General features: G+C 37.1%; 6 protein-coding genes across 15 annotated transcripts; 4 read left to right on the top strand and 2 right to left on the bottom strand.

Moving 5' to 3' along the window:
* The first annotated feature begins 3,447 nt into the window (after nucleotides 1–3,447).
* On the top strand, nucleotides 3,448–4,153 carry LOC110686943 (histone H3.2). The gene has a single exon (XM_021863564.1). It carries the CDS (start codon nucleotides 3,564–3,566, stop codon nucleotides 3,972–3,974), a length of 411 nt encoding a protein of 136 aa, XP_021719256.1. The 5' UTR covers nucleotides 3,448–3,563; the 3' UTR covers nucleotides 3,975–4,153.
* A 3,977-nt stretch (nucleotides 4,154–8,130) lies between these two features.
* LOC110686942 (adhesive plaque matrix protein-like) lies at nucleotides 8,131–10,988 on the bottom strand. Its single transcript, XM_021863563.1, has 2 exons — nucleotides 9,545–10,988; nucleotides 8,131–9,058 (listed from the first exon to the last, which is right to left on the bottom strand). Exons 1-2 carry the CDS (start codon nucleotides 10,962–10,964, stop codon nucleotides 8,430–8,432), a joined length of 2,049 nt encoding a protein of 682 aa, XP_021719255.1. The 5' UTR covers nucleotides 10,965–10,988; the 3' UTR covers nucleotides 8,131–8,429.
* A 17,296-nt stretch (nucleotides 10,989–28,284) lies between these two features.
* Nucleotides 28,285–29,617, top strand: LOC110686999 (uncharacterized mitochondrial protein AtMg00810-like). Its single transcript, XM_021863635.1, has 5 exons — nucleotides 28,285–28,526; nucleotides 28,633–28,660; nucleotides 28,768–29,040; nucleotides 29,088–29,378; nucleotides 29,483–29,617. The coding sequence occupies exons 1-5, from the start codon at nucleotides 28,285–28,287 to the stop codon at nucleotides 29,615–29,617; spliced, it is 969 nt and encodes a 322-aa protein (XP_021719327.1).
* A 2,954-nt stretch (nucleotides 29,618–32,571) lies between these two features.
* On the bottom strand, nucleotides 32,572–33,277 carry LOC110686945 (histone H3.2). Its single transcript, XM_021863567.1, has one exon. It carries the CDS (start codon nucleotides 33,185–33,187, stop codon nucleotides 32,777–32,779), a length of 411 nt encoding a protein of 136 aa, XP_021719259.1. The 5' UTR covers nucleotides 33,188–33,277; the 3' UTR covers nucleotides 32,572–32,776.
* An 11,979-nt stretch (nucleotides 33,278–45,256) lies between these two features.
* On the top strand, nucleotides 45,257–49,382 carry LOC110686998. Its single transcript, XM_021863634.1, has 5 exons — nucleotides 45,257–45,929; nucleotides 46,320–46,468; nucleotides 46,541–47,518; nucleotides 47,656–47,711; nucleotides 49,274–49,382. Exons 1-5 carry the CDS (start codon nucleotides 45,257–45,259, stop codon nucleotides 49,380–49,382), a joined length of 1,965 nt encoding a protein of 654 aa, XP_021719326.1.
* Nucleotides 49,383–51,199: 1,817 nt separating this feature from the next.
* LOC110686941 (pentatricopeptide repeat-containing protein At5g38730-like) lies at nucleotides 51,200–63,743 on the top strand. 10 transcript variants are annotated; one of them, XM_021863561.1, is made up of 7 exons: nucleotides 51,200–53,787; nucleotides 54,568–54,951; nucleotides 57,984–61,297; nucleotides 61,754–61,856; nucleotides 61,964–62,117; nucleotides 62,298–62,368; nucleotides 62,457–63,743. In XM_021863561.1, the coding sequence occupies exon 1, from the start codon at nucleotides 51,857–51,859 to the stop codon at nucleotides 53,618–53,620; it is 1,764 nt and encodes a 587-aa protein (XP_021719253.1). In that variant the 5' UTR covers nucleotides 51,200–51,856; the 3' UTR covers nucleotides 53,621–53,787; nucleotides 54,568–54,951; nucleotides 57,984–61,297; nucleotides 61,754–61,856; nucleotides 61,964–62,117; nucleotides 62,298–62,368; nucleotides 62,457–63,743. The 10 variants fall into 10 exon arrangements, with proteins under 10 accessions (XP_021719253.1, XP_021719251.1, XP_021719250.1 ...); XM_021863559.1 differs by having other exon boundaries at nucleotides 57,984–58,162; nucleotides 59,102–59,170; nucleotides 59,257–61,297; nucleotides 61,964–63,741; XM_021863558.1 differs by having other exon boundaries at nucleotides 57,984–59,418; nucleotides 60,044–60,106; nucleotides 61,272–61,297; nucleotides 61,964–63,741.
* Nucleotides 63,744–71,263: the final 7,520 nt, after the last annotated feature.

Here is a 71,263-nt window from a genome sequence, read left to right as displayed (position 1 = left end):
ATACTACTATGACAAATTGGCCCAACAAATTCAAGAATATCTCACATTAAATAAAATTTTTTAAAAAGAGAAAAAAAAAATAAAAGATGAAGCCAAACACCTTGTCATTCTCGTCGGTATTATAAAGTTTGACTTGAGTTTTTTTTTTTAAATGTTGTGTCCGATCTCGATCAAAGACTCCGAAATCGTGTCCGTGGCCTATCTCGAAGGAGGCAATTTGTAGACACATAAAATTTATATAAGTGCTACATTGGATAAAATATAGGTTAAAAGTTAAAGTATTGACCCATGTTTGATTATTTGACTATATATTAATTATTTTGGGTGGTTTCAAATAAAATAAATAAATATTTGGGTGAAATTAAGTAAATTAGCTCATTTTAATTAAATTGTTTATTTAATAGTAAAAAACTATGAAAATGGGTTAAGACCAACTCCAATGTATATCAAACCCTAAACCTAGGAGTCACTTACTTTATAAATAGAGCTCTCTATATTTCATTTAGAGAGAGGAGGAAAGAAGGAGAATCAAAATACAGAGAAAGCCGATTAAATATTCTAATCTCCAGAGAAAACCTCTCATCAAAGTGCCATTCTACGTACTCTACAAGATCACCCATGGAAAGAGATCAAGCCTCGACGACCCTCAATACAGAGAAAGGAAGAACTTCGGAACATCAAGCGCGTCATCCTTTACATCAAGATTAAATCTTGTAGGGAACATTTCAAGCATCCAAAACTTGAATCCCACTGTGATCATACACTTAAACATGGTGGCGTCCAAAGGAAAGAAAGTTAGAGAGTAAAAGAGTCGCCAACAAGTTTTAGAAATATGTAAACTGTTCACAGGGTGAAGCTTACACCCCTTCACGATCCGTGAGATCGCTAACTCCATAGTGGATGGAACCATAATTGGATATTCGGGGATGAATGTACAAATCCAACCTAAAAGAGATTAAACCTGCCCTAAAAATAGGCATCTACTTTATTCTTATCATATTTATGCGCGCTTTATGACTAAAATACAATCAATATATTAACACTAACCTGTTTACTCTACATTGGTTGAATATTAATGCACACACAAAACTATTATTGGCGATCACTTGAATTATCATCATATTAGCCTAAACAAGATTATTAATTTTCTTATTAAGCGTGGTTACAAGTGCAAATTCCCTTTAAACATGCATAAAAGGCGTGATCAAACAATAACAACAATAATATCAAGCGACAATATACAATAACAATAATGATCATATCAATTATCATAACAACCATGTTAACAATAAAACATAATATTAATAGCAAGATCCTAGAAATGATACTAACAGGATTAATGACAATTCCCAGCGTGTCACTAAACAATAGAAAGAAGATAAGAAGCAATCTAAACATGATACTAGAAACACACATGATATTAGAAATCTTAGTTATTTATTACCCTAAACATGATATTAGGAATCATAAAGACTAACATGATATTAGGAATAAAAATAATATAAACATGCTTTCTAAACCAAAAGAACAATTAAATTACTTACTTGGATGCCTCGTATCTCTTCTAATAACAAAATACCCACGTTAATAACTTCAAGAAAAATAATAAATAAACAATCAAATTAAATAATTGAAATAGAGATTTGGGACCAAAACCTCATAAATTATCAACCTTTTATGTTTAGGGCGAAGGCAACTCCGAACTTGGCTAGGTGTGTCTAGAACTTGTGAATGTGGAATTTTGTAAGAGGGAAAGGTTTAGAAAAAGAATAGAGAGAATAAGCTTCTAGCTTTAGAGAGAAGAGAAATTGTTGATGATTGTTAGTGATTTGAAAACGGAGGCCAAAAACCCTATTTATAGAAAAATAGTCCGAAAACCGATAGAAAAGAAATCAAGTTCCATTTGGAATAAAAAACCTCATGTCGCAAATGACAGGGGCCAGTGCCAGACGACAGGCACCAGCGCCAGGTGACATACTTTGTCATCCGGCGACAGGGTTATCTCCTTGCGCTGAATCAGAAATAAAATGTGCTTTGTTCGCAGAATCCTCTTCTTAATACGATTAAGCAGTAAATTCAGGTTTATCAAATTAAAACTGGGTTTATCATAAAACACTTATTTTATTCCAAGTAAAACTCTTTAAAAATATAATTATCACTCCTAATTCCATTAGGATTTAAAAGAACTTTCTAGATTATTCTAGAAGATTGAAGTCAATCCTAATAACTTTAGGAATAATAATTAATAGACCCTCCTCTAGATCATTAGGCCGCATATAAAATTCATTTAGGGCCTAATTTAGTATTTTGGCCATAACTTTCTCATTATTCATCGGAATTGGGCTTATAATATATCGTTGGAAAGCTCTTTGCGAGCGCAATCCAACTACACTAGTATTGGACCATTATCATGGACCAAACTAAATTGAATTGGCTATTATCATAAATAGAGTATATTTTCAAAAACATAAAGAGAGATATTTTAATAAAAACTACCGCATCATCAGACTTTTCACACTTTCAATTCGTTCGATAATCAAATGACCCGAAAGGTATTCATCACTGTGTTTGGTTTTGGGGAGACACATTTGGGTGTCTACAAACCTCGTCTGCCCTAAATCAACAATTCAAGTCTATATCAAATATATTAAATAGAGATCAAGCTTCGTCGACCCTCAATCAAGAACCCAAAGTCGAAGTTATGCATCAACTGTCTTCGATCTAGAACAAACTTAAAATTTGTGTTTACATTTACAAAAATTCCCCATAATTATATATCCTTAATGACAACAAGATGAATGAAATTTGGTTAATTATGCATCGAAATCACCTTATATCTTTCCTTATCCTCCAAACTATGCATCTCCTTGGAAATTTGGTGTGGAAAAAGGGAAAGTAGGTGGTTGAAGGGTAGGAGAATGTATTTAGGGTGGTTTTGAGGCATAATCAACCCTAATAACTAACGATCATTACTTAATCATTAGTTATCAATGGTATATAGTGTATTTTTGTGAAATAACTCGGATGTATATGGTGAATGCAAAAAAGTTAGGTGTATATATGTTGAAAAAACCGTTATTTTTATTGTTTTAAAAAAAAAAAATTTTAAAATTAAAATGAATTTTTTCAAAAAAATAAAAATAAAAATATATACTAGTAAATGGAAATCCCGCCAGTCCGCCACACAATCAGTCCCATAAACAAAACCGAATTTGTAAAAGAACGAACGAAACCGCCGCAGTAAAATTCAAAAGACTAAAAGTACTCTGCAAAGCGGGAAGCAGTAATCCACGTCATCGATCCATGATCCACAATCCGTGTTAAACCCTCATAAACAATCCTCAACCGTAGATATAACCATATAACACTCCACTCAACAACGGTCCAGATCTCATTCCTACTCCCACCCTTATTTCACCCCTCACTATAAAACAACCTCTCATTTCTCCTCAAAATCTCATCAATCCCGCCTTCTTCACTCTCATTCATTCTTTCTCTCTCTAATAAAATCTCACTCAACTTTCCCTCTCTAAATACCTTCATCTTCTCTATCACCCACAACAATGGCACGAACAAAGCAAACCGCCAGAAAATCCACCGGAGGAAAGGCCCCAAGGAAGCAACTCGCCACCAAGGCAGCCCGGAAGTCAGCCCCAGCCACCGGCGGAGTGAAGAAGCCCCACCGTTTCAGACCCGGAACCGTTGCGCTTCGTGAGATCAGGAAGTACCAGAAGAGTACTGAGCTTCTCATCAGGAAGCTTCCATTCCAGAGACTTGTCAGAGAAATCGCTCAGGATTTCAAGACTGATCTCCGTTTCCAGAGCTCTGCTGTTGCCGCTCTTCAGGAGGCTGCCGAGGCGTACTTGGTTGGTCTCTTTGAGGATACTAACCTCTGCGCAATTCACGCTAAGAGGGTTACTATTATGCCCAAGGATATCCAGCTTGCCCGAAGGATTCGTGGTGAGAGGGCTTAGTTTGATTGAATTGGAATTTCTAGGGTTAGGTTTTGCGATATTAGTGGTAGTAATATGAATATCCAGTTGATTTTTCTCGAATCTAAGCTGGTTAGTAGAAGTTTTATTATGTAGTTGGTATATGTACTTGTGAATCTTAATCAATGAAAGTGTTAAGACTGTTCTAAATTTCTAATTAATTGTTTGTTACAATATGTTTTATTTTGTTCTCTGTTAATTATATAAATTTGTCTAATTGATTTTGGTAATTATAATCATTAAATTGAAGTAATTTTATGGTAAATCTGAGGTTGATTTTAATTATTATGTTTAGTTCTGTGGCTTTAATTTAATAGGGGGTATGAAGTATTTTTGTGATTCAAAGAGAGCTGAGCAATGCAATTTAATATGATTACAAAATCTTTCACCTAATCTTCTGAATTGGTTTGTTAATTTATACGAGTATCAAATATTTGAGATGGTAGGAGAAAAAGGATTAAAATTTCCTAAGGATTATTAGGGACTACTGATTTGTCGAATCTGAGATCTGTAATTAGGTGTTCCTTGTACGTGTTGTATTACAAGTTAAGCAATCTCTACTCTAGTCATTATAGACTTGATTAGACAAAAACAGTTTTATAGGAACAATTGGGTTATCAACTTATGATTGTAGGATACCTGGGTATTAATCACTAATTGTGAGTTGAATCGTGCTTGTACTTCATTTCTTGGGGCTTTAAGAGTAGCCATATTGCCCATATATAGGTAGTGTAGTTTGTTGGCTTTTTCAGAGCTCCTAGACATTGGATTCAAACTGTATGGCTTTAGATGTAACTATGTAAGTATGAGTATTACTGTATATAGGTGATACTCAGACTCGGGATTGACTGTATACTCTAGAATCCCTAGTCTTTGATTGTAATTGTAATCTGGTGCTTTGCGTCCAACTTCGGTGCATGACTGTAAGTAGGCAATGGAAGCTAATTGAGGACACGTTTTAGCTGTCTTGATGATTTTTGCTTTTGCCTGTTGATGTATAAGCTTTAATTTTAAGATTCTGGTTTGTACTTTGGAGTTTGAGGCTTGAGAGTTGGGCATAAGTGCATAACTCGTATAAGCCTATAACATATTAACATCATGATGAATATACCCTAGTGTGCCTGGTGCCTTAAACAATGCAAGAGGGCTGTATTGGTGTTGAATGTTGCTAGAATCTTCAAGAAGGGTTTGTATTCTGTTGGCAGTAGCCTAACTGACAGTCATGCAGGGGACTTTAATTGGCGATATGTCTGTACCCAGATGATGAGACTGTATCTGAGATTCTGATTTTTTGTTTTTAGCAACTTTCATTAATTATTAGTGTAGGCTATATAACTATAAGTCTGTAAACGAGGTATGACTAAAATTATAAGAAAGTGAAAGTGAAAAAAAAAAAACACTTGAGATGCGATCCCTGTAGATTGAAGCTTAGCTTACAGTTAAATTTTGTTGTAGAAATGCCGGTGGTGATATGGCCACTGGTTGATAACCAGCATATCAAGGCAAGCAGTCTATCTGGGGACAAGAGAACCCCTCAAGTCTCATTAGAATATTATCATTCATATTCGTCTATTTTAATCTAATTAGAACAGCCAATGCTAGACTACTTCCTTTGGATATCCACAAGGATCACCTGAGAGGCTGAGATTATTAATGTCTGAATCCCCTCGTCTAAATTCTAAGAATTAATTTGTTGTTAGTTTCACTTTATTCAATATTATCAAGTGGTGCAATTGTTTTTGGTAATATTATTACAAATATGAAGTTAGTTTAATTAAATCAGTGGTTGGGTTTCTAATTTCCCTGTTTAGTTCTGTGCATTTAGTTTCGTTCAATCTGAAGTATTTTTTCTTGTAGAAATATGCTGAACCAAAATGATTAGGAAATGCCTGAAGCAAATCTTCTGAATCTATCTTGAAGTGGATACGACTGTTGGAGAATTAGGACTATTATAGAGACTGCTGATTTGTTGAATCTGAGATCTACTTTGTTACAGTTTTACTGTCACAACTGAGTAAAAATTGGTGCTTATAGTTAGAACTTTAGGGGAGGAGTCGTACGCAAGTAATTTAGTTTATTGGCATTTCCAAAGTTCTTAGACTTTAGAACAAGGTTGTATACAAGTTAATGTAGGCATTGATGTGCATTTTTTGAGCCCGACTCTGAGATGGGGCTGTAAATAACTGATCTAATTGATTTTGGTAATTTCATGCATAAATAATCTGAAGTAAATTATGTTGAATCATATTGCTGGGTTTTAATCTCTGTTAAGTCCAGTGAATTTAGTTTAATACTCTTTGAAGTACTTTTTTTTGGCATGTCAGTAAACTAATGAGGTGATTGAAGGAGAAATCAGCAATACTAATACGCTGTACCAAATAATCTTCTGAATTGATATAATAACTGAATACGAGTATCAAATATATGAGATTATTAAGATCAAGGGCTGCAATTTTCTTAGAATTGTTATAGAGATTACACAATATTTGAATCTGATCTGTGATTTGTATGCAATTATTCATCATAGAGGTTGTATCCAATGCTTGAGTGGTTTCATGCTTAAATTTTTATTTACTCTGGACATTGCAGTCTTCATGAGATGATAGTAGGTTTACAGGAACAACTGAGGATCACAGAATACTTGGTGTTTTAAACACTATAGCGAGTCAAACTGGTGCTTGTACTTAAGATTTTAGGAGACGGGTCATACACATGCAGTGTAGCTTAATTTGCGTTTCCAGAGTTCTTAGATTTTATACCAAGATTGTATATAAGTAAATGTAAGCCTTGGATTCAGAGGTGGGGCTGTAAGTTGGTGATTACATTATACTCCTGATTCTTGAGTCTTGGATTCTGTTTATGGCATGCAATTGTAATTTGGTGTTGGGCATCCAACTTTGGTGCAAGACTGTAAGTTGCTGATGAAGATTGGAAGCTAAGTGAGGCTGGTTTGCCTGACTTTTGGTGCAGCGGCTAAAATTTTAAGATTCTGGTTTGGTTTTTGAGTCAATAGGGTAGGGTATGAGTCTATAACATCATGACGTATGTACTTTACCGAGCCTGGAGCTGGTGCCTTGTGCTCAGCTGGATGCCAGATTGTATTGTTTTTTATAAAAACTTCAACAAGGGTTTGTATTCTGATGGTAGTGGCCCAGTGGACTTTATACTGATATTCATGCAGAGGACTTCATTGACGATGTGGACTGCTGTACTGTACTCAGCTGATGGCCTGTACCCGTGATTCTGAATGTTGTGTGAGCAGCATTCATTAAAGGAGGCTATATAAGGTAATAAACTGAAAGCGAAAGAAGCACTTTGAGATGAAATCCCTGATAGATTGAAGCTTAGCTTACAGTTGAATTTTGTTACATACGCGTTCATTTGAGCATTTGGTTGTAGAAATGCAGGTGATCTGGCCACTGCTTTATGACTAATTACTTGTGGACAGCATGTCAAGGTAAGCCGTTAATCTGGGTACAAGAGAACCCATCCAGTCTCATTAAAAATAGTCATTCAAATTCGCCAATCCTTGTGTAAGACCACTTTCTTCGGATGTCCATAACAGGGATTGCCTGAGGTTTATAAAGTCTGAATCACCTCATCTGAATTCTAAGAAGAATTGGTCAATGAGGAATATTGTACATACATCACATTTATTATCGAAAATTTGAAATTACTATTCCCTGCAACCTGCCATGAGCTTTTTTTTGGTTGACTCTTACAGGTCTCAAAGAGCAACTGACTAATAATAATCAGTAGAGAATCTCCTCCCAAAATTTGACTAGTAATACAACATCTTTAAACAGATTTATTATAATTTACTCAATGCAGGCATGTATACTTAATTATCTATCTGATATCACTAATTTACCATTGTTGGAGCGGGTTTTATTGAACACACCCCAAGGGTAGTTGACATATCTTCACTGTGCAAGTTTCAGATCAGATCAGAGAGACATACCGGTCCTAAAAACTACGAGTAATTCCTTAAATTGTACCCATAACACCATTATTCACTTTGGAGATGCTAAGCAGTGTACTTTGAAACTTAACTTTGAGGCCTCAAATTGCTCTTAGTAGTCACTAAGAACACATTCTTGTATATATCTTAGATTTTGAGAGTTTATAAGGAGTAACAAGTTTAGAAGCATGTTTTATGGAACACAAAGTTAAATGCTAATATAAAGACTTAGACAATTAGTATTATTATAATTCTCTGTAATACAAATAGCACAGTAGTAACGGCCATCTATAACTTGATATTAAGTTAGGTATAAATTAAGGATATAGATATAGTATATAGTGGAAAATGAATGAAATCATAATATTTTCTTTCTTAATATCCATAATTGGTGTAGGTAGGGGCTTCGTCCAGTGGGTTTGGAGTATAACCACCGGAGTTTCTTAACTCGACTATGGAGTAGTATGTGATGGAGTTTAATAGCTTGGAGTATAGGCTGGTGGGGGGCATGATGAGTGGTCCTTGTCACTTGCTTCAGGAGTGTAGGTTGATGGAGTGTATGATGTAGCCTTGTAGCTTGATGGCTTGTATGTAGGAGCCTCGTAGCTTGATTTTGGAGCGTAGGCTGATGGGGTGTAAGCCGGAGCCTCATAGCTCGATTTAGGGGTGTAGGTTGATGGGGTGTATGTAGGAGCCTTGTAACTCGATTTAGGAGTGTAGGTTGATGGGGTGTATGTAGGAGCCTTGTAACCTGATTTTTTGTGGTAAGCTGGATAATTTTCACATTTTGTCTTAGAAGTGTAAGCAAAAATGGGAACAGAATACAAATCCAAGTTGTATGCATTTTGGTACCCTGCAAGATGCTCTGTATAGATGAGGGGAGCTCCTGATCTTCCTAGGTGCACGTTCGTAGCAACGTTACAAGTCTTTGATGAAGAGCTTTTAAGGGAAACTTTGCAATCTGTTGGCTTCAAATGGTCACCAAGTTGTTCAGGAGTAAATGTAGCTAAGAAGTAGCCATTTTTGTCTGTTTTAGGGGTTAACATGGAGAATTTAGCTTCTTTGTATCCATGCTTTGCTTTACAAGAAATTTTGGCTACAGCTCCTGCTCAATAACATTGCATAAAATAATATTAGTCTCGATCAAGATAAAGCCTAAGTCAACTATATAATAACCTTTCCTTATTATATAGAGTAATCTTACATCGTTTTATCATGTGTTATGTCCCATAAATAATCTCATCTTATACCTCACTTTTTTTACGTGTTGGATACAAGTACACAACGCCAACTTAAATAAAATTATTTATTCGGTTAATGTTAATGATGTAACACGTCGATAAATAAGGAAATGCAAGATAAAATCAATTATGCAAAATATGGAATCACTCTAATTTCATTAAGACATGTTGTACCCTAGATTTATTCTTCACAATATCATACTAATGTCGATAACTGACAATCTTATTAAAATATTGTTTCAAATTTGGACGACTATAATTTCCATCATTTCTATAGATAGACAAACTCATTGCAACCAAAACCATTTTAACCCTCTAATATTAGATGCAGCAATGTGTAAAGAACATACCTTCAATTGGTGTGAATTCATAACATGAACTACAGTAGATGACACCTTGCACACCATAAAGGGTAGGTAGGTCCTTTTCTTGAGTGTAATAGTTTTTGTTGTCATATGTAGGAGAGGAGGTTGATGGGGTTTTGTATGTAGAAGAAGGGTTGTAATCTGGGGATTGAGAGTATGAAGGGACATCATTCTTTGGAGAAGGCATGTAAGATGGGGCTGGGGTGTTTACGGTTTCATATTCTGGAGATGGCTTGTACTCCGGAGTTTGGGTGTATGATGGAGTTTCATACTCAGATGAATATGTGTAAGCCGGGGCTGGAGTGTATGATGGTGTTTCACACTTAGCAGATGGGCTATAAGCTGGGGTTTCATTGCTGTATGTTGGAGTATCATACTTAGGTGAAGAGTTGTAAACTGGGGTTGGGGTGTATGATGAGTCTTCGTATTTAGGAGATGGGCTGTAGACTGGGGAGTTGGTGTATGACGGTGTCTCATACTTAGGTGATGGGTTGTAGACTGGGGAGTTGGTGTATGACGGTGTCTCATACTTAGGTGATGGGTTGTAGACTGGGGAGTTAGTGTATGATGGGGTCTCATACTTAGGGGATGGGCTGTAAGATGGAGTTGGGTTATATACCGGTGTTTCATATTTAGGAGCTGGGCTGTAGGTTGGGGTTGACGTGTATGATGGTGTCTCATCCTTAGGTGATGGACTGTAGACCGGGGTTGTGGTGTATGACGGTGTCTCATACATAGGTGATGGGCTGTAGGAAGGGGTTGGAGTGTATGCTGGGGTTTCATATTTAGGAGACGGGCCGTATGATGGGGTTGGGGTGTATGATGGAGTCTCATACACGGGAGATGGGCTGTAAGATGGAGATGGAGTGTATGAAGGAGTTTCATATGCGGGAGATGGGCTGTAAGATGGAGATGGAGTGTATGAAGGAGTTTCATACGCGGGAGATGGGCTGTAAGATGGAGATGGAGTGTATGAAGGAGTTTCATACGCGGGAGAGGGGCTGTAAGATGGAGATGGAGTGTATGCTGGAGTTTCATAGACAGGAGATGGGCTGTAAGATGGAGTCTCATATGTAGGAGATGGGCTGTTCACTGGGGTAGAGGTGTATGATGGGGATTCATATGTTGGAGATGGACTATATTCTGGGGTTTGGGTGTATGATGGGGTTTCATACGTTGGAGATGGACTATATTCCGGGGTTTGGGTGTATGATGGGGTTTCATACGTTGGAGATGGACTATATTCCGGGGTTTGGGTGTATGATAGGGACTCGTTTACAGGAGTTGGAGTGTATGATGGAGTCTCATACTCCGAAGAAGTTGGTGTATCCTCGCTAGCATATGCTACAACAAACGATGACAAAATAAGCAAAGTGGCCAAGGAAAGAATGCGCAAGAGATCCATTTTACAATTGATGGTTTCCTAAGAAAGTGTAGGACCTAGTGATGCTCTACAACATAACATTTGGTTGCCTTATATATGGTAACTTTGCCGGTTAAACTTAATTCTTTAATACTTAGTTGGATTTGGCATCTTTGTCGCAGTTATCCAAATCATCAGTTATTTGGTTGCACGACTGCAGGCGAAGCTCATTACTTATAGGCTATAATTCGTGGGCAGCATGAATTGGTATATTTTATGTATGCTTTCCATGTACGTTAGTAGTATTTTGTATGATGCATTGGATTTTGTACGAATATTCTAAGGAAATCAGAAGAATTTGGTGCAATATATATCTTCTAGTCGCGGTTATTGTGTATGATGTATTTTATTTAATTGATAAAAGAATGAGAGAACTTGGTGTAATTTCTTATAGTCGTAGTTATAACGGTCCTATTAGCTACGTATTTATAAAAGAGATTATAATATCGCAATATGTCAACTTCTCAACATAATTAACTTTTTTCGAACTTGTACAGGCTAAAATATTAAAGAGATTAATAATATATAGATATTGCTGCTTATACGAAACACATATACACTTAATTTCTCTTTTGATTTTTCATTTGGCTTACGTTGACTTCTATGTTATTTACGATTCTAATTTTTTTTATGTGAATTTTTTAATTATAAATGGTTGAATAGACAATCCCAATAGGTATTTTTACTGTTTTACAGGGTAATATATATTTGTTTTTGTGTACTAGTGAAGATTATTGTCAAGGACTCAAGGTAATAATAATACATATACACTACGTGAAAAAATGAATTTGGCACCGGTTCAAACCTGGCCTAAGGCACCAGTTTGAACCGGTGCCAATGTGGGGGGTGCCAAAAAGGGGTTTTAAAAGGCACCGCTTCGAACCGGTGCCAAAACTCGGAATTGGCACCGGTTAACCGGTGCCAAAAATGGACAAAAAAAATATTTTTGTTGTTTTTGGCCAAAAGTGCCATATATATATATATATATATATATATATATTGTTTTTTCCACTTAAAAATTAATTAGTCTAAAATACATAACAACATCAAAACGTAACATAAATCGAATATCGATTAAAACACATCTGTTTCGGGGTTTTCTGATGTCCTGCGGGAGAGTTACAATTCCGAGACTGGAACCGGACGCCTGTACCTGCAAAACAAACGGATGCTCCGGATGATTGGAGATCCGCCTCCGACGGTCAAGTTAGTACTTGATTAAGGAGTAATTAATGCGGAAATTAAAGTGATTGGGTCTCTCTAGGTGAGAGTGTTTAATGTGTGTAATCTGCGTTTTTTGCGTGTAATCTCCCTTAATGAGGATTAAGGGAGGTATTTATAACCTCGGGAAACGTGCCAATCTAGGTTTAGGTTAACCTTGGGCTGATTGGGCTTCCCTCGGAAGTTGGGCCTAGGTGACCGGTTATCCCAGGTGTCATGGGAAGGACACGTGTCGTGTCGTAATTGGTCCATAGTGGACGGATCATTGCTTGACACGTGGCAGGCTCCTATTGGCCCATGTGACGGACACATGGCGGAACCTGATTGGTCCACTTGTCAGATGGTGATTGGTGGGGAAAAATCCCCTAATCATTTGCCCCTCACAGGTGGCACGTGACTGGTCACGTGTTACCTGTGACAGGTATCGCCCTGTAACAGGCGACGACCTGCTACAGGTGTCACTCGGCGAGAGGCCGAGAGATTCTCCCGCCAAAATTTTGAATTCTGGAAGTGACCCTTCGCCTTCTCACTTCGCCTATATAAAGGAGTGTTGACTTCGGTCATTTTCACACTTGAAAACTTTGTGAGAGAACATTCGGACCCCTGAACTTGCACTGACATTTTGGACCCTTTCTGCCTACCGCCTGCTCTGACAAGCCGACTGCAAAGGATTTTCATAACTTCATCAATCGTCACTCGTTCAGGTAACCGTCGGTTCTCTTACTCTTAATTTTCTCTTTACTTTATTCTTTTTTGAAATGGCACCACAGAAGCACACGACACGACCTAGGTTAGTGATCAGCCGGTCACCGAGGACGGCTGAATCTAGGACTAGGAGTGCCGCCTGCCCTTTTCTGGACCCATCTTTGCCCTTTATACAAAGTCCGACTGTATCTGTGTCTATGCAGAGCATGATGGCCAGAACAAAAAAGACTGCCAGGATCTCAAACTCAGACGGCTCCTCCCACAGGGTGCCGATTAGTGAAACATCTGACCAGGCGCCAGATGTGGAAGTGAAACAAAGCGGCTTGAAAGCAGGCAGTTCTGAGGGAGGAGTCAAAGTGACCCCTTCCCATTTTACAGTTGACAATTCTACATTCTCTCCTGCTCCTTTTAAAGGAGAGGAGGCGGGCCCCTCCGGGAGAGGGGAAGAGTCGTCCTCTTCGGACTCGTCAGAGGACGATTCCGAGTCTAGCTCTTCTGGCCATGCTTCCCTGGACACAGAAGAGAAAAACAGTCGCCTACAAGAGGCGAGGCTTTCTCACGCAGTTGAGAAGGGGGACGATTGGGCGGAGCCATCCGCCTCTCACCGAGAGCAAAATACCCCCTACTACTGCACGGTACCTCGGGGCCGGATCACGGCCATGCAAGAGAAAGTGGAGAGCTTTATCGCAAACCACACAATGGGCCCCAACTTTTTAGTGTTCGTGCCGGATCCAGAAGACACAGTCGTCTGGCCGGCTGGTACCAGTTATGATGGCGCCTGCTTTGGCTGCTACGAGGCAGCCATCAAGGCTGGGCTGCGCTTCCCACTACATCCGGCTGTTCAGCGGATCTTGGATGGGTATGAGTTGGGGTTATGGCAGTTAGCCCCGAACTCTTGGGTCAACGTACTTGGCTATGTGGCCGGGTGCGAACTGCACGGGGTGGAGCCGAACTTCGAGGCTTTCGCCCACATGAACTACCTCAGCCGGACCCCTAAGGCAGGCGGTACCGGCTGGTATCAATTGACGAGCCATAGGGGCTACCTCATGACGAGAGGTAAATAAAACAAATGGAAGGACTGGCGGAGCACCTTCCTTATCATTGAGAGTTCAGACACAGAGCTGAACAAGCGCTTCAACAGGTGGAACAGGAGTCCGCCCCTTCTTGCAGGCGGCCGCAGCATGCCGCCTGTTCCCCCCAAGGCTAAGAAAGAGATCCTAGATAAAGGACTCTTCAAAGTAGAGTCGAAGGTGAACTCTACTTCAGGGGTACGAGAGCAAGTACCCCTGCACTGCGTCCCGAGCTTCAAATGGCTCTACGACGAGTACTTTTTGGCCGCCTGTGGCCTCAGCAGTCGGTGCTCAAGAGGTAGCCGGCCTGTCGAATACTCTGTTGTTCCATGCATTTCTTGTTATGACTTTTATTAACTATGCTATTTGTTTTTGCAGCGGACGCCATGAGCAAAATTACCGCCTCCAAGACTGCGGCGGCCATGTTGCGGGCCTCCATCATGTAACAGTCTTCAACCGACTCCCCCAACAAGGGGGCACCCTTGGTGGGCTTCGAACCTTTCACCCTCTTTTTGGAGTTGTGTTTATGCATATACTGACTCTTTTCTTCTTTTTTAGACGGGCGCTCCAAGAGCTTCTTCTTCCCAACAGCCGGACCCCAGGGCCCGGAGGACGACTGTTGCGAGCTCTCCTGGTTCTGCCAGGAAACATGCGGCGGCTGAGAAACAGCCGACCACTTCTTCTAAAACTCCAGCTGGGCCACCTAGAAGTATGAAATTATCCTTGTAAATTTTAGACTTGCTCCCTTCTTTACTAGGTCTAATCCGTTTGTTTATGCTTGATGAAGCCGGCCCTTAGGAGCCTGACTTGGTCGAGGTGGCCAAGTCTATGATCAAGGCCGTTCCTCCAGCTGAAAGGGAGGCGGTCAGGGGTGTCGGCACCCTTGACCTAGACGGGATTGCAGGGGTCCTTGCTGAGGTATACTTAGCATATTTTTGAGTATTTGAATTCCAGGACGCCTGTTTTCTTTTTGTTTGGAAACTGACGCATGTTCCCCCTTTTTACTTAGGCCCTGCTCCGAGTGAACGGCCTTCGCAAGCCGCTTGACCGGAAGAACAAAGAGGTAAAGGCTGCAAAAGCTATGGACGCCTCTGACTGTGATAAGGCAATGTTTCAAATTGCCCAAAATGAAGTTCAGACCATTGATATTCTTTATTATCAGGCGCAGGCTACCGCCGCTATCCGGGCTCAGTTAGAGGCGGCCCAGAAGAGGAATAGCGAGCTGGAGGCGACCATCAACAACCTCAAGGCCGAGCTGAGACCTCTTCGCCAAAAGATGTCCTCATACGAAACCTTGGAGAAATCCTTGGCGAGCGTAAAGGTACGCCTGGTGACCCAGGAGAAGAGTCTTACTCAGGAGCTCTCGGAAAAGGCCGAGCAAGAAAAGAAAGAGCTGGTCCGGGAGATGATGGAAGACTCTGCTCAAATCCAGCGCATGACTTGGGGCCGCCTCTTCCCCAATGCCGACTTTGCCTCATGGGAAAAAACGTACCCCCAGTGTTCTGATAGATATAATCAAGAGATCCTGGCGGCTGCTGAGGAAGAGGCGTTGGCGGAGGAGGAGGAGCCGGTAGTGGCGCTTGTGCCGCTTGGGGGTAATGCATCAAAGAAGGATGCAGCTGAAGCCGAGTCCAGCAAGAAGAGTGCTGACCAGGCGGCAGCTGCTAATATTGAAGATCTGCCCCCTTCTTAAGCTTTATGTCTTCTTTCCACGGCCTGCGTGCCGTTTGTTTGTATTTACCCGGCCAGGGGGCCGGGGCTCTGAATATTTTGCCGGTCTTTAATAACCGGCTTCTTTTTAATGAATTTTTTGTTTTGCTTCAAATTTGTTTAAGTATTGAATATTCTGATATCCAATTGTACACTATACCGACTGTTTTACATGGCCGATAGTTGCAGACAGGTACGGATAGTTAGTCACGCCGCCTATGCCCCTGGACGACTGGTTGTCTGTTTCCAGGCTAGACGATCAGTCGGCCATTTATCCAATCGGTATTCGAACCATTTTAAAGACTGGATCCCCTTTAGACAGGCGGTCCTGTCATTTGTAAATTTAACCAAGTAGGAAAGTTGTTTCCTACTTGTCATGCTTTTAGGCTAGAGACTTTACGACGTCTAGGCCGACTGTTTCCCGCCATATTTAATCTAGTGTGAACAGGTGCTGTATGAACACCTTTTTAGTTTCATACTAAATTTTTTAAGGAGTGACCAAGTAAACATGATTGTTACCTAGTCGCCAAGTAACTGAGTAGTAGAGGTATCAAGCGGTGGATACCGGTTGTTCCCCTTTATTCGCCAATGTTTGTTGGCTTTTAACTCATAAGTTGTTAACCTAGCAGGAGTAGTGGTTGAGAGCCCCTGTTTGCTAAAAACTGGCGGACGACTCATACCTTTTAGGCTCCATACTAAGTTTGAGAGAGTGACTATGAGTTAACTTTGGAGTTACTCAGTCGCCGTCACTCCTGCTTGAGTAGTAAAGGTACCAGGCGGCGGAGGCCGGCTGAACCTTTTGATTCGCCAATGTTTGTTGGCTATTAACTCAAGAGGTACCCCCTGCATTTATCCCAAGTAATACAGGCGGTCATCTGACTCAGATGCCAACTGCTACCACTGGTTTGGTTAGTGATAGAGTTATCCTTGTCTCAAAAACGGCTACGTGGTTGCCCTTGGGGGCAGTCGTATAGGTGCCGTGTAATTAGTTTATAGAGCAATGTTCCACCCAAAAGGGAGCTGCTCTCTGCGACGAATTTCATCCGGAGGGCTGCCGCCGGACGCCTGCTATGATGTTGGGACAGGTCGTATTAGTTTTGAAGATTGGATCAGTTGGCTTGGCGCCTGGTCTGATCATTCGGCCTGTGGCCTTGGTTAGTTCTTGGTGAACGTAGGTGCTAAGTAAAAGGAGGGTAGCCGCCTGTTTAGGCACAGGGTCGGCAAGGCACTGATCATTTTTAGTTAAGTATAAGGGGGGGTGGCTGTGTGTTTGGAACCAGTCGGCCCTCTTCTATGGAGAGTAGCCGACTATATGTCCAGACGGCATGCCCCTATGGTGATAGAGTAAAATATTCAATGGAGAGTAGCCGACTGTAAAGGTACAGGCGGCATGCCCCTCTGAAGATAGAGTAAAATACTCAATGGAGAGTAGCCAACTATAAATGTATAGGCGGCCTGCCCCTCTTAAGTAAGAATAAAAATTAAACATGGAGAGTAGCCGACTGTTTGTCAGCAGGCATGCCCCTCTTAGTACAAAATTGAATATTAAGTATGCAAACTTTTATTAAGTAGCCCTTGACTATTTACATCATTCAAAAGAAATATTTCTTAAGATTATCTACATTCCAAGTTCGAGGCAACGGCTGTCCGTCTGGTGTTCCCAGACGGTAGGTACCATCCCTGACCTCTTCACAGATTCGGTAGGGTCCTTCCCAGTTGGGAGTTAGTTTGCCAGACTCATTAGCCCTACCAACTGCTTTCATTTTTCTAAGTACAAAGTCCCCCACTTTGAGTGGATGCCTGTGTACTTTTTTGTTGTATGATCTAGTCATTCTCAGGCGGTAAATTTCATGGCGCAAGACAGCATTGCCCCTCCTTTCAGGAAGTGAGTCTAATGCCAGGCGCATGGCTTCCCAGTTTGCCTCTTCGTCATATAGCATTACTCGAAGAGTCGGCTCGTAGTGTTCAATTGGAAGAACAGCTTCCGCACCATAAGTTAGGAGGAATGGAGTTTCTCCAGTCGCCCCTTTTTCAGTCGTCCTAATGGCCCAGAGAACATGTGGTAATTCATCCGCCCATAGGCCGCCTGCTCGTTCAATCTTTTTCTTGAGACCGTCTGAGATGATTTTATTAAAGGCTTCTACCTAGCCGTTTGCTTGTGGACGACCGACAGATGCAAAGTAGTGTGCAATTCCTTGGTCACCCAACCAGCTTTTGAGAACAGACGTCTCAAATTGGGGACCATTATCAAAAACCATAGACATGGGAACCCCAAACCGAGTGATGACATTTTTCCAAATGAATGAAATTACATCCTTCGTCTTGATTCCCTTTACAGCCTCCGCCTCTACCCATTTAGTGAAGTAGTCGACAACAACAAGTATGTACCTCCTTCCGCCTGTAGCAGGCGTATATGGACCCAGAATATCCATGCCCCACTTAGCAAACGGTAGTGGGCTATGGATGGTAGTGAGGTCAGTAGCCGGACGGTGAATTAGTTTTCCAAACCTTTGGCACTTGTCACATTTTTTCACCATCACCATCGCATCTGCTTCTAAAGTAGGCCAAAAGTAGCCCTGCCGCCTTGCCCGTTGAGCAAGCGTCCTACCGCCTATATGGGAAGCACAGTAACCAGAGTGAAGATCGTCCAGTATCTCTCGCCCCTTTTCTGGAGTAACACACTTTAAGAAGGGTTGAAGGTACCCCCTTTTATGAAGTTCTCCCTTTATTATTTCAAAACTGGTTGCTCGTTTTTTCAGTGCTGCCGCCTGTTGATGATCATCCGGCAGGGTACCGTTTGTGAGATATGCCCTGATTGGATCCATCCAGGTTGAGCTTCTGTCTAGGATTCCAATAGGGTCTTCCTCGATGCTTCTCTTCTCCATTACTTCCCAAAAAACAGTTCGAGGAGTATCACAGGAGGCGGATGATGCTAATTTTGAAAGTGCATCCGCCTGGTTGTTTTCTGATCTCGGCACTTGGGTCAGATGTAAATCCTCAAGGGAGCCGACTGCTTGTCGGACCGCCTGTAAATACTTGATCATGGCCGGATGGGTTGCTTCGTATTCGCCATTGTACTGACTCACTATCAATTGTGAATCGGAACAGGCGTCTATTTTTCTTGCTCCTGCCGCCTTGCACATGCGGATTCCGGCTAGTAAAGCTTCATATTCTGCCTCATTGTTTGAGGCCTGAAAACTGAAGTGTAGAGCATACTCGTACCTGTCGCCCTCTGGCGACTGACATATGACGCCTGCTCCACAACCATTTGAAGTAGAACTTCCGTCCACATATACCTTCCAGACTTGGTCTGTAACTTGAGAGTCAGGAGGACGAGTCATCTCAACAATAAAGTCAGCAAAGGCTTGCCCCTTCACTGCTTTTCTAGGCTCGAAAGTAACTTCGAGGCTCTGTATTTCTATGGCCCATTTGTTCATTCGGCCTGACGACTCCATGATGGTCAGTGGCCGCTTGATAGGTTGGTCTGTATACACGACAACTTCATGTGCCAAAAAGTAGGGCTTCAATTTTTTAACAGCCATGAAGAGTGCAAGACCAAATTTCTCCACTAAGGGATACCTCAACTCGGCATTTTTCAGTACATGACTGACAAAGTAGACCGGGAGCTGACAACCGTCTCTTTCAGCAAGGAGAACAGCGCTTAACACATGATCAGAGACGACCAGGTACATGTAGAGTACTTATTTGGGCAAAGGGCTGACCAGCCTCGGCAAGGAATGCAAGTGAACTTTCAATTTCTGGAAGGCCGCCTCAGCATCCGGCCCCCATTCAAACCTTGCCTTTTTCTTAATTGCCTGGAAAAAGTATAGGCATTTGTCGCCTGATCGGCTTAGAAATCTTCCCAAGGCCGCCAGACAACCTGTTAACTTCTGAACCTCTCGGATGGTACGAGGCGACTTCATGTCAATGACCGCCTGCACCTTCTCAGGGTTCGCCTCTATTCCTCTCTGATTGATAAGGAATCCGAGAAATTTCCCAGACTCAACTCCAAAGACACATTTCTTGGGATTGAGCATGACATGGTGCCGCCTGAGTGTGGCGAAAGTTTCTCGGAGGTCCGACAGATGATCTTTCTGAAGTTTAGACTTGACAATCATATCATCAATATATGCCTCGACATTTCTCCCAATTTGATCAAAGAACACAGTGTTTATCATTCGCTGGAAAGTGGTCGGGGCATTCTTAAGACCAAACGGCATGACCGTGTAACAGCATAACCCCTGATCAGTGACGAAGGCCGTCTTCTCCTGATCTTTCTTCCATAAAGGAATTTGATGGAAACCAGAGTAGGCGTCCATAAAGCTCATCAAAGCATGGCCGGCTGTTGAGTCGACCAGGTTATCAATTTTAGGCAGAGGGTAACTGTCTTTGGGGCACGCCTTGTTTAAGTCTGTGTAGTCTACACACATTCGCCAGGTGCCATTCGGCTTTTTAACAAGCACCACATTTGCAACCCAGTCTGGGAAGTAACATTGCCGAATGAACCCTGCATCAAGTAATTTTTTAACTTCGGCGGCTGTCGCCTGACTTATTTCTTCGCCATGGTTCCGCTTCTTCTGCCGTACCGGCTTCTTTTTCGGATCCACGACCAGTTTATGTACCGCCAGATCAGGACTAATGCCTGGCATTTCATGGACTTCGAATGCAAAGATGTCCTTGTATTCTTTCAATAGTTTGTGAAAGTCGTCACCTAGGTCCCTTAGAGAAGTCGTCCCAACCTTGATTGTTCTGTCAGGACGCGAGTCATCTAACATCAGGTCCGTATGCTCACTAGCAGGCTGAGGGCGGAATTCATCCGACCGCTCCTCTGCCAATGATTGCTATTTTCTGTCTTTTCTTGCGGCCCCTGTTTGGGATGCCTTTCTCTTCTTGCCGCCTGCTTCTTGAACAGGCGCACTCTCCTTGACATTGTCAAGGTCTATTTTTCCAACACTCGACCCAGTGGCCATAATTGTGGGCTTGACATCCGAGAGATAGCACTCTCGGGCCATCCTCTGATATCCCCTTAGGGACCCGACTGTTCCATTATCCCTCTCAAACTTGAGCAACATAAGAGATGGGATTATAACAGCCTTGGAATTATTCAGGGTTGGTCGTCCCAGAATCATGTTGTAGGCCGAGAGTTCTTCTACTACCAGGAACCGGACTACCATGTGTCGTCCTTCCCCTTTTTCGCCCAGGCGGATGGGTAAATCCACTCGTCCCACCGGGTGGACGACTCCTCCTCAAACCCTACTAAAGGGTGGGATGCCGGATGTATGCAATCAGTCTGATATTTTAGTTTCGACAGACATTTGCTACTGATGAGATCTGAGGAGCTTCCGGTATCTATGAGGATTCGGCCAACTCTCTGGTTGGCCACTTTACATTCAATAACGATAGGGTCGTCATGCGGCCCTCTTACCCCTCCTAGATCTTCTTCAGTGATGACAATCTCAGGAAATGAATATTTGGAGGGCCGTTCTTGGTGAACGGAATTTACATCTAACCGTCTGATATTGTCTTTGTTGCCCCTAATAGTGGGGCCGCCTCCTGAGAAGCCGCTTGCAATGGTGTAGACGACTGCATCATCTGTATCGGAGCTGTCGGCCTGTTGATTCTTTTTGGTCGACTGCTTTTTTGAGGAAGTGTTCCCCGTAGATTTCTTGACATAAGTGTCAAGATCACCTTGCTCAGCCAGGCGGTCCAGATACCGCATGAGACTGATACATTCATTGGTGTGATGACCAACATCTTCATGATAATCACAGAATTTTTCTTGGTTCCGGTTGTTTGCAGAACCCTTCATGGGGACCGGCTTCTCAATTGAGATCCGTCCCTTGATTTCCTTTAGGATAAATTGGCTATCCTTGTTAAACGCATACTTTAGGGAGTATGGTTTGAATTATTTTTACTTTTTCTGGGCCGGCTGTTTAGAGGAATCAGCCGCCCAGACCTCTTTTCTCTTCTCGTCTTTGTTTGTCGACTGTTTCTGTCGTCCTTCTCTTTTGTCGGACCTTCTCCCGTCCGACTGTTTTACCGTACTACAAAGATCAGTCGCCTGTATATAGGCTTCCGCTTCAATCAAGGCCTCTTGAAGAGTCGCCACCCTCTTTCGGACCAAATCAAATTTGAAGGTCGACCCGTCTTTGAGACCTCTGAAAAAGTCAGTATAGGCTACTTCATCCGGTAACCCTTGAATCTGTATTCTCATCAGGTTAAACCGCCTGATGTAAGAACGAAGCCCCTCCTTCTCGCCCTGTTGAATTGTTCCTAAATCAAGGGTCGTCTTCTTCGCAGGGATGTTCATGGCGAAGTTGGAGGTGAATAAGTAAGCAAGCGTCTTGAAGCTATTTACACAACCAGTCGGCAGGTTGCCGAACCATTGTTGTGCGATTCCTTTGAGAGTCGCTGGGAAACACTTGCACCAAGTGGGATCATCCAACCCTTGAAGGTACATCAGGTTGGTGAATGTCATCAGATGGTCTTCTGGGTTAGTAGTGCCGTCATAGGCGCCTACTAATACATTTTTCACTTTGGCCGGCTGAGCGGCTTCAGTAATTTCCTTGGAGAAGGCCGACGGTTGTTCGCCAAGTCTAAGCAACCGTAGCTGCCAGTCCATAGGTTGGACGTGTTTTGCTGCATGTCCACCAAACAGAGGTGGCTGTAAAAAATACTGTTGTTACGGTACAAACGGTAAGTTTGGTACCGCCTGGTCGCTATGATAGCCGGACTGACGGGAGGTGCCGCCTGACTGACTCTCATGATACGACTGAGTATGCCTCATCGAGGTATTTCGCAGACTGTCTTGGAGGTTTGAAGTAGAGGCCGACTCTGACAATCGGTCACTCTTCTTCTGCTCTAGCAGTAGCCGAGCGTCTGTGTATGTTTTTCTCGACCCGTCCGCCTGAATATGACGAACAGGTTTCCTATTTCCTGGAGTAGGAAAACGGTATTTTGTGAAATCAAGGGCAGGTGGCTCCCGCTTCCTAGATTTAGGATGAGGAGTCGCCTCTCGCCCTTGAACTGGCTTCCTCTTCTGTGAAGTGGAGGGTTTCTTAGCCGACTGCTCCTTGTCCAGAGCAGGCGGCTTCTTGTTGATCAACTCTTGAATTTCTCCCTTGAAGTCCCTCATGAAGGTCATGAGTTCACTCCTTGTGATGGGAGCAGACCCATCAGTCGGCTGTTGCCGAACAGGCGGTGCGCCTGCTGGCTCGCTTCCTGTATGAAGATGTTCCCGTTCCCTCCTTTCGGTATGACGGGTACGTCGGGCCCTTAGGGTCCCGTCTGAAGCTGTGTGAGCTTCAACTTCAAAATCATTCTCAGTATCGTGGTCCGACTGAACTAGAGGGTCGTCCAGGGGACGTCTCTCTTCAGGAGTCGGTACAAACGTGGATGCCATCTCATAAGTACTCTCCCCACAGACGGCGCCAAGATGTTTCGGGGTTTTCTGATGTCCTGCGGGAGAGTTACAATTCCGAAACTGGAACCGGACGCCTGTACCTGCAAAACAAACGGATGCTCCGGATGATTGGAGATCCGCCTCCGACGGTCAAGTTAGTACTTGATTAAGGAGTAATTGATGCGGAAATTAAAGTGATTGGGTCTCTCTAGGTGAGAGTGTTTAATGTGTGTAATCTGCGTTTTTTGCGTGTAATCTCCTTTAATGAGGATTAAGGGAGGTATTTATAACCTCGGGAAACGTGCCAATCTAGGTTTAGGTTAACCTTGGGCTGATTGGGCTTCCCTCGGAAGTTGGGCCTAGGTGACCGGTTATCCCAGGTGTCATGGGAAGGACACGTGTCGTGTCGTAATTGGTCCATAGTGGACGGATCATTGCTTGACACATGGCAGGCTCCTATTGGCCCATGTGACGGACACATGGCGGAACCTGATTGGTCCACTTGTCAGATGGTGATTGGTGGGGAAAAATCCCCTAATCAACATCAATATCATCGAAAATTACAACATAAATATCATCAAAAATTTGCAATACATAATAAAAAAAAATTACAACATATAAATACAAAAAAAAATTACAATATAAATTTAAAAAAAAAATTACAATATTGTTAATAAAAAAAAAACAACAAAAACACCATTCATTCTTGTATCTTGCTTCTTCGATTTCATATCTGAATAACATATCTGCACCAATTATATAAAAAAAAAAAAAACATTAATACAATTAAGCTTCGAAAAAAAAAACCCAGAATTTAATCCCAAAAATTGAAAAAAAAATTCAAACCCAATCTGAAAAACGAAAACCAAGAAACCCAATCTGAAAAACCAAAACGCAAAAACCCAAATCTAAAAAACCCAATCTGAAAACAACAACCCAGAAACGCAAAAACAAAAACCCAATCAAAAAACAAAAACCCAGAAACCCAATCTGAAAACAAAAATTGAAATCGAACAAAACCCTTACTATTTGGATTTTAATCAACAAAAACCCAGAAAACAAAAAAAATTGAAAGAGAAGTGAAACAAAAACCCAGAAACGCAAAAAAATTGAAACAAAAAACCCTTAATGTTGTTGTTGTTGTTGTTGTTACGGTGGTGAAACCCTTGTTGCGGTGGTGTTCTTGTTGTTGTTGCGGTGGTGTTGTTCTTGTTGCGGTGGTGGTGTTGTTCTTGTTGCGGTGGTGTTGTTGTTGTTGTAGAGAAAGAGAAGTGAATGGGACGGAAAGATCGAGGAGAGAGAAGGGAGACCGAGGAGAGAGAAGGGAGAGGAGAGAGTGAAAGAGGCGGATTGAGAGGAGAGAGAGGAGCAAGCTGCGCTTTTAGGGTTTTAAGGAGAGATAAGGCCGGTTTTTTTTTTAATAATTAAAAGGTTCGGTTCGCAAAGGCACCGGTTCAAACCGGTGCCTTTTATTCTGGTTCAGCTTTGTACCAATTTTGTAGCCCATTTTTTGGCACCGGTTTGGACTGAACCGGTGCCAATTAAGGGGTGCCTTTTTGATATTTTCTACTAGTGATACTTCCTCCGTTCTTTTTTTTTTATTGCACCGTAGGAGTTTAGCACAAGATTTTTGGTAGTGGAAAAAAGGATGAGAGAGAAAGGTAAAAATACAAGAATGCCCATGTGATAGTATATATAAACTAAAAAATCAATTCAGAAAAAGCAAGGGTATATTTGGTATTTGTAGTGTGAACACAAGTATTTCTTTTCCTAAAATAAAAATGGTGCATAATTTGTGATATTTCCTTAAAAGGTAAGTGGTGCAATATTTAAAAAACCGAGGAAGTATAAGAAATCAAGAATAGTGCAAATAAGCAAATACTTAGATTAATATTAAGTATATAGGATTTTGATCTTAGTTGTATGAAACAATGAAAGTCTCAATCATCAACTTCTTTGTTTTAAGTTGTTCAAGATATATTGTAATTTTTGTAAACTACGTATCGAAATCACAAGTTTAACAAAACCTCGCATCAAAATTGAGCTCTTTGGTGATCAACCAAGACTACAATGAATATGGGTACATCATTTGGAAATTTTTAGAATATATGTTAATATATTCTTGTATATATCTTAATTAGTTAAGTGTATATTTTAGTATTTATCCTATTCTAGTTTGTGGGCATTAGGATAATTAGTTAGCACAATTGTAGCCGAAAGATAGCTACCATACTTTGTATATATTGTTTGCACAGTTAATGGAAAGGATCAACGGTCACATTCTTTCATGGTATCAGTAGGGTTTCGATCCTAATCTCTCTTCCTCTCTGTTCTCATGGCCCATCTCCCCTCTCTTCCTCCATATTTCTTTCAATCTTCCGCTGCAACATTCCATGGCCGAATCACCAAAATATCATCCTGCCTTTGCAATCACAAATGTAAAGTCTCTAATCCCGATAACTTTGGAGGCTGCAGGAATGTATCACTCTTGGGCCGCCCTCTTCAAGGTGTTATGTAGGGTTCATGACCTTACATCGCACATCATTCCTCCTACCGAGGCGACGGAACTCGCTGCATATGAAGCATCCAAAAAGGCGAACTTGGCCTTTTGGAAACGGCTAGACGCTGCGGTCCTTAATTGGATATACGGTTCCATTTCTCATGATCTTCTTACTGCCATCCTTCTCAAGGATGACACCGCTCAAGGTACTTGGGCTCGTCTTAAGTCTATGTTCCAAGACAATAAAGCATCCCGAGCTTCACACCTTGAACAAGAACTTGCTGACCTTGATTTCGAGAATTTCTCTTCCATTGATGGCTATTGTAATCACATCAAATCCCTTGCCGATCGTCTTGCGGATGTTGATGCTCCGATTCCCGATACCCGTCTAATTCTCAAGCTGACTGCCGGCCTTCCCGAGGCATATGCAGGCACGGTGGATTTTATCCAAAATCAAGAACCATTGCCATCATTCGAAAGTTGTCGATCTCGTCTGAAATTAGCCGAACGAACCATTAAAAATCGTTTGGCTAAGGAAGGAGGTTCGACCAACCGATCGCCGACAGCCCTCGTCTCCACTTCCGGCGGACAACAGCACTCTGATTCGTCAGTGAACTCCTCACGGTCGAACAAGAAAAATTCCATCCAAAAGAAACCTGCAAACAAGTCTTCAGGGAAGGCTTCACGCAATTCTGGGCCAGCCCAGCAAACCGGCCCAAACCCGCAGCTCTCTTGGCAATTTCAGCAGGGACAATTTTCGTGGGCTGCTCCTTGGGCTCAGTACTGGGCCAGCCCACCCTGTCCGTACCCTGCCCAGTCTTGGGCTCCTAGGCCAGCAGCTTCATCCACCGGTTCAAGGCCTGGTGGGCCTGGAATTTTGGGTCAAGCTCCACAGGCGTAAAGTGCAATGGAAAATGGTCAAAATTCGACTCCAACGCATATTGAAGCTGCGATGCAAATGCTTGCTAACCTCAACCACCCGGACAATAATTATTATATGGACACCGGTGCAACATCTCATATGACGGCCGATCAAGGTATTCTTTCCTCTTATATTAATTCGAGCATTAATAATCAAAACATTGTTGTTGGTAGTGGTGATTTAGTTCCAATTGTTGGTCACGATAGCGCTATTTTACCATCCCCGTACCCTCCCTTTACCTTAAACCATGTTTTGCATGCTCCTAAAATCATAAAGAATTTAATATCCGTCCGAAAATTCACAACTGACAATATGGTTTCAATTGCTTTTGACCCTTATGGTTTTTCTGTGAATGATTTACAGACGGGAGCCCCTCTAATGAGATGTGACAGTACCGGTGACCTTTATCCATTATTTTCTCACAGTCAAGCCAACTCTTCCGTTCACCATTCAAATTTCACTGCACTTTCTTCCGATCTTTGGCACAATCGACTAGGACACCCTGTAGATGTGGTTTTAAGATCATTAAATAGTCAAAAATTAATTGAATGTAATAAGGCTTGTACTTCTTTTTGTTCTTCGTGTCCATTAGGGAAACACGTTAAATTACCTTTCTTTAATTCAATGTCGCACACTACTTTACCATTTGATATTATTCATAGTGATCTATGGACTTCTCCCGTTACTAGTTCTTCTAGTCATTGTTATTATCTATTATTCCTTGATGATTACAGCAAATTTTTATGGACTTATCCCATCTCTAAAAAATCTCAAGTCAAACATCTCTTCCAATCTTTTCATATAACAGTCCAAACACAATTTGAACGTAACATTAAGACCTTTCAATGTGATAATGGCACTGAGTATGTTAATGGCACTCTTCAAAAAAATTTTGATAACCATGGCATGCTTTATCGTCTATCTTGTCCTCACACTTCTCCTCAAAATGGTAAAGCCGAACGACATATTAAATCAATAAATAATATTATTCGGACCCTTCTTGCTCATGCTTCATTGCCACTCTCTTTTTGGCACCATGCTCTTGCAATGGACACTTATCTTCTTAACATTCTTCCAACTAAAGTCTTAGGCTATAAATCTCCAACTCAAATTTTATACCAACGTGATCCAATCTATTTGGCATTACGAGTCTTTGGTTGCTTATGTTTCCCTCTTTTTCCTTCTACCTCTATTCACAAATTGCAAGAACGATCCACCCCTTGTGTCTATCTTGGCCCTGCGCCTAACCATCGAGGTTCGAAGTGCTATAATTTATCTAATGGTAAAATCATCATTTGTAGGCATGTGAAGTTCATTGAAAACGAATTTCTGTTCTCAAAGCTCCATACACCGAAAATTGACGATTATGATTTTTTGGATCAAACTCCACTAAATCACCTACACCATTTCAGCGCCTCTCAATCTCACCCACTCCATCCCCGGCCCAGCCCACTCCCCCCTCTTCCTCAAATCAGCACACGCACCCACAGATTGATCCACAGGTGGGCTGCGGCAATTCAAGCCCAACCGCAATCCCCTTGCGAACCATTCTGCCATCCCAAACTCCTCAGTCCGCTGTCACATCTCCTCTATTGGGCTCCCCTACCATCGAAGCCCAGCACACTTCCATTTTAACTCCTCCAATTTTTGACAGTCCACACACAAATCTTGCGCCACCTCCTTCTCCAACCCGTACCACTCATCAAATGACCACTCGAGCTAAGGACGGCATTGTAAAACCTAACCCCAAGTATTTTTCCAACTTAAACACCATGACCACTACATCTATCTCTCCTATCCCCAAGGACCAGGTTAGTGCTATTCGTGAGCTTAATTGGAAAAATGCAATGTTAGATGAATATAATGCTCTTATTGATAATCACACTTGGGACTTGGTTCCTCGGCCTCCTAATGTGAATGTTATACGTCCTATGTGGATATTTCGTCATAAACGAAATTCTGATGGTTCTTTTGAGCGGTATAAGGCTCGTCTTGTGGCTGATGGGAAGACTCAGTAGCAGGGTATTGATTGTGATGAGACTTTTAGTCCGGTTGTCAAACCGACCACTATTCGTACTGTTCTTAGCATTGCTATTTCTCACTCTTGGTCGATCCATCAGTTGGATGTCAAGAATGCTTTTCTACATGGTAAGCTCAATGAAACAGTTTATATGCATCAACCCATGGGTTTCCGTGACAAAAGTCGCCCTGATCATGTATGTCTATTGTGAGGTTCGCTCTATGGTCTCAAACAGGCTCCTCGGGCCTGGTATCAGCGGTTTGCAGATTTTTTCACCTCTATTGGATTTGCTAACAGTAAATCTGATAATTATCTGTTTATTTTTAGACAGGGATCCGATACTGCTTATATTCTGTTATATGTTGATGATATCATTCTTACAGCATCCTCTGATAGTCTACGGACTCGTATTATGGATCTTTTGGGCTCCGAATTTGCAATGAAGGATTTAGGTCCTTTGAGTTTCTTTTTGGGCATTGTTGTCACTCGTGAAGTCGTGATGCTAATGGTATGTTTTTGTCTCAGAAACAGTACGCCTCTTCTATCATTGACAAGGAAGGCATGTCTAATTGTAGTCCTTGTCCTACACCTGTTGACACGAAATCTAAACTTAGTGCTTCTCATGATGATCCATATGAGGATCCTACTAAGTACAGGAGTCTTGCAGGAGCTTTTCAGTATTTGACTTTTACCAGACCTGACATTTCATATGCAGTTCAACAGGTGTGCCTTCACATGCATGATCCGCGCAATGCGCATATGGGAGCTCTGAAGCGTATTATACGCTATTTGCAGGGCACTTTATCTTTTGGTTTGCATCTATATAAGTCTTCTATTAACCAACTGGTTGCTTATACTGATGCGGATTGGGGGGGATGCCCCGACACCAGGCGGTCTACTCGGGTTATTGTGTGTTCTTAGGGGATAATTTGATTTCCTGGTCTTCTAAGCGGCAACCTACATTATCTAAATCTAGTGCAAAGGCCGAATATCGTGGGGTTGCCAATGTGGTATCTGATTCTTGTTGGATCAGAAATTTGTTGCTTGAGCTATATTTTCCTATTCGAAAAGCAACTATTGTTTAATGTGACAATGTGAGTGCTATCTATCTTTCTGGAAATCCGGTGCAACATCAACGTACTAAACACATTGAGATGGACATTCTTTTTGTCTGTGAAAAGGTCGCTAAAAGGCGAGGTACGAGTACTACATGTTCCTTCTCGTTATCAGATTGCAGATATTTTTACGAAGGGTCTCCCACGGGTTTTGTTTGATGACTTCCGTACTAGTCTTAGCGTTCGTGATGCTCCCGCTAGGGGGAGTGTTAGAATATATGTTAATATATTCTTGTATATATCTTAATTAGTTAAGTGTATATTTTAGTATTTATCCTATCCTAGTTTGTGGGCATTAGGATAATTAGTTAGCACAATTGTAGCCGAAAGATAGCTACCATACTTTGTATATATTGTTTGCACAGTTAATGGAAAGGATCAACGATCACATTCTTTCAGAAATGGAGGGTATACAAGAAGTCAAGAAGTACAATCATATTAACATATCATCATAAAATGAATAATTTGATCAGGTCTAACTTATATATTTTGATCTTACCACTAAACTTAGAGCTTATTAATTAGTACATTATCCATAAGATAAATATAATTAATAAACGAGATGTCTTCATGTGTATTTTCCAACTACAAATTATTTATGATTTTCTAAATTTCATAAGTAAATGCAAAAATGATATAATTTGGTTTAATCTGTCCTTTGATCATTTATGAGATAAGCAAATATTTATTTAAATGAGTGAACTGATCATAGCATGAAATCATAAAGCAACCTCCTTTATGTTTTAGAATTTGTTTAAATTCAATATTAATTCCGAATTAAAAGAGACATATACAAATCATCATCCTAATAAGTCAAATAAAAACTTTTTATTTTTTATTTTTTGTGTTTAGAGAGTCATAAAGACAGGGTGAGAATTGATCCCATAATTAAACTAAGAGAGAAACTCTAACTAATTGAGCTATCCATCACTCTCATCAAATTAAAACTTTAGAATATTAAGAAATAGCGGACAAAATCTTATTTTATGTAAGCGGTAAGCCACATCCATTCCTCAATAATTAAAGGTTCTGTTCCATTGAGGATAATGTTACATTGAAAACAAATAATATATGAAGTTTTCAATTTATTTTAATAAGATTAACAATAAATTAATTTTCTGACCCAATGCAACTTCATACAATAACAATTTGAAGTATGTTAATCTTCTAAAGTCTTAATAATAACCTCAACTATGCAAGCATGAACTATTTTCAATGGACTCAATCACTCAATAGACATAATCGGTCGACCTCCCACCGGCCCATCTCTTATCTCCTCTAAGGTTAACACAAACTTGGGTTCCCTATGTTGAAAATAGTCAATCTTACAAACTCGTGTTCTCTTAGAAAATGTAACTATTAAGTATTAACCACATTAGCAAATCATTTATTTATTTATTTTTATTATTATTATTTTTTTTATGTATTTTAACCTTCATTAATGACTTAATGCTATGAACGATAGTAACTAAGAATAGTGGTTTTACCTCTTTTTTTTAATCAAATGTAAAAAAAAAAAAAAAAAAAATTGTTGCTATGTTAATTTCAATGTTAGGGCCTATTCTCTTACGTTGAAATTCAGTTCAATTCAGTTCAGCTCCTAATTTCCTTCTATTATAAAATATTCAGTTCAGTCAACGAGAACAGATCCTTAATCATTAAAATAAAGTTTAACTTCTTTGAAGTTATTCAAATACTAGTATATGAATTGAGGGTGTTGCCTTCATAATGAGTTTCTCCAAAAGTGGAGATGCCTTAACAAAATCAGCCCATCCAAGTAGGCTTTCATCACCCCTTGCTAGTTGCTATAACATGAAATTCCATATGCTTGAGGTTTCATCACCCCTGACTCGCGGATTTGGCCTGTATGCTTCTTCAAGATAGTTGCTGTTATTCTACCTTCTGACAATTGTGATATTTTATAGTTGTGAATTTGTGATGTTGTATGCTTTTTTCCCCCTCTTTTCTAGGCTGACTGAATAGAACGAGATTATGTCAATTCAATAAGTTATCTAAGTTTTTTTATGCACACTTACACGATCCTCTTTAGGTGATTGATAAGATTGTCATAGTGAATTAGTGATTGTAATAAAGTTAGTACTCCGTAACTCATATCTTTGCAAAATTGCACACTGCAAACTACACTTATAATGCTCTGCTCATTTCTGACCTCTTTTGTTGCATGCTTGAGAAATCAAGTTGTATTATTCAGTTGCTTTTATTTTTTATTTTATTTTTTTGAAAATTTCTAATCCGTGTATAAATATTAGTATTGCAAATTTAGATCAACAATCTAGAATGAACAAAGCACTGACTCCACTTTATAAATTTAGTCATTTAGATAAGAAATAGCCCTTGTAATCATATGGTTGCTGCCACAGGCAGTCTGAGCTTAGTGTAGAATTTGATATGGTAATTGAGCAAATATAGTCTAGCACATTATCATCTTCCTCAAATTCATTGTACTTTAATCTCCCTTCATTGCTCATGTTTCGGGTTGAACTAAAATCTCAAAAGTACAACTACAAATCTCCTAGACTATCAATACTATGGAGTAACTTACAATTTTCAGTCATTACAGTCAATCACAATTCACATTCATAGCACACCATTCAATTTCAAATTTGACCAAGTTACAATATCATTTGATTGTTAACAACTTAATAATTTAAAAGTCGAAAGACCCATTTGCCTAAAAGAAGAAATTAGACCAAATCGCAAAAAATTTCCAATGTTATCACATCATGCCCAAGTTTTAGCAAAACCTCAAATAAGCCCAATTTCAAGTAATCCCAAATACAGGAAGAAAACAAACAATTAAAACATTATTCCATAATATACGAATTAAATTATTCTTTAGCCACACTTATATCAGAACATTACCACAAATCCAGCATATAAACAGCATAAAAAAATAGGGGTTATTTCAACAAGCAATTTAGAAATGTCACCATTTTCATTTCATTGATTAAAATTCAATGTACATATACCAATACATAATAAAACTACTATCACTATTACCCATATTAGATTTCAGATTAATCAACTGAAACATCATCAAACTACTACTACTACCTTCTTCGCAAAACCCTAACCCTAGAAATTCCAATTGAAACCAAAACCCAAAAATCAAGCCCTCTCACCACGAATCCTGCGAGCAAGCTGGATATCCTTAGGCATAATAGTAACCCTCTTAGCGTGAATTGCGCAGAGGTTAGTATCTTCAAACAGACCAACCAAGTACGCCTCGGCAGCCTCCTGAAGAGCGGCAACAGCAGAGCTCTGGAAACGGAGATCAGTCTTGAAATCCTGAGCAATTTCTCTGACAAGTCTCTGGAATGGAAGCTTCCTGATGAGAAGCTCAGTGCTCTTCTGGTACTTCCTGATCTCACGAAGCGCAACGGTTCCGGGTCTGAAACGGTGAGGCTTCTTCACTCCGCCGGTGGCTGGGGCTGACTTCCGGGCTGCCTTGGTGGCGAGTTGCTTCCTTGGGGCCTTTCCTCCGGTGGATTTTCTGGCAGTTTGCTTGGTTCGCGCCATTGTTGATGATGAGAGAGAAAATAAAGGTTTTAGATAGAGAAAATTTGGAGTTGCAGAGAATGAATTGAGATTGTGAATGATTTAGGAGGGAGAAAGAGAGCGGTTATTTATAAGGAGGAGTTTTTGAAAATCGAGGTTGGGAGGGAAAGGATGTGGAGCGTTGATTTATGGGTATAATCGACGGTTGTGGTTGGATTTGGGGTTGGACACACGGATTATGGAATTGGAGGGTTAGTTATTGGCGGTACATTGCTTTAAAAGGAAATTCAAAGGTTTTGGCTTCGCGGGAAGTGGAATTGTTTTTTTGTTGTTTAGGAGGGGAGGTGAAGTTTTATGGTTTTGAATTTAAACGGTTTCATTTTCTACTACGTATTTTGTGAATTCCCTCCTAGCTCCTACTCAAAAATTTCAATTCACTCTTTTCGACCTTTTTTTTTCAATTTTTTATTTTTTGAAACATATTTCCATATTCAGTTTATTTTAAATTTTTAATTCATTCTAATTCAATATAATTCGAGAAAAGAACATATTTCCATATGAGAAAAGAATATAATTCGAGTGATTTTCCTAAATAATGATGGAAAGAGCTGAAATTTCATAATTATGGTTGCTATTTTTTATGAATTCCCAATCTACCCATGTCATTGGTTCAATTGGATTTTTTTTATTATTATTTATGGCAAAATCACTATTTCAAATAGCAATTTAGGTAGATAATCGCTATTTGAAGTAGTGGTCTTATTAGAAGGAAACGATTTCCCATTTAATACTATAATAAAAAAAAAATTGACTTTTCTTATTTTTCTCTCTTCTTTTCCTTAGCTCTTTCTCTATATTGTCTTTCAAACCGAAGTTCCCTTCCTCCATTGCTAATTCACACTTAAGCTTTAGATCTCCATCAAATTCCTCTCATTCCCTCTTCTAATTTCATTACTACCCATCATCCTCAAAGCCATTGTGGGTGGATTTAACTAGCTTAAACCCCGTGCCATGCCATGCACGATAAATCTAATAATTTTTAAGAAAATTAATTATATTTAAGAAATAAAATTGGGAAATTCTCAATGGTGAACTCCACTTTCTCCATTTTACAAGTGGTAAACAATCTTAAAATTAATTATCAATGGTGAAACTCACCTATAATTAATAATCAAATGGTAACCTTAATTATAATATAATCTGATTATTTAACCATGGTTAACACTTTAAAATAAACTTTTAAAAAAATATATCTGAAATTACATTACTGCCCTTATTTAATTCCCTTCAACCAATTATGTCAAATCAAACATAAACCCATTGTCTTCCTCATTCAGATTTCGTAGAATTCGAATGCTGGTTCATCAACTCTTTCATTTTAAAGCTCAAATTTTTCATATTCGTGGGAAAAAATTATTGGGTAAAAATTATCGAGTGTTAGCACATTGTTTTGGAGGTGACAGGTTATTCAAGAGTGAAATTTAGGGCAATTTTCAAGAGAATTGGGGGAATTGAGTCGACTAAATTGCGCAAGTTTGGGGCATAATTCTGGATTGTTAGGCATCAAAGCGAAGTAAAATTGCGATCTTTGTTGCAAATTTATCAACTTGTTCTTGAATCAAAGTCAGGTATGTGTTTTTATGCTTAAAATTGCACCATCCCCTGTTTTATGGTTTCGTATGGTTGATGTTTGTATAAGTTGCTACTTATGCTTGTTTATTGTCAAATCTAGATTGTACATTGATAAACTCTTTTATTTCATGTTGTATATGTGTTAATTTTATGCAGTTGTTGTGAAAATGGTTGTATGGTTTGGTTGACTGGCGCCAGCTTTTAACTATAGCGCCTGGCGCCAATGCTGGTGTTTGGCGCTACGGTTAAAATGTTGGCGCCAATGCTGGCCCCTGACGCTACTTCCCACATGCCTCAGCAGCTTTTTGTGCTCGATAAAATTTTCCAGTTTCACGCGGTGTTATTACGGTCCTAGTTGTGAAAGATATTTCTCAAATTTCCTACGTGTAAAATCCTATGTTTTTAACTCATTACGGATGGTTTTTCCAATGAGATATTTTTTATGCATATGACAATAATTTTAATCAAAATTACGCACATGAAATACTTAGAACGTTTCGAGTCTCATCCACTCATTCTAAATCATTGCCGAAACAAATTCAGGAATTAAAATAGAAATCCTCCCCGGTGGAGTCGCCAAAAAACTGTAGGGAATATTTCAAGCGTTAACCCCTAGCTTGAACCCCACTGTAATCATACACTAAAGTACGGTGACGTCTAAAAGGGAAGAAGATAGAGCAAAAGAGTCGCCAACAAATTTTAGGAACTTGTAAACCGTTCACAGGATGAAGGTTACACCCCTTAACGATCCAGGAGATCGTCAACTCCATAAGGTCTAGAACCAAATAAGGGTTCGGGGATGAAGGTACAAATCCAACCTAAAAGAGATTGAACCTGCCCTAATAATAAGCCTCTACTTTATTCTAGTCGTATTCATGTGCGCTTTTTAACTAACATGCAATCAATAGGTTTAGCCCTAAACCTGTCTATCTATGTTGGTTGAATTTAATGCACAAACAAATCTATTATTGGCGATCACTTGAAATTACAATCAGATTAACCCTAACAAGATTATCAATTATCTTATTAAGCGTGATTACAAGTGCAAATTCCCTTTAAACATGCATAAAAGGCGTGATCAAGCAATAACAATAAATATCAAGCAACATGATAAATAATAATAAACTTATAATCATAGCAATAATCATCGTAATAACAAGCATATTAATCATAATAATAATAATAATATCATCATAAATAAAATAATCATCATCAAAATAATAATAATAATAATATTCATAATCATTATAACAATTATAATCATAATCATGTTCATGTTAATATTAAAGCATAATAATAATAGCAAGATCCTAGGCATGATACTAACAAGATTAATAACAAACCCTAGCATGTCACTAAGCAATAAAAATCAAATCTTTAGCCCTAACATGATACTAACAATCATAAATATTAGGAAGAACATAGGAAGCATCGTAACAATCATATTTAATATTAAAATTACCCTAGACATGATACTAGGAATATCATAATAACAATTTAAACATGATTTCTACATCATAACATCAATAAAAACCGTTAAATTACTTACTTTGATGCTTCGTACCTATTTATAATAACAAAATACACACGTTAGTAACTTCAAGGAAAATAATAAAACAAAACAATTAAATTAAATACTTGAAATAAAGATTTGGGACCAAACCCTCAGATATTAAACCTTTCACGTCTAGGGCGAAGGCAAATTCGAATATGGCTAGGTGTTTCTAGATCTTGCGAATGCGGAATTTTGTATGTAAAAAAGCAATTTTAGAAAAGAGAGAGATGGTGAATGATTAGAGAAGAGAATGAGAGAATTAATTGAATGAAAACTGATTGTAGGTGAATCTTAATTAAAACTGACTGTTGATGAGAACTGGTGATAGTTGGTGAATGAAAACGGAGTTTTTAATACGTTATCTATAGAGAAAATCAGCCAAAAAGATAAAATTAACAAAGCAGAGTATTGAAGCACGCAAAACGAGATTGGCGCCAGCCATTGGCCATTGGCGCCAGGCGCCAACGTCGGTGCCAGGCACCAACGTCTGTGCCAGGCGCCAATCTTGTTTTTGACGCGTTTTCTAAAATCTGATAAATTTTGCCGTACAGGAGGATAAAATCGTATATTTTCCTCAAAAATGTTCTTTGATTTTAATTAAAACTCTGAAAAGTCAACAAAAGTCAATTTATCAATGCTAATTGAATTAGGAATGAAAAGAACCTTTTAGAAGAATCTAGAAGACTAAAACCATTCCTAATTGCATTAGGAATGATAAATCATATTAGGCCCTCCCCTAGATCATTGGACCGCATATAAGGCTCAAACCGGGCCCAATTTAGTAAATTGGCCATAACTTCCTCAATATTCATCGGAATTGGGCTTATAATATATCGTTGGAAAGCTCTTGTCAAGCCCCATCCAACTACACTACTATTGGAACCATATCATGGACCAACCAAAATGGATTAGCTGTTTTCTTGAAATAAGTTTTCAAAAACAGAGAGAAGAGAAAAGAAACTAAAACTATTCGCAACATTAAACTTTCCACACTTTCGCTTCATTCGATTATGATTCGACGTGAAAGGTACTCATCACTGGGTTTGGTTTTGGGAGACACAAATGGGTGTCTACAAGTACCAGTAGACTCTACCTCCATTTCCTCCCCAACCCTAATTATATCCCCTTCCTTCAACCAGGCGAAGAAATTGCAGCTTTTACACTTGAAGAACAGCCTTCGTGGGTTTCTAGTTGTCTTTGATATCATAACAACAACAATTTTGGGAGGAGAACATTCACACCACGTACGCTTCACCCACATAATGCTATCATCCATGGTGATTGCCTTCCTACTAGTAGACGAGCGACTTTTCCTCATCGAAAGTAGTGGAAATTGGGGGGTAATTGCTAGCAGACAGAGAGAATTGAAGAAATTGAAAATTAGGGTTCATACGAATTGGGGGAAATTGGGGGAAATTAGGGGAAAAGATTTAAAATGTGGGAGGGGAGATTCGTTTAGGAGGGAATTAGGGGAAATAATTTTGGAGGGAAATCTTATTTTTTAGGGATAAGTAAGTAATTACAGCTGTACTTAACCACACTAGTTAAATAATCAGGTTATATTATAATTAAGGTTACCATTTGATTATTAATTATAAGTGAGGTTCACCATTGATAATTAATTTTAAGATTGTTTACCACTTGTAAAATGGAGAAAGTGGAGTTCACCATTGAGAATTTCCCAATAAAATTTGATAAAAGATACACAACAAACCTACATAAATTATATTGTCATAATTTATATCAATAGGCAAAGAAAAAAAAAGGGATTTTTTGGGTTGCCCATACCCGAGAATTTTTTCAAGCGAGGCTTCATTAGACCAGGTCTAGTGTCCAAATTAGTAAATACTTACTTCGTATTTGTAAATGTCTTTTAATAAACAATAATCAAATAAAGAGTGATGGGTAGCTCAAATGGTTAGAGCTCCCCTCCCAATTCCAAGTGATCTTGAGGTCGATTCTCGTTACTCGCCCTTATAGCGCTCTAAACACCAAAAACAATGGACTAAAATCTCCACTAAAACTATTAGAAAAAGTCACTAAATCTTCATTAAAACACTTACTAGCAAAAGTGCACAGTATACATATAGATATATTAATTACAAATACTATATCACCTTTTATATATAAGAAAATCATTTCAATGGAAATAAATTCTACTCTGGTCATTAAAGGCAAGAATAATCGATAATTGGGCAACACTATTCTATATTATTACATTTTCTGTTTATAGGTTAATGCTCTACGGACATATTAATATTTTTAATTACGTAATTTACAAAAATATTAATTGATATTTACCTTTCTATAGAATTAGACGATTGATCGATATAATAGTTAAACACAACTTTTGTTCTATAGTTTTACTATACTCGACCTATAAATCCTTAATTTGTGATAATATATGCGTAGTAGTAAATTTCCAAAAACAAAATTGTAATTAATTTGAATATATAGTTATATTGAAATTATTGAAATAAAGTAATAGCTAGAGGTATTGGAAAAAAAAATTAAATGATGTTTTAAAATAATTTCTCTGACATCAATTATATGACTCAATTTTATTATTATTTTTTTTTGGCAAAATCTAATAATGCTCCGTTTAAAAGATGATTAAAAAGGAGTTGGAATAGTTATTTTAGGTAAATGTGTATTGAAAAATTATGAGCACCAAATAAAAAGGAATATATTTTCCATAAAAATAATATGAAAGATTTATAATAATATTCGTATAGAATCAAATATTAACAAAAAAAAAGTTAAAAAAAAAGAATTTTGGAGGGAAAATACAACACCGAGATGTGACGCGTGTCACTCTTGGTGTCTAATTTAGTATTAAGTTATTGATTATTGATGATTTGGGAATGGATGAAATAAATTTGGGAATCAAAATTTTTTAATGGTAAAGGATGGGCCCAGCTTGATTTCCTATCAGAGGAATATCAAGTGGGTATTACACTATTGCCCACATAGGAGGGGCGATATAAGCTTGAACCCGGGTCTCAGCCACGGGAGCCGAAGCTTAGCTCCACTGAGCTATAGTCTTCTTGCTCGGTTAATTTAACATTATGTCAACTTTTGTAATTATCGATATAGCTAATTAAGATTTGATTTTGTTGAGGCCTTCCAAAGGGAGATTTGTGATGTATGAGTAAATACATAACGAGGGGTATTGGGGTCATTTCACGTTAATGCATTTCTGAATTTTAAGAGTAGTACCATTGGGTTATCAAATGTACCCACTGGATGATAAAATATTATCATTGAACATTCAGTAGTACTATGTATATATGTAGTGATACTATATATTCATTAAACGGTACTCACTACGTATAGAAATAATATCATTACATAGTCAATGGTATTATCTAAGCTTTCAATGGTCCATTTAAAAGTGGTCTCACTTACCCATCTCTCTCCTCCTTTCTCTCACCCCCATTTGCTAGTTTTAGAGTGTACCATTGGGTGATTTATAGTATCACTAGATGATCAAATAGTATCATTGAACATTCAGTATATTTATTCAATGGTACTGTATATTCATTTAGTGTACTAACTACGTGTAGAAATAGTATCACTACATAGTCAATGAGATTATATAAGCTTTCAGTGGTTGTAGGGAATAGTTTCAAGCCTTTAAAATCCCACTAGCTTGAACCCCACTGTGATCATACACTAAAGTATGGTGGCGTCCAAAAGGGAAGAAGATAGAGCAAAAGAGTCGCCAACAAGTTTTTAAGGAACTTGTAAACCGTTCACAAGGTGAAGGTTACACCCCTTAACGATCCAAGAGATCGTCAACTCCATAAGGTCATGAACCAAATAAGGTTTCGGGGATGATGGTACAAATTCAACCTAAAAGAGATTGAACCTGCCCTAATAATAGGCCTCTACTTTATTCTGCTCGTATTCATGTGCGCTTTCTGATTAACATGCAATCAATATGATTAACCCTAAACCTGTTTAATCTATGTTGGTTTAATATTAATGCACATATAAACTATTATTGGCGATCACTTGAATTTATAATCACAATTAACCTAACAGGATTATTAATTATTTTATTAAGCGTGAATGCAAATACAAATTCCCTTTAACCTGCAATAAAAGGTGATCAAGCAATAACAATATAAAATATTATGCATATCAAGCAACATAATAAATAATCATAAATCAATCATAATCATAAATGTTAAAAAGATCATAGGAAGCATCATACTTGATATTAAAAACACCCTAGACATAATACTAGGAATATCATAAATAACAATCTAAGCATGATATCTACATCATGAAATCAATTAAACCATTAAAGTACTTACTTGGATGTCTCGTATCTCTTTCTAATTACAAAATACACAAGTTAGTAACTTCAAGGAAAATAGATAATCAAAACAATTAAATTAAATAATTGAAAGAGAAATTTGGGGACCAAACCCTCAGAAATTAAAACCTTTCACGTCTAGGGCGAAGGCAACTTCGAATATAGCTAGGTGTTTCTAGATCTTGTGAATGCGGGATTTTGTATTAAAGAGAAAAGTTTAGAAAGAATGCTAAAAGATTAATGATTCATAAACTAATTGTTGACGATTGATGATTGTAGATGATGAATGAAAACGGAATTTATTAAAACTTGAACTTAAGAATAAAAGAAATGGTGAATGATAGATGATAATCCGTCCCTCCAAACGGAGTTTTTGATACGATATTTATAGAGAAAATCATCCAAAAAAAGATAATTTATCAAAACAGAGTCTAAAGATCGCAAAACCAACTTGGCGCCAGACCTGGCTCATTGGCGCTAGGACCAGTGGCTAGCGCCAGGTGCAATGGCTGGCGTCTGGCGCCAATCCTGGTTCCAGGCGCCAAGGCCTGGGGTTGGACGCCAAACCAGCTTTTAACGCGTTTTCGAAAATCTGATAAAATTCCTGTACTGGAAGATAAAATAATATAATTTCAGTCGAAAATGCTATTTGATCTTGATTAAAACTCTAAAGAATCCTAATTGAATTAAGAATGATAAAACCTTCTAGAATGTTCTAGAAGACCAAAACCATTTCTAATTACATTAGGAATGATAAATCATATTAGGCCCTCCCCTAGATCATTGGGCCGTACTTAAAACTCAAACCAGGCCCAGTTTAGTAAATTGGCCATAAATTCCTCAATATTCATCGGAATTGGGCTTATAATATATCGTTGGAAAGGTCTTTGCAAGACCCATCCAACTACACCACTATTGGATCCATATCATGGACCAACCAAACTGGATTGGCTGTTTTCTTAAAATAAAGTTTTCAAAAACAGAGAGAAGAGAAAAGAAATAAAACTTTCCGCAACACTAGACCTTTCCACACTTTCGTTTCATTCGATTATGATTCAACGTGAAAGGTACTCATCACTGGGTTTGGTTTTGGGGAGACACAAATGAGTGTCTACAGTGGTACATTTACAATTGGTCTCACGTGCCCATCTCTCTCCTCCTTTCTCTCACCCCCATGTGCTTTACAATATTTTGCAATATTTGCAAATATATATCAAACCTACATTAGTATTTCCTCGATTTTAATCTGTATTGATTGGATTATTATTAATCTTGGCTTGACCTTCACAATTCACCCCTTGATTTGTACTTCGTATGATTACGTAGATTTGATAACTCAATCAAATTTTTTTTTTCCAAAATATAATGGAAAACTACCAACTTAGGACATGTTTGACATCATTTTTTGTTTTTTTAAAAACAAAAAATAAAAATAAGGTTGTTCCACTTTATCTAAAAAATATCATGATTCTAATAAGTTTGTCTAATTTTTGGTTCATTATATGACATATATCCTATGATTTTGAAAAATAAAAAACAAAAAATAGAATACCATAAACAAACCATAAACTAGTGGTTTTCTCGGCCTTAAAAACACCATTTGAGTTGACAATCTCCTTGATTGGCTACCGCTAATTCAGACGGCAGTTTTGGGCTAAATCAGGAGGGAAAAAAAGTGGTTTAGTACATAGATGATGACATAGAGAGCAGGTTGGAAAATTGTGAAAGAGTAATGTATATATGAATGTAGTTCAAAGTGTAAATGTATTTATGAGTGTAGTTCTTTAGAGCATTATTGAGGAAAAGCACTTCATAAATCCTCCAAAATTAAAACAATCTTAAAAAAAAAAAAAAAGCTCTACATGACAATGAATTTCAAATATTTGGGTGTCAAGAAACACAACCTTTATTGTAATTTTTAAAATTTAAACCATCCATTATATACGTAGTAAATCATTATGTTTCAATTTCATCCCGCTCTTCATTATTATTGCTTCAAAATAAAATATGCATTTTTTAAGCAAAAAGTGGAAGTATGGTGAAAAATGAAAATTGGTGCACATGTTTGCAAATTGGCTAGAGAATAAAAAGTACTCCCCCGGTTATGTTTTGTTCTAACCACTTTTCGTTGTAAGTCGCTTTTTTTATGCTCTACTCACAACAATGATAGAAAAATTAGATTACAAAGAACACACGCAGTGAGCCAGTGACACAACTTATACAATTTGTTGGATATTTTAACTAAAAATAATTATTATTAATTGGTTTTAATTTAATGTATTTATTTTTTAATTTAAAATATAACTTAAGTATTTCATTTTTGAAGTTACTGTATTATTTGCTTTAATGTTTGCTTTGACTTTGTGGTGGCTTTGGAAGTGGCGTAATACTAGGAGCTTTGATGGGGATGCATCTAATATGCCTGTAGATCAAGTAGCATTTATATATGCTAGGGGTAGCCACGGTGAAGAGGGCGTGGGAGAGGCATTTCATAATTCACAATCCGGCCAAAAGAAAGAGAGAGAAGAGATATTTGTGCGATGGAGTCTGCCTAGAGTTGGCTGGGTTATGCTAAACTCATATGGTGATGCGTGTGGGAACCCGGGCCTGGTTTCTGGTGGTGGATTGATTCGAGGACACAAAGGGGAGCTTCATGAAGTGTTCGCAATTAATTGTGGCATTTGTATCTGTACCAAGGCTGAATTTCTTGTGGTGCTCCAATGCTTAGCCATAGCTTGGAATGGTGGGCACAAGAAGGTTCAAGTCTGTGTGGATTCTGAAGTTGTTGTTAGAATGTTATCGTTCAAAAGTGTCGTGCCCTTATCTCGAGAGAAGAGGGATGGGACGTCACCATTGAACACTGTTACAGGGAGGCAAATTGTGTTGCGGATTGGCTGGCCAATTTTGAAGTGGAAGCATCTCAACCCCTTACTATCTTCTTACCGGTCCCTAAGGATCTTACTGCGGTTTGATTGGAGGAGCTTGAGGGAGCAACTAGACCGATGATGGTGCCAACTCGAGAGTAACGTCTTCATTTGGGGAGCTGCTCTTTAGTTTAGTGCTTTAACTGTTTCTTTTTTGTGTTTTTTCTTTATGTTTTTTTTGTTTTTTTTTCTTTTGTTTTTGTGTGTTCTGTTTCTAAGCTCTGCCCATTTTCCCACAAAAAAAAAGAAGTTATTGTATTATTTTCTCACCATATTTAAATTAACATTATTATGAGATTTGTAACTCTTAATCTATTTTTAAAGTTACTAACGTATAATTGGTTTTTAAAACAAAATTAATACCTAAAACTCCGCCTGAAGATCAATGTCACACAAGAAAGCCTTGCCCTAGCTGACCGGGCGGAGTTTCGGGAAGTGTATTTTTACTATTTTCGGGTTTCTTATCTTAAGGGTTATAAATACCCTTTGTAAATCCCAACTAAACATACTTCGTTATTACTTTTTAGCAGCTTTTAACCTTCATTAGAACCCTAATATTCTCTCTAGATCTAGATTAATTTGCACTTTCAAGTTTTGATCTTTGTTCATCAATAATTGGTACTTTTCTTCATTCAAGTATTTGGTATTCATCTTTATTTCTTCTTTTACTTTTAAATGCTTATTAATCATGTTTTCTTCATTGAATATTGTTTTTGATTTCATTAATATGTGTGAGTAGTTTTCTTATTCCAAGATCTAGCGGAACCCGAATATGATTAATGCATGATTTAATTCTTTAAATTCTCTAATAATAATTGTAATTGATATGCTTAATTGATTATGCTTATGCCAATACTAGATTAGGGATAATTGGTTTATTATTAATCCTTTGTTTTTATCGCAACGGGAGTTGGGTTTTGACGGATTTGAATAAATCAGTTAAGGGTTTGAAGTTCATCAAGGGAGTAGTTGAATGGATGATTAGGAAGTCAGAGTAATGTGCTTAAGGTCTTTAATTTACATGATTCCACAGAAGTAGGCTTGAGTGTGATTAGAGAAGCCATTGATAACTCGGGAGAGACCATTGGTACTATTCAGGGATTACTTTTCCTCTTTAATCAATTGAACTATGTGTTAGGGGTAGAACGACTATTGCATTAATTGTATTCGTGGTGATGCTTGATCTTGGATGTTTTTAGCATTGAATTGTCATATTGTTTAGATTTAATCGTTTTAATTATCTCTTTAGTTATTGATTCTTACTTATTTGAATTGGTTACTTGCTTAGTAATTGCTTGAGTCTATTTAATTAGTTGAACCATAGTCTCTTGGGATCCGACCCTTGCTTGCCCATCTACATAGTAGTAGTCTAGTTAGGTTTATTTTTGTTAGGTACGCGACACGCCTATCAAATTTTGGAGCCGTTGTCGGGGACTAATGGTTTCATTCTAGTTATTTGTGATTCGTTTTTACTAAGCATATATTTTGTTTCTTCGGCTATTGTTCCTTGTGTCTTTGATCTCCCGTTTTAGTTTTTTTGTTGCATGCAAACTCAAAGTTCAGGTTCAGATGATTTAACACCTTTTGATTCTGAGATCGAAGCTATTGCGAGAAGACGAAGAGGTAGAAGAAGGAGAAATCGAAATACAAGAAACATGGTTGATCCGGGAACAAAATCTCTTTTGGAGTATGGTATTCCGGATACAACAACCGAATTTCTCTCCAGTATTGTTAGACCACCTGTCACTGCTCAGAGTTTTGAGTTGAAGCCCCAATTCATACAGTTCATCTCCAATGATTCTTTTGCGGGCTCATCGAATGATTGCCCTGTGACTCACATTGATAGTTTCCTGGAGAAGTGTGACACTATGAAGCTCAATGGTGTCACTGATGATGCTATTAGACTATGCCTTTTCCCTTTTTCACTACGAGATAGAGCCAGGGAGTGGTTACGGGATGAAGGTATTGGTTCTTTTGATACGTGGGACAAGCTTGCCAAGGCCTTTCTAGTCAAATTCTTAGGGCAAGAGAAACCCGCAAAATTAAGGAACGAGCTATCTACTTTCCATCAATCCAATGACGAATCCCTATATGAGGCATGGAGAAGATTTAAGCGATTGCAAAGACAATGCCCTCACCATGGTATTCCAGAGTGGATGTTGATCCAAACATTCTATAATGGTTTGACCCATGAGTTTCGCATATACATTGACGCTGCGTCCGGAGGTTCTATCATGATGAAGAACCCAACCGATGCTAAGGATTTGATTGAGAAGATGGAGGCTAATGATAATTACCATCCAAGGGGACGAAATGCTATCAACATAGGTAATAAACATGATGTTGATGCTCTAACCATGTTGACTAGTTCTGTGCAAGCACTAACTCATAAAGTCAATCAACTCTAAGCCGAGTCCCCTTGATCCTCGATGGAAACTTGTCAGATGTGTGGATTGCAAGGCCATACTGCAACGGAGTGTCAACCTAATTATGATGGAATGACAATTGAGCAAGCTAATGCTTTTTATACCATAACCTCTACAAAGGCCATTTGATGAAGGGTGGAGAAATTATCAAGGGTTCTCATATATGAACAATCAGGCTCAAGTGAATCCTCAACCACCACCTGCTTTTCAAGCAAGAGCACCTTTCAATCATCAATCCACACAACTACCACCACCCCAAACCTCAACATTTGATCTTGAATCAATTATGAAGGTTCTACCTCCCAAATTCAACAACAAGAGCTTATATCAAAGCAATTTGAGCTACAAGCAAAGCAAAATGAGTACTTTGAAAACTCAATCCAATTGCTCACTGCTCAAAATAAGAGGATAAAGACTCATCTTTCTCAACTTTCACAGCAAGTGAGTCATCTAACAACTCTTCAAGATCAAGCAAAAGTCTAGACGAAACAATGCAATGCAATTTTCGTGAAGAGGGATGAATTGTTTACGGGTGGATTAGAAGAGAAAGTGTGCAATGTGGAGTCAAGAATAGAGAAGCATGAGAGAGAAGGTCCCAAATATGTTTCTCCACAAGCATATGAGGAGCCGATGCCTTTCCCGCAAAGGTTATCAAAAGTTGTGCTCGATAAGCATTTAGGGAAGTATTCCGAGACTCTTAAGAAGGTATATGCTACCATTCCTTTTTCCGATCTTGTAGTTCAAATGCCTCAATTTGCAAATTTTGTGAAAGAAATTCTAGATCATGATCATAATGATAAGAAATTAGAAAGTTTGGTAGTAAAGGAGAAATGTCCTTATCTTTTACATGATAGCTTACCACCTAAATTGCATGATCTTGGTAGTTTTACTATCCCTTGTATGATAAACAAACCATATTTTGATAGGGTCTTGTGTGATCTGGGTGCTAGTGTTAACTTAATGCCTTCTGCAGTGTATGACAAATTAGGTTTGAAAAACCTTAAACCCTCTCCTATATCTCTTCATATGGCTGATAGAACTGTTAGACTCCCTAAGGGTGTAGTTGAAGATGTATTAGTTGGGATTGGTGAACTTGTTTTTCCTGTTGACTTTGTTGCAGTGGATATGAAAGAAGACCATAAGATCCCACTCATCTTTGGTCGCCCTTTTCTTGCTACAAGTCAAGCTCTAATAGATGTTCCTAAAGGACAAGTGACCATAAGAGCTCAAGATAAACAAGTTGTGTTTAAGCTTTTCAATGACCATAATTTTACTTTCGATGGTGGTACTTGTTTGAGAATCGATGCTACTAACCCTTTGGTTGATAAGTGTGTTTCTAATAGAAATCTTGTGAGAAAAAAGGACAATATTCCACCACATGATGGGTTTAGCTACATCAAAGTAAATTCGGATACAAGGCTCATCAACTCTAATTTGAAAGAGTCATTTGGAGGTGAATATATTAATGAACAATACCATGGAGTATCTTATGTGTGTGGTGACCCAGGTTGAGCTACTAAAGAAGGGTCGAGCTAAAGACCTTAAACAAGCGCTAAATGGGAGGCAACCCATTTCCTTTTTTGTTTTATTTTCCTTTTAGTTTCTTTTTCTTGTTTTTGTTTTTTTAGTGTCTTGGGGATATGTTGCGATGTTATTTTGAGGGTGGTCCCAGCTCCGCCCTTAGGTATGATCCCTCCTCTTTCAGTAGGGCCTAGTTTTCTTTTTCCCTTGCTTGTTCTTATTCGATATATGTTCACATTGAGGACAATGTGAAGTTTAGCTTGGAGGAGGGATTACTTTCTGCTTTGGGTTTTTTATACGACTATGCCTCGATGATGATATGTAATAATATGTGTGATTTTTAAAATTGAAAAACTTGTTTTTGAAAACCCATTCACTGATTGATTTGAAATTGAACTTGTTTGTGGCTAGAATGGTCTCCCCGCTCGACCAATATGGATAGCTTGAGTACCTATGTGAGACTTTTGAGCCATCTTTGACTGATACATCTTATTTCAGCCATTCTTTTTTCATGTGTGTTAGATTTTCCTTCATGTGATTTGATTCTTGGATTTGCTTTGCGATTATTTGAGACTTACGATGCAATGTGGAAGAGTGATTGAAGTTCCTTTTAGATAATTAAAGCCAAAACTTCTTAGGTGTTTGAGGCTTATTCTATTTTCGTTTTATTTTACATTAACTCTTAGGATGAACCAAATTGAGCCATGATTCCCCTTCTTTGACGCCTTACATTTTATGCCTTAGAGCCTTTTTGTAGGTTTATTTGATGGAGAATCAATGTATTATTTATGCCCTATTGAGTTGTGTTTGGAAAATAAAAGAGAAAGAAAAAAGAATTTAGAAAAAAAGAGCAAAAATGAAAAAAATCAGAAAAATAAGTTTGTGTATGCTCTAAGTTTCAAAAAAAAAAAAAAGAAAAAAAATGAGAAAATGAGAATGAATAAGAAAAAAAGCAATATTTGCCATGGAAATCTATGTTGTCTTGTGAAGAAAAGTGAGAATAAGGGCATGCTTATATGTTGTGCGGAGGATATAAGGTTGGTTTAGTTTGAACCCGACATTTGGCTATGTAGTGGGATTAGGATTTTTGTTATTTTTGAGCACCACATTCCCAAATGACATCGTCTAACCCCATATAACCAAGCCTACCCTTATTTAGGATCTCATGACTTCCGTACTTGCATCATCGCTTTACAAGTGGAGAAAATCTATAAGCAAACCCAAAGAGGACAATTGCATGAAGTCAACGTGCATAATTGCAATTAGGATGAGTGGTTTCTTATTCTAACCCTTATAAACACATGAGTGGCTTATTTGTTTTATTTGCACAACTAAAGTGAGATGCTATTCATATATGACTGAGTTGGTTAGAGGAGATGTGTGGAAAGATTGGTTGTCAATTCCGAGTGCTTGAAGTTTATGGTGGTTTTATAATCACTAACTTGCATTTCTTGTTTTTTCACTTGGTTTTAATTCGTTCGCACATATATTCTTGCTTGAGGGGCCATCCTACTCTTCTTGTGTTCTATGTTTCAATGCTTGAGGACAAGCATTGGTCTAGCTTGGGGGAGTTTGATAAGTCGTATATTGAGCATGTTTTTAGAGTCCATTTAGGTAGTTTTCAAGATTAGATTAATTGTTCATAGCTTATTTTAGCTTGTTTTGGTTTGGTTGTGATCATGTTGTGCTTTTATGGGTAGTTTTGTTGTTTTTGATGTATTTCAGGATGAACGAGACTAATTTGGATGGTCACGAGAGTTTGTTAAGGTGGAAGAGTGATGATACCAGTGTCCGCCCTGCAGGGCAAAGGAAGGAGAAGAGAAGAGCAAAGTAGTACATAGATGTATCTTACCCCCAATGCCTTGGCAGGGCAAGGTTGCCCGGGCTGACCGGGCAAGTGAGGTTATCAACATTATAAGCTCCGAAAGTCAGATTCTCTACTTGTTGCTTCTCGCGCCCGACCGGGTAGCCTTCCCCTGGCTGAGGGCGATGGGGGTAAGATAAATCTATGTACTACTTTGCTCTTCTCTTCTCCTTCCTTTGCCCTGGCTGCCAAGGCAATGTTGCCCTCCCAGGGCGGACACTGATATCATCACTCTTCCACCTTAACAAACTCTCGTGACCATCCAAATTAGTCTCGTTCATCCTGAAATACATAAAAAACAACGAAACTATCCATAAAAGCACAACATGATCACAACCACACCAAAACAAGCTAAAATAAGCTATGAACAATTAATCTAATCTTGAAAACTACCTAAATGGACTCTAAAAACACGCTCAATATACGACTTATCATACATATATATATATATATAAATAATTAGCTCGATACAAATGATAAATGATAATTACCTATTTACAATTAGTTAGAGTTTAGCCTATAATAATTGACAAAGGCATGTACATTGTAAATATGCAGATATTTTCTTAATGATAAAGAAGGAAGATATTTTCTCAATCTTTCAAAGGATTTTTTTTTAAAATATTTTTTTTTCTTCCCAATTTCCCCTTTTTTATGCACATATATAATTTATGTGGTCTGTAAGATGATTAAGATCAATGTTTGGTTATTCCTAGCACATATACATGACCCAACTTGATCATAACCCGCAAATTATTGACTTGAACCAAATTAAATTAGCTTGGTCAACCTAGCTAATTTGCTTGAGTTAAACTTGCCAAATAAAAAGGGGTTAACAAATATATAAAATTAAATTTAAAAAGCTAATTAAGAGCATCTCATCATTGGAATGATCGAGGTGACGTGACCAGTCACTGTCTAAGTAAAAAAAACCCACTATAGTACGGCTGGACAACGAGTTATGAACCTAGGGTTAACACCTCATCTGTCGGTAAAGGTGCACTCCAATGGACGAAGTGAAAAGATTGAGACCCGTCTTTGTTGGTTGAGATATTGGAACACTTTTTAGACAAGATACTAGAAGAGAGAAATAAGTAATTTGGTATTTTAGAAATAAGTAGAAGATTTTTTTTCCCACTTACCACTTGAAAGGAAGAGCTTGTTTTTTTTTTTATTTTATTTATTTATTTATTTTAATAATAATTATTAAAGAGAACGTTGAAATTAATAGGAAATAAAGAGTTTTGTAACCAAAGAATAATTTGACAATAAACTCAGGGCCTATTCTGATTAACTGAACTGAACTAAACTGAACTTAACTTAACTTATTGGAGTTGAACCGAATATTTTATAATAGAAGGAAATTAAGAACTGAACTGAATTTAACTGAAAATAGTCGAAAAAGAACAGACCCTCAATTTGTAATGCTAATCTATCATTATCTATAATTAAATATTGTGATTTTTTTTTAATAATAATTTGTACTATGATTCTATTAATGCCAAAATGTTTAATACTTGTAATTATATTTAATTAATATTTCTTAATTCTTGTCAAAAAAAAAAAAAAATTCTTTAATGCAAATACCTAAAAAAACCCGAACATTTGCTGAAAAAAAAAGATTTATTTATTTGCAATACCTACTTTGAAGAACATTAAAAAAAAAAAAAAAAAATAAGAGGTTGTATTCCACTTTTCTGTACTAAGGTTGTGTTTGGTAACTAGCTTATTTGAGCAAAATTAGCTTATTTGACTAATATTAGTTTATTGACTATTAAATAAGCTAATTTAAGGTGTTTGGTGGAAATCTTATTTAAAGAGATTATTCCACTAAATAAGTTCTTTTTCAAAAACTTCTTTTAGAAGCTTTTTCAATTAGCCTATTCAATTCTTATGGTGAAATGACATCGATACCCCCATTTAATTAAAAAAACCTATATGAATCACCTACCCTATAATTAGCTTATTGGTCATTTCACATAATCAATTAGATTTAAACAATCAACTATTTTACCAAACACTTTTCTACAATAAACTAATAAAATAAGTTAGTGAAATCAGTTAATACAATCAACTTATTAAAATCAATTAACACAATCAACTTCACCTTTTCTCCAAACCCGGCCTAAAATTTTTCAATCACAGATCACCCTAATCCCCAAATTACAATGACTTTAATAACGCTCTAATGCACCCCCAAGGCCTCAACCAAATATTCAACGTCGAACCACTTATCAAGTTATCAGCCTTCACGCCAAAATCCAAAACAGAAAAAACACTTGCACACCAACTGTTCGACAAAAAGCCTAACTGAAGGAAGAACAGAGGAAACTTCAAAAATTTTCAAAACCTCTCTTTTATCGAACCAATTTCTTCTCCTTGCATTCAATTAAAAGCAAAGGATCTTCTTTTTCAGTTGGATACACAGCAATTGTAAGTCTATCATGCCCAATTTAGCTTCTTTTGTTTCTAGGGAAACTAAATCAATTAAAATTCTATTTGCAGTTGTATTAAAGGGTGATTGGAACCAATTTTTAAAACCCCAAATTGGTTCTAATTTGACTTCAGTAAAAGTTGAGAAAATATTATCACATCTTTCATTAGATTATTATGATTCATGGGTATTTTATGAATGGGTTGAAAAGATTCCTGGGTATAAGCATTCCCTTGAATTAACTTGGTCTATGATTCATTTGTTGACAAAACACAACCACTTTAGAATTGCACAGAATTTGCTTCAGAAAATTGCTCTTAAGAATTATTTATCATCCCACACTGTTCTGAATGCCCTTGTGGGTGCCCAGCATGACCCAGGTTCGAATTCGCAGATTTTGAGTTGGTTAGTGATATATTATGCTGATTCTAAGATGACTCAGGATGCTATTCAAGTGTTTGAGTACATGAAAATTAATAGGATTAAACCTCATTTACATGCTTGTACTGTACTTTTGAGTTCTCTAGTGAAGGTGGGGTTGACTGCTACCATGTGGAAAATGTACAATATGATGTTGAAACTTGAGATTGATCCTAATATTCATGTGTATAATGTGTTGCTTCATGGTTGTTGCAAGTCTAAGGATGTGGAAAAGGCGGAACAGTTGTTGAATGAGTTGGAATTGAAGTGCATATTGCCTGATCTTTTCACTTATAATACACTGATTTCTTTGTATGTAAAGAATGGTAAACACTATGAAGCTTTGTCTGTTCAATACAGGATGGAAAATGCTGGTGTGGCACCCGATATTGTGACTTATAATTGCCTATTATTTGGATTTTGTCGGGAAGGTAGGATGAGGGAGGCTTTGAGGCTTTTTAATGATATCAAGGGTGCAAAACCTAACCTTGTGACATATACCACTTTGGTTGATGGATATTGTCGGGCAAATGACGTAGAGGAAGCATTGAGGTTGTGCCAAGTAATGGAGGCTAAAGGTGTCTATCCATCAGTTGTTACTTATAATTCGATTCTACGCAAACTTTGTGAACAAGGGAGGATACGGGATGCGAACAAGCTTTTGAATGAGATGAGCGAGAAGAAGGTAGAGCCTGATAATGTTACTTGCAATACATTGATAAATGCTTATTGCAAGATAGGAGATCTGGAATCTGCCTTAAAAGTCAGAAACAAGATGTTAGAGGGTGGGTTGAAGGTTGATCAATATACTTTTAAGGCACTTATACATGGTTTCTGCAATGCCAAAGAGATAGATAAAGCAAAAGAGCTGCTTTTTGATATGCTTGATGCGGGTTATTCTCCAAGTTTTTGCACTTATTCGTGGATTGTAGATGTTTACTGTCACCTGGATAATGAAAAGGCAGTAGCAAGACTGCCAAATGAGCTTGCAAAGAGAGGTCTATTTGTTGATATCTCAGTGTATCGAGCTCTTATTAGAAGTCTGTGTAAAAAAGACAGAACTGAATGGGCTAAAATAATTTTTGATTGTATGGAAGAGAAAGGAATCAAGGGAGACAGTCTTGTATACACTAGCTTAGCATTTGCCTACTTTAAAGAAGGGAAGAGAAGGGAGACCTCAGAGTTATTAGATGAGATGTACAAGAGGAGGTTAAGTGTAACATTAAGAATATATAAATGTTTAAGTGCTTCAAAAGCAAGTGAGAGCAACTTATTAGAGGTCTTTTGGAATCACTTGTTGGAAAGAAAGCTTATCTCAAAGAATGTTTACAAGCACATGCAAGACCTAAATTGACCTCCCATTAAGCTGAGTGACTTTTGTATCCTGGCATTTCAATGCAGCATGTCGAAATTGGACAGGGATACGGATACCCTTTTCTGGAAAAGAATGACGGGATATAAGTAATTTTGCTCTGTGTTCATTCAAGCTTTCCAGCTCAACTACCTTCTTTACTGGTGTAGGTAATATTAATTATTGTACTACCTAAATTAGTACAGTTATTAGTCTTACGGAATTATTTGAAGTTATAAAGATCTCTCTCTCCCTTTTTTTTTTTCTTTTTTTTTTCTTTTTTGTGAAAAATATAAAGATCTCTTTTATTTAATACGAAGTAGAAAATTAGAAAATTATTCAAAGTCTAGAGTGAATCTCATAGTGTAGTACTCCGACCACCGTCAAAACAGTCCTGTCCTTGTGTCTTTGTGAGCTTTGCTGTTTTCTCTATATCAAACCTAGACAAAGAACAATTTATTTTATTTTTAATATTTTATAATAGTCATTTTCTGGGATCTCTACGAACAATCGGTATGCTTAAAGCTTTTTACTTTGTTTTAAAGCTTACATTCGTTTAATTTGTTATGGAGTATTTTTTACTTGAATTGTTGTTGTGTCATACTCAATTACTCATCTAGCGTCATGGATAAATTTACGATAAAACCACGAGTAAATAGGTGCTCCTCGTATTAATTTTTAGGTAAAATCACGTGTTGGTAGTGCAGTATGTCGATAGTATAAATGTATATTTCTGATTGAAGCTTATGTACGAATTTGCATGTTCTATTTCGTTTAAGAATTGTTACTTTTTTGTGTCAAAAATGGAATTGTTACTCCTTGTTAGCTTCAATGGCAGCAAGGAGTTGCTGTATTGTTTTTTATGCTGTTATTTGCTCAAGTTTTATTCTTCAATTGTGGATAGTACTTTCTGTTTTTGGAGTATGTAACTGTAATTCTTTCCTTATCAGGTATTGTGTTGATCAATGGTTTCTTCTAGGTGACCAAAGCACCAAACTATGTCATAACTTGTGAGGAAAGCCAAGAAACATTCAAATGGGGAATCAAGATAGTAACAGATGATTCAGAAATTAACTCTTACAAGTCTTTTACCTATCAAGGTGTCAAATAGTGTCTTCATGACTGTGTTTACCTATATGGTCAAGGTGCGAAAGATACAGATATAGCTAAACTTGTAAAGACGTGGGAGTAAAAAACAGGAGCAAGAGAAAGAAAGTTATATGGTTTTTCTGCCCAATAGATGTATGCAATTTCTTAAGGAGTACAAGCCATTTTAGTATGACCTATTTATGGCTTCTGGTGAGGGCCAAGGAGTTTCCAACATTATTCCTCTGGTAATTTCTCCTACCTTCTTGTTCACTTTCCTAATAATTTCCCATGTCTGGCAAGCTTACAAATTGTATTTTGGGAATCACTGTGAATGCTTTACTTATCAAATTTATGCACTTTATGAGTCCAATGAATATATATTGGTTGAACAAAAATAGGTAGTTTTGTTCTAACTACTCCGATTTGCTTTGTGCATCTATTTAACATTTCCCTTGTTTTTGTTATTCGTAAGTGAAAACTGTCTTTCCTTTGGAAGAGTTTCTGTAGATGTTGTATTAAGGGCACATATCCAAATGAATCAGTAGGCACTATAGCCATATTTTACTCAGAACTTTATGGTTGGATGAAACAATTAATTGCTGTAAGAAAATGATGTATATCATTAATCAACCTTGTATAGGTCTAGCTGTCCAATCTATGGACTTGGTGAATCAAACTATCAAAGTTTATCGAGACACTGTTAAGAGCAATGTTTATATTCCCTTTTGGCAAGCCAGGTGTAATTTTGTCTAATACTAGGATGCTCCCTGCAAGAACAGTCTGTGAATATGGATGGGGTTACATTGTCGAAATGTTTTAAAAGAATTTAGGAAAATTATCTTAATTTTCTCCCCTTTTTTTTATTAAGCTATTGTTGGGAAATGTAATGTTGCATGTACTGCAAAGGATAGAAGGAACACTCTTCTATCTAAATCAGATTTGGCAAAGACTAACAACTATGTTTCCCATCCTTGATGTTGGAGATCTGAGGATATCAAATACGTTTCCTGATATCATTGACAAGATAAAAGATTAGTGTGAACTGTATGATTTTTATGTCTTAGTTGGATTACTTGTACTTTAAAGAAATCTTGGTAAAACGTATATAATTTTCTACTTGGCTTCAGTTCTTATAGTTAGTTGTTGGAGGCCTCTTTTTTTTTTTTTTTTTTTTTTTTTTTTTTTTTTTTTTTCTCATACTATATTGACATTGAAGTGACTTTCTTGATAAAGACCGACTTAGGTTTATTGCAAACAATGCAATAATGGTATCAATGGGAAGTCAAAGTGTCAAACTTGTTGTGGTTGGTTTGTTTAAAATGTGACTTTTTTTTTACCTAGGAGGGTAACGATTTTTTGCTGTGTTTGCTTGAGTGCAAGAATATATGAGTTACAGTAGTACGGACTATTACTAGAAGAGCGCTTCTTGCTAATTTATTACAAGACAATAAAAAGCTACCTTCAAAAAAGTGAAATTTCAATGCTCTCATACAAGATTTTACCAAGAAAAAACTGTAGTTGGTCTTGCACTCTTGCCTTTGACATTTGTAATATTCCTTCTATTTGAAGTGTTTGGATTTTATGTTGGTTCTTTATATTCTGTTGTCCACAAGTCATATTATATATGCTTGTAATGTCTATATCTGTAATCTTTTTCTCTTTCGTATTTTAATGAGTAGGCAGTTGGTTATCTTCATTATTGTTTTGCAATGTGTTCTTTATGTTCTGGTATTCTATTCATCTTTTGAAATTATCTGAATTAGTATGTCTATGTTTCTACTATTTTACAACACAACACACCACACTAGACCTGGCAATCCTGACCCAGACCCGATGACCCATGACCCGATCCATGAACCGAAACCAGTGACCCGAAATTGACCCAAAACCCGAATTAACCCGACCCGACCCATACCCGACCTGAAGTGGAATTGACCCGACCTTGACCCGAAACCCGAAATGACCCAACCCGACCCGAGATGACCCGACCCAAAGTTGACCCGAGACCCGAAGTTGACCCGACCCGAAAATGACCCGACCTTTAACTTCTTTTAGTAAATAATTATATAAGTTACTATCTCCGTTAACTTTTATTTGCAATTTTGGAACATTTTATATCTCACAAATAATACCCCAAACTTACAAATAAAAGTTAACGGAGGTAGTATAAAAAGTTTATATTAGGAAATTATACATTAAAATAGACCCAACAACATCTTACATGACTACATTGACTTTCATATAATAGCTAAAAAAGATGGTCAAAGTGAGATGTGTGAATAGTGCAAAATGTCAAATCGTTGAGAGTAATTTTGGACGAAGGGAGTACAAGAATAATTCAAAAAAATTATTACAACAATGACAATGATAATAGGAGTACGTATTAAAACTAATATCAATAAGAGAGTGAGGTATAACTCAATTAGTTCTTCTTAGTTTCAGGAGATCTTGAAAGTGATTCTTAGCCTAAAGTTCTAAACACACAAAAAAAAAAAGTTAATAAAAGTCAAACAATTACTATAATCCATGAAAAAAATAGCCTTAATAAATATAGTGAGTTTTTCGTCAAAAAATAAATAAATATATATACAGAGTTGAATTTAACCCAATGAATCACCCAAATATGACTCGACTAGAAGTTGACCCGACCCGAAGTTGACCCGGAAATTGGATCCGAAAATTGACCTTGACCCGAACTGACCTGACCCGAAATTAACCCGACCCAAACTTGACCCGACCTGAACTCGACCCGAATTGTTGACCCGATACCCGACCCGACCCGATTATCAGTCGACCCGAAATCAACCCGAAACCCAAAATGACCCGAACCGACCCGAACTTAACCCGATAATCTTTTGACCCGAACCGAAATGACCCGACCCATACCCGACCCGACCCATACCCGACCCGAATGACCCATTTGCCAGGTCTACACCACACCACATGTACAATTTTTTTTTTTTTTTTTTTTTTTTTTTTTTTTTTTTTTTTTTTTTTTTTTTTTTTTTTTTTTTTTTCCTTTTTACCTGCTTTACTTTCTAATGGCGGTTATAGACAGTTATGTTCTCTCTTGTTATATATAAGCAGGCATTTTATATCTTACCATTGAATTAGCAAACATTTTCTTAAGTCCATGTGTATGCCTAGCTTCTTCTATTGTTCGTTTTGAACAGTTGAGTGACCACTTTGCCTTAATTTACTGGTTAAAAAGAAGATTCTGCCCTTGCGTCCTTTATCTGATGCTGCAATATTAATATTATCTTGGATGTTGACTAAGATATGGGAAGACCTCCATGTTGTGACGAAGAAGGTGTTAAGAAAGGACCCTGGATTCCTGAAGAAGATCAAAAACTCCATTCGTTATGGTTCTGCGAGAGAGGGAGATTTGAGGTATGGGGCTCTTGTTTTTTCATCACCATTGACATTTCTACCGCGGATGCCGCCGCCGCCGTCAAGGTTCTCTTCTTCTTGATTGTTTGTTCATATTGATGATTTCTGGTGATATATTTGATCAATTTGATTTTGGATTACTGAGTGTTCTCGGAAACCCTAGAATTTAACTAAATATAAATTCAAGAAAAATATGACAGAAGTTAAAAATTGGAAAATTACCCAACATTTTATTAGCACACACAATTTTGGAAATCTTAGACAATAATTTACATAGGTAATTGCTACTTATTGTAAATTTTTTGTTTATTTAGTGAGAAATTTGAAATCAATTAATTCTGATTCATTTAGCTATACTGGGGTAATTAACTTATTTTTAGCTATAAGATTTCTGCTAATGTGAAATATACCAAGGATTAGAAAATGCTAATGGGAATAACCTTCAGCATCAAAATGTTTGGCTGAAGTACAATTACTTGAAAGAACAATTTATATCTACAAGAAAACAAAAGCAACTCCAGAGGATTACACTTTTGGTCACCTATTTTAGTCAGAAAACTACACCAGAACAGCTGCGTGCTTTAAAGAATCTATATGAACTCAAGTTCAGCATAATGTCTACAGGATTACAAAACATAACATTGCAGTCTCTCAAAATTAAATAGTAGGTCAAACGATGGACTATTTTTGGCACCTGTGTATTAGCTCTTTGGTTTCCCAATAGTTAAGTTACATACAAATAAGACAATTTCAGACATTTTTTTTTCTCTATAAAGTTTTTACTACCCGTGTTTAGGAGACAAAATAAGATGAGCCAAATACAGCCTTAATGATAAGAGATATGATTGTCTATCGGTCTTGTACTATTTTTATTGGTTAATTGTTTGTCATTATGAACTTGTAATGTGTCAACTAAAGTCGGAAGGAGATAGTAGTTTGATAATGTAGTGGTCGTGTTTATATGGCCAATGTCGAGTTTAATGTGGCATAGTATGTGATTGATAGGCATCAAAGATCATAGGTGAAAGTGGAAAAGCATGGCAGGAGCAAAAAAAAGCCTTATGTCGAAGTTAGGTGAGGATGAAAATGACAAGAGTAGAAATAGGCCATAAGATGATTTTATAATTAATCTCTCTTGTTTTGGTGAGTGTATGATAAAGGGGTGCGCGAGAGAGGAGAGAAAGGTGCAACGTGAAGGAAGAAATGAGACAGGGCTGAGCTGAAGCACATTAGTCATTTTGAACAGCAGCCTTGAGAGTTATTGATAGAGAAGATGAGGGTGAATTGAAGGTGGAAGATTGAGCAACCTGTCTATGTAATATGTATGGTATTGCTAAATTTTGTATTTGTTTTTATTAAATTTTTGTTATAAGAGTGAATTTTTCCGTGAGCTACGACAATGGAATATACTTATTTAATATGCTGTTAGTTCAACTTTAGATGAAGAAATGATATTATCGAATTACTGAGGGAATATTAACCAGTATCTTTTTCTTCTCAAAAGCAAAATTCATAAAATATTTTCTCATTTCTCGAAATTCATATATGTATATTATTAAGCATGTTTGGTAGATTTTTTTTTTTTTTTTACCCCATTCAATAGGTTATCTGGATTTGAGTAAAATGATTTCTGAAGCACAATGCATATATCCTATGAACAGATTCAAGTCATTCAACACTATATCACTTAAAGAGAATTAACAGGAGAGGTTTTTAAAATCTATTTAATTATTGAGGGATAAGCCAGGAAGCTTTGACAAGGTTTGGTGATAAAAAAAAGTTGAATTTTGTAAAAAATTCCTCACTCATAATCCTTTGTTGCTACTGAACACTCTCGTGGAAAATCTAGACACTCCGGGGATGTTATGCGTATGATTGATACAATTAATCATTTATTGACTGGGATAAGCAATCCTTAGTTTTTCTGAATTTGTATGTTATCTGCAGACTGTATGCTGGTGTTTCTGATGCTCTAAGATTTACAAGCTTAAGATATACATCACAAAACAGGTAGTTCCTATCCTTGTCAATATATAAACATAAAAGAAAAGGTTCGATGAATCTTTGAAGTACCTCTCAGACCACTAAAATCAATGTAATTATATACGTGGCTTGCAGGTTTGTGTTCATGACTTCATGTTTAAGTTTGGCCTCGATCTCATTTTGCTGATTTCTTTTGCAATACTACTGTTGTAGCTGGATGTTGCCATAAACTTAGGAAATTGTGGTGGTCCTGTCTTTAGTGCCAAAGGCAGTTGTGTAAACATTGCATTTCAATCAATAAAACTGAAAGTATTGGTTATGTTATAAACTTTGCAAGCTTATAAAAGGAGAGAGAAAGAGATCACTTTTAAGAGACCATATCAAGAGTGTACTTGGGATACGGAATACAAAACACTTTAAAAGAGTTACCAAAGAAGGTCCATGGGGGTTTGGGAAAATTATTCAAACCGTAAAATAGAGTTAGATGGAGAGAGGAAGAGGGAACAAGAAGGTTGGTAAGGGGGGGGGGGATACGAAGGATAAATGAGACAAGGAAAAGGGACAAATAGTAAGGAGCCTTTAGATTTGAAGTATATTTTGACGGGTAATTTGAATGCGAGGAGGCCGAATAAGATTAATGAGGCTACCAAGATGCCTGAGAAGAGAAAAGAAGAGATTGAGATTAGGTTGTTGCTGCTAGGTTGTTGCAGAAAATGTCTGAGCAGGGCAGGAGAGGGAAAGGAGGTGGTGGTTTGATGTAGAGTAGTTTGGTTTCTAATACTGGTGTTAAGAAGGTTGGTTATAGGGGAAAATACGGATTCTAAAAGGAATTCTAGCTTTTCTGAGAGAAAGTGGGAGATCTAAAAGGATTTCTAACTTTCTAAGGGTCACATACCATTTTAATTCTTTCAATAAGACTCTAAACTAATCTGTATATTCAATTGTCAGTTTATGTGCATCAATAACTAACATCCTTTTCATTTTCAATCTTAGAGCAATGATATATCTTTCTTGTACATTAAGTGTGATTAGAAATATTGCAAGATCTGTAATTTTCATCACCTGAAGTTAGGTGTGTGTGTGTGTGTGTGTGTGTGTTTTTTTTTTTGGTTAATACAAGTATATAAAATTGTTGCCTTCTTCGGTTGATTGCTGTATTCTTCATTTGATTGTTGTATTCTTCATTTGACAGGTTTTGGGGATTTCTAATGATGAAAGGTACTGTGGATTATAAATAAATGATTGATAGATTATAGTTGAGAAAATTCTTTAGTTAATTAATTGTACATAGTTGTTCATAGATTTTGTCAAAGATGCCATTGTTTGAGTAGCTTCTTGTATACATCAACGATATTACATTCCTTTTGTGGATTATTATATTATTGTGCTATATATGCTTACATTTGTTTTACTTTATGGGTTGTGGTGTCATGGTGCTGGCTTAGTGCATTATTGGGTCAATCAGGACTCAACTTAGCAGTGACTCCTTAGTAATATAAGCTTGTTAAAGCAAATTTAGAGCTCTTTAAAGCAGTTTATCTTATAGGAATTCGTGAATGTTGGGTTTGGTTGCACCATTTAGTGTATGAATCATTGTATTTTGGTGCTTGCGCATTATGTTTGACTTTAGTTTTGGTCCGATTATTGAATTGGAGTTCCTTTACTTTTGTGCAGGTTGATACATCTGTTGGTTAAAATCTCTCTTAGTATGACTTTCAGAATGATCCTCTTTTAGAAGTGAAAACTACTTGTGGGTCTCTTTTGTATGAACTTTCAGGTATGATACAAGCTAATTGCACTTCAGCTCTTCAAGGTTAGGATGTTATTTTTATCTTGTTTTCATCAGTCATTAACTCTGTTCTTTTTGCCTGTTATTTTATATAGATAATATGGGATGAAATGAACAAGCCTGAAATAACTAGGGATATGATATTACTTGAGCTCAAACAAGAATGCATAGAAGTATACACGAGAAAAGTTGATGTAGCTAACCACTCTAGAGCTCAGCTACAACTGGCTATATATTGATGATTCAGAGGTAGAACTTGCAGCCATTTATTCTGCAATTGGAGAACTACCATTACGTATCACATATGTAAAAGTTGCTATAATTAATTTGAGAACTTGGTAGGATTAGTAACCTTCACTCCTTTTTAGAATGCTTGATCAGGTGTCTAATTTTATAATGCTTTGTGTGATTCCGCGGTTTCTATTTCAGTAATTCTTGCCAAAATTCGATTGAAGAAGCTGGAAGCCTGATACTGTTTCAGAAGTCCTTAAAGAAATTTTGTAGGTCATTTATGAGATAAAATTAAATAATTTTTCTTGTTGAGGTTATGGAATACTTCTGTTCATACACCCTTTTTTTTTTTGACAGAGCAACTTTTTAATTGCCAAGCGGTTCATCTTGAATTCTTGACTACAGGCTCATATTGAAAATTCTTAGCTTTATGATTACCCCATAGTAATATTCCACTGAATCCTGCATTTACAGGCAAAGAAATGTGTTGGTACCATGCAGTTCAGCAGTTGATATTCTGAAAAAATTGAAGCTTAGGCTATGCTACAATTGGGTTATTTAATCTTATCAACCCTTTACTTTACATCCACACCATCACTACATAATCCTTTTACAGTTACTCCAATATTTCATCATTCTTTATATTCACTTTCATTTTCTTTAGTTAAATTGTTTATCCCCTCACTTGTACGCTACCCTCAATCCAAGCATGCCTTTAATTGTTAGTCATCTCTCATCTAGTCATTTGAAGGACTGAAGCATTTAGGACTCCCTGTAGCTGAATGTTTGTGCAAAGGACATTCCCCGTCAAGCATAGCGCCTGTGTATTGTATCTTTGGATTTTAAGTGAGGAGTTCTGGAAGAAGCAGGGAATATGTAGTATTTGTGTGCCAATATTAGGCTCTAAGATATTGCTAAAGCTTGTTTTCTGATATTCTGTCATTGGAATTGCGGAACTGTTATCAATAGGTATGGTTTTATTAAGATGTCAAATACAGGTGACTTCAACTTGAGATTACTGTATATTTTTTTTCCTCCATTCGTGCTATGAAGTATGAACTTTACTTGAGAATTTAGATATTGATTTAAATCACCACTTCGGATTAGTGCTGCCAGCCTAATTTGTTGCTGAACAAAGTATTCGACATCCGATTGTTTCTTTGTTTTTTAGGATAAATTTAGCTTACGTAGGATTTATTTCGAGATCACACGAAAGATTTTTTTATATCAAATAAAAGATAAAACAAATATACTTCTTCGTATTCGCAATTTCTACCCTACTCGAGGAGTCCCTAATACTAGTTGCTTCGAATTATGTTAGGGATTTTTTATAAAAAAAAAAAAAAAAAAAAAAAAAATTTGTTTTACTAATTTTATATGTAGAGAATTAAGAAGAAATGCACTTTTAAACTGAAATCTCACACAAGTCAATATATGGTAGAAGGGTAAGAAAATTCCTACTTAAAAGTGCAACAAATGAGGATAGATCTTACAACCTCGGTTATTACTTATTGGGATTTGATCTGACAATTTGAATTAGTCAAGTCTAGTGGACTTGCGAATCAAAAGTACCTCAAGTATTTTACAACTTTAGCACTACCCTGCAAGAGTTGTTCTAGATTCCTAAAAAAAAAAAAAAAAAAAAAAAAAAGAATTTTTCTAGATTGATTTTTTTTTTTAAAATAATAATAATTATTATTATTATTTTTTTACGAGTAATAATAAGAGTTAAAAATGCAACAACAATTGTTGTTGGGAGGGCTTTATGTTCAATTGGCGCCGAGGAGTTTAGTGGTCTAGAATCTCGGTATTGTATTACTAGATACTTCGTATGTTAGTATCAGACTATAATTGTATGAAAGTTGATTTTTTTTTTTTTTAAAAAATAAAATAAAATTGTGCTCTATTCCATTGGGAGTTTTGACACTATTTTATACAAGCTAAGAGGTACACACTATGCGTGTACCATATAAAAAATTAGAAGAAGAAGAAAAAAAAAAGAAATTAACCATAAAAAAAAAATCAAGAGCAGTTTCATTTTTTTTATAGGGAGTAAGAACAATTGAAGATATACATTATAGAAGTGGAGCATTTATTATAGGGCAGTTATGAACTTACGGTAGGTACTCTAGGTAGGGGTTTTTTTTTTTTTTTTTTTTTTTTTTTTAATAATTTTTTTATTTTATTAAATTATTTTTTTATTTAAATTATGGTTTATGTGTATGTTATAGTAGGAAAGGTTTTTTTTTTTAATAATTTTTAATTGTGGGTAAAATGTAATTTTTAAAAAGTAGAAGGGTATTTTAGGAAAAGCAAAATTTATCGACAAAGAAATCCTTTATCTTTATATAGTACTATAGATTTGAGAATTATACATAAAAAAAAAAAATACAATCTTGCACATATTTATTAGAATCTTGTTAATGTGCAAATAATTATACCCTAAGAGTTTGCACGATGATAATTGTTAAATAAGTCAAGTCAATGGAAGCCATCATTACATGGAAAGAGCTTACAACGAATTGAAGGCATGAACGTGCAAGAACAATAATCTATTTGGAGCCTAGGCTAATGCATATAGTTTGCTGATATAATATATATATTGGACGAAGTTTACATTAGAAGCCATCATTTCAACACTAATCACAATATCACTACCTAAAAGCTCTTTTCTTGTCATATTATTGTACGTGGTTGCATCAAATAATACACATGGAAAGGGCTTTGATGATGTACTTCATGGTCCTCCTTATTGGAATTATGTTGCTTCAATCTTCAGGTATATAATTCGTATTTACTTTAAATGCAGAAAATACAAGTGCTAAACTGATAGTATTTCAATCACCCAAAAAAGTGTAATAAGAGGCAACAATCTAGATAAAATTCAATCACATATCTTAAGTACAATTCTTGAAATCTTAACAGGCAAATGTAATTGACATCTTAAAAACATAAAATTATTTGTAGTTTATAATACAACTGATCATTTTTGTTAATTGATGGCTATAGGTGTGACATGTGCAAGGACTACACTCCAAGGGCCAGTGAGAATGCTATTGGACTTGCCCATGATGAGAGCCTCTAACTCCGTTGAAGCTTCTGAGGATCCTTAAGATTCTTCAATTGTGTAAAATTGGTTACCTTCCAAATATGGTCTTAAACCCAATTTGGAGACAAAATCAAACAAAAATTAACCAGGGAAGTGCTAAGAATCCAAAGAACTCGGCATATTCTCGTTTCGTTGTCTCTAACTACTTTTTTGAATGGATCCATCGACACTTAGTTCTTAATCTTGTGACTTGTGAGGAACAAAGTTCTTGTGATGATTTTGTAACCCTCGAATCCGAGCAATAATCAATCATAGCTATGTAAAACTAAAAACCCTATCAAACGTAAATAAAATCTTGTCTTATATACAATTCATTAATACGAAAATTATACGCGTAGTGTCATTAATACAAAGTATTTGAGTACAATCAATATTCTATCAAAATTTACACAAAACTCATACTCCGTACTTAAAAAAAACTCATTAATGCTATAACCAAGGCCTTCTAATATCTTGTGCAGCAACCTCACGCCAACCAAGTAAGTCAACAAGCAAATTAATCTTCACTTTTTATCCTGAAAAATTTTCAAAGAGATTAAACATTAGCACACAATTATTTACAAAAATATATATACAAACTTGAAACTAAAAATTACACTAACCCACAACTAAAATAAAAAATTGAACGCCTCATTGTATATGATGCTCGGTTCGATTTTAAGAACAATATAACATAGAAATAATTTTAGTTCTCGAAATATATGTAAGCTAGCTCTCCATCTTCTACAACTCCTCTGTTGATCCTACATAAATCAAGTCATCCACAGCTTCGTTATCCTACTCATGAAACAATGCTAAAAGATCTCATTAAAAACACTTAATCTTGCTGCTAAAATCAAGTCAGAGAGCTCCATACTCCGTAGATTCTCAAGCTCAGACCAATCTAATTTTTGAGCTTGGCAATATTCTTAATGAAGCTTTCAGGCTGGGATATATTATACTCGTATGAAATTGCCCACCCTGTTTTGTAAGTGATGCAGTGCATCTATGTGTTTCACCTTTGCAACTTTTAAACCTGGTTAAATTTTACCTCTCCTTCCATAAGCTGTCCTAGCCTGATAATTCTTGCTTATTTTACTGTATTGTATTACTACAAACATAGCTTTCAACATAATCAAATAGTCCTCAGATTTCTTATACGCTGTGTAGTGCATGTTTAAACTACTGTCTGTTACTAAGTTCAGTATGTAAGGTGTTTTCTCTTCTTGAATTGTCCCTTTGCACAACAATCTGTTTCTCTCATTTTCCCTTTCATGCTTTTACAATCTTTTCCAACTTACATAAAAGCATACATTATACAGCTTTAATTAATGCGACTCAAGTGAAATTCAAGTGTTTTCCCCCCAAGGTGTCATGTGAGACACATGTTCAAGTATGGTGAGGGGTTTTCCCTCTCTGTGTCTCTCCTAGTGATTCCATCCAACCAAAGAGAAGGTTATAAGCAGCCACAACAGATATATCAAACATAAAAGCAAGCATTGAAGACAAATCATAATAAGTATCAAAACTACATTCAGCTACTGATTAACTCATCCATAAGAGACAGACCAACCCAGTAAATCAGAAACCATCACAATTCACAAGTATCTTGCTCAGTTTGCAAAAAGAAATTTCAGTATCTTGCTTGGTAACAAACTGTACTACATACCTCACCTCTGACAGAAAACTACCTTTACTATTCTAGCAAATGCCTTCTCTGATCTCACTAGTTAGACACACCAACACAAGTATCATTTACATTTGGTTCAGAATGTACAAAGTTCAGTTGGATGTGTACTTTTTCATAGACCTTATAGAAACCAAGGTCCGCAGACCGCAGTGTAAAGTTTCATTTGGTTCTTTTTTCTTACTAAGGAAGGGGAAGAAAAAAGGAACACTACAAAGCTATAGAAATGACCATGAGCAATCAGTCAAATTCAAGCACTATGGGCTTCTCTCACTTGTACTATTGGGAATGTCTTTTTGACAGGCTGTTGGATCTCTTGTAAACCTTCAGAATCAACTATACTCTGAAAAAAACAGATTATTAGAAACCATATAATAATTCAGTAGCTTGCTGCCAGTTGAGTCCTGACTTCAAACTGACAAGACCCTAATGTTTGACACTAACCTCAATCCTCCATAGGATGAGCTGATTTCCCCTTAGTTGTATGATAGCCATGTGTAACATGCTCTGATATCTTACTCTTCCCTTTCCCAGTCAGCAGCAGATTCAGTGGAACCTTGTCCAACCTTTTCCACAGTCTCAGCAGAAGATTCAGTGGAATCCAACCTTTTCCACAGTCTCAGCAGAAGATTCAGCGGAACCTTGTCCAACCTTTTCCACAGTCTCAGCAGAAGATTCAGTGGAACCTTGTCAAACCTTTTCCAGCAACAAAGACAAGTATTATATCAGGATCATATTCCATAATTTACACTGGATACTTCTTTACATGAAACATAACAGTCGTAAAATAAAGGCAACAAAAATATTTCAGAAGTTCCATAGTTTGGATGTCGTAATTAAAAGGTTACTGATTATATATTTTGTCTTGAAAAGTATCCATATTCCATTATCTCATGTAAAAGATTATGCAGCCAAAAATGTTATTGATAATTGACCGATTCATTTAGTAATTTAAGTTACACTTGAGTATCATCCATAATGCAACATTCCTGAAAGATTGACCTTGTGGAATAGACTAACTTATATTGGAAATAGACAGGCCTTCTAAATTCCATTGTTACAATGACCAATCAACATTGGGCAACTTAGATAACATAAGATCAACATTTAATTTATCCTCATATATAATAACCATTACTTTATAAGTTTATTAAAGAGTAACATTAGGTGTGTTACTCTATAACACAACAATATGAGACCACAATTGAGTCTCAGACACCAGAAACAATCGCATGGTCTTGGACCATTGCGTGCCTTCCCTTGCAATAGGTAACAATATCTTTTGAGTGACTACTACTTATGGTGTAGACACCCATTTGTGTCTGATAGGTTGTCGTACATCTGTCAAAAATAAATTCCTAACAAAACCAACTAACAATGTAGTAGGGTAAGTAGGGTCGAATCCACAGAGAGATGTCTATTTAATCTAGCTTTCAAGGTATGGAGAAACTAAACTATGTCACGAAATTGGGATAGGGAAGTAGTCTAAATTAAAATAGGAATAAAACAATCGATAAAAAGACCTAGGGTTGTGGTTCACCATGCTTATAGTTCTAAATCTATCAAATATCAATAACAATTCAATCAATCAATTATCTAGAGAAATGGCTAAGCCTACGGTCGGGTCTTAACGCTCTCAATTCAATATATGTAGTTCGATCGCTAACATAATCAGAATTGCTAATTGTAGGGAAGCCTCTAAAAGTAAGATCTTTCGATTCAAACTCTTATTAACATGAATTAATCAAACAATTGATCAGGTAGCAAGATTAATAAGAAAAACACTATCAATTAGAGATATCAATAATCAAATCATAAATAATATCAATTAAGAATTAAAGTATAAACACAGATTCCCAAACCCTAGAAATAATCTACTCAAACATGGAAGAAATAATTAAAACTAGATCTAAGGAATAAAACAAAATTAAAAATAAGAGATAGAAATAAAATACCTCAATGAATTGAAATTATAAACCCAAGAATCATCCATGGAAGAATCCATGGAGATGCCATGAGAAACTAGGGTTCAAGAGAAAACTAAAAAGAACGTAAAATAATAAAAGCATAAAAAGGCATAAGGGAAAATATTTATCCCTTGAGTATTTATATTATCCTAAAACTAATCTAAAAATAATTAAAGAAAAGAAATAAGAAAATATAAATTACATAAGTTGAATTATTAGTGGACAATAGAAGATGACGTGGCCCGAAGACTTGTGACGATGTGAATGAAAAAGCTACTTGACAGGGTAAAGTCGTATCCCCTAATAAAAAATAATACCTAAATCCTCTAACTAATGTAGATAGGGAAGTAGGGTCGAACTCCACAGGGAAACAAGTCTTTTTACACCTAATTATTTACTATAATCTAAATTATTTAAGTAACCAATATTTTTTTGGGAATAAATTCTATACTACGAAGAATAAGTTTAGGGAGAAAAGAAACAATAATAAGGAAGCCTAGGGTCACAGGTTCACCAATAATTAATATTTCGGGATAAAACGAAGTAATTAATAATTAACAATGCACAAATAACATGATTAACAGGCTCTCGCAATTTATTAATCAACATAGATCTAACAGGCTCTCGCAATTTACTAGAACTAAGTTCCTATTGAAAATAGCCTTTAATATTAAATTAACATCTGCTCGATTCATCAATTCAATATCGCTAAACATTCACAATCAAATTACATCTGCTCGATTCATAATCTAATTGCAAAGAATTAAAACAATTCAATAAGAAATTATCATGCAATATCAATAATCAATAATAACAAACTATCCCTTCATATTAATTATGGATCCCCATAAACCCTAGAATGAAACTACTCACGCATCATCATAACTAAACTAATCAAATAATCAAGTAAAAGCATAAGCAAGGAAACAAGTAAAATAGCTGAAATTAAAAGGGAAGAAATTGTTACCAAAAAGAAATATGGAATTAATGAAAACAATTAAGAACAAAAGTTGAGAGAAGAATTAAGAGAGAGAAAAATTCTAAGTAGAGAGAGAAAGTCTAAGAAAGAAGGTAATCTAATAATCCGTACAAAATCGTACTAAAACGTTTTCTAAAACAAAAACTAAGGCTAAACTAATCAGGTCTCTTAAACACGCGCGCCCGATCGGGCGCGCCTTTTTCTTCGCGTTCCTTCCTATCAGCGTCGCCCGATCGTGCTAGAGGCTCGCACGATCGGGCGCGCTATAGCACGCACAACACCTTGGTCTTACCGCGCCCGATCGTGCTAGAGGTTGCCCGATCGGGCGCTTGCTTCCCTTTGAGGTTTGGACTTCGATTGGGCTTGATTTTCCGGCCTTATCCGGATTTCCTCCTCGGGTCTTGAATATTTGGTCCAAATGCCTCGGGATCCCAATTACAGAGCCCTTAATCACCGACTCTCACTGATCCTGGGCTCCAAAAGTGGTCGTGTCCTTCTAGCTTCCGTAGTTGATCCATAAAGCCCGGGAAAATGCTCCAAGAGTGCAATTTCCTGTAAAATACAACTAAAACTTCGAAAACACTAGAACACACAAATTAGTAATAAAAGTGGCCGGAAAAGCCAAAAACACTACTAATAACGACCAAGGGACGAGGGTAAAACATTATATAAAATGGACATATCAAACTCCCCCAAGCCAAACCTTTGCTTGTCCCTAAGCAAAGAGCTCATCAATGAACATACAAAACATACTTCACCCCAATAATCAAATCAAGCACCAACGATTCGAGGCAAATCTAATGAACATGCTTCAACATCAATCAATCTTATTCATCTAATCACCCTTTCTCCCCAACAATTGTCAAATAGAGCAAACCACAAGAGCATATAGAATTTAAGACTAGTGCTCACACACTCAACTCTCATTTATGTGGCGAGTAAAAGATGTACTCGATCGCTCTCCAACCAACCCCTTTATTGTGAACAATGCCCTCCCAACTCACACTCTCGTGTGTATAAAAACAATGAACGCTCATCCTACTAGTCGACTCGAAATATGCCAAGTCATAACTTGCATTGATAAACAACACTTTCACATTTACATAACTTCTATGCACAAGTTCAAAAGGTCTTTAAATCTTGTAATGTAAGGCTAGGGTAAAGGTAGGATAAATTTGGGATTATGTGAGAGAAAAACTATGCATTAAGGGAGCCAAATCCTAATAAACCCATGATAAAAATAAATGATGATCATACATCTCCATCAACATAACTAACTCCAAAAAAAACCACCAAATACAACTTTAATCATCATAAACAATCCCAACACTCACATTAATCACTCATAAAAATATGATAATGTAGAACTTTGAGTGAAAAACAAACTTTGAACTCATTCTTTTTTTTTTTTCTACTTGAATTTTTTTCTTCTTTTTTTTTTTT

The sequence above is a fragment of the Chenopodium quinoa genome, unplaced genomic scaffold (genome assembly GCF_001683475.1).
Source record: "Chenopodium quinoa cultivar QQ74 unplaced genomic scaffold, ASM168347v1, whole genome shotgun sequence".
Taxonomy (NCBI): Eukaryota; Viridiplantae; Streptophyta; class Magnoliopsida; order Caryophyllales; family Amaranthaceae; genus Chenopodium; species Chenopodium quinoa.
The sequence above is the reverse complement of the archived record's forward strand: the minus strand, read 5'-3'. Positions and strand labels throughout refer to the sequence as shown.

What these genes read in the sequence shown, in the direction of transcription:
- LOC110686943 (XM_021863564.1), top strand. Translation starts at nt 3,564, where the DNA reads ATGGCACGAACAAAGCAAACCGCCAGAAAATCCACCGGAGGAAAGGCC.
- LOC110686942 (XM_021863563.1), bottom strand. Translation starts at nt 10,964, where the DNA reads ATGGATCTCTTGCGCATTCTTTCCTTGGCCACTTTGCTTATTTTGTCA. An exon ending in TGAATTCACACCAATTGAAG is followed by an intron (nt 9,059 to 9,544) that starts GTATGTTCTTTA and finishes GTTATTGAGCAG; the next exon opens with GAGCTGTAGCCAAAATTTCT.
- LOC110686999 (XM_021863635.1), top strand. Translation starts at nt 28,285, where the DNA reads ATGACCACTACATCTATCTCTCCTATCCCCAAGGACCAGGTTAGTGCT. An exon ending in GTGGCTGATGGGAAGACTCA is followed by an intron (nt 28,527 to 28,632) that starts GTAGCAGGGTAT and finishes TCGATCCATCAG; the next exon opens with TTGGATGTCAAGAATGCTTT. An exon ending in GTGAAGTCGTGATGCTAATG is followed by an intron (nt 29,041 to 29,087) that starts GTATGTTTTTGT and finishes ATCATTGACAAG; the next exon opens with GAAGGCATGTCTAATTGTAG.
- LOC110686945 (XM_021863567.1), bottom strand. Translation starts at nt 33,187, where the DNA reads ATGGCGCGAACCAAGCAAACTGCCAGAAAATCCACCGGAGGAAAGGCC.
- LOC110686998 (XM_021863634.1), top strand. Translation starts at nt 45,257, where the DNA reads ATGGTTGATCCGGGAACAAAATCTCTTTTGGAGTATGGTATTCCGGAT. An exon ending in ACGAAATGCTATCAACATAG is followed by an intron (nt 45,930 to 46,319) that starts GTAATAAACATG and finishes TCAATTATGAAG; the next exon opens with GTTCTACCTCCCAAATTCAA. An exon ending in AATACCATGGAGTATCTTAT is followed by an intron (nt 47,519 to 47,655) that starts GTGTGTGGTGAC and finishes TTGTTTTTTTAG; the next exon opens with TGTCTTGGGGATATGTTGCG.
- LOC110686941 (XM_021863556.1), top strand. Translation starts at nt 51,857, where the DNA reads ATGCCCAATTTAGCTTCTTTTGTTTCTAGGGAAACTAAATCAATTAAA.